This window comes from Grampus griseus, assembly GCF_964374135.1.
Source record: "Grampus griseus genome assembly, chromosome: 10".
Classification (NCBI taxonomy): domain Eukaryota; kingdom Metazoa; phylum Chordata; class Mammalia; order Artiodactyla; family Delphinidae; genus Grampus; species Grampus griseus.
This window is the reverse complement of record NC_139004.1, coordinates 57,306,977-57,379,065: the sequence shown is the minus strand read 5'-3', so window position 1 is coordinate 57,379,065 and position 72,089 is coordinate 57,306,977. Positions and strand designations below refer to the sequence as shown.

The 72,089-nt window shown below is 42.5% G+C and overlaps 1 protein-coding gene and 1 pseudogene across 5 annotated transcripts; one reads left to right on the top strand and one right to left on the bottom strand.

The window, feature by feature from the left end:
- Positions 1-30,543: 30,543 nt before the first annotated feature.
- ZNF445 (zinc finger protein 445) lies at positions 30,544-59,707 on the bottom strand. 4 transcript variants are annotated; one of them, XM_082663274.1, is made up of 9 exons: positions 59,620-59,675; positions 47,586-47,622; positions 43,236-43,298; positions 38,368-38,939; positions 35,849-36,017; positions 35,434-35,510; positions 35,010-35,136; positions 34,433-34,543; positions 30,544-33,328 (listed from the first exon to the last, which is right to left on the bottom strand). In XM_082663274.1, exons 4-9 carry the CDS (start codon positions 38,794-38,796, stop codon positions 31,146-31,148), a joined length of 3,096 nt encoding a protein of 1,031 aa, XP_082519400.1. In that variant the 5' UTR covers positions 38,797-38,939; positions 43,236-43,298; positions 47,586-47,622; positions 59,620-59,675; the 3' UTR covers positions 30,544-31,145. The 4 variants fall into 4 exon arrangements, with proteins under 4 accessions (XP_082519400.1, XP_082519399.1, XP_082519401.1 ...); XM_082663273.1 differs by lacking the exon at positions 47,586-47,622 and having other exon boundaries at positions 59,620-59,707; XM_082663275.1 differs by lacking the exons at positions 47,586-47,622; positions 59,620-59,675 and adding an exon at positions 53,368-53,445.
- A 3,016-nt stretch (positions 59,708-62,723) lies between these two features.
- LOC309828455 (transmembrane protein 14C-like) lies at positions 62,724-63,141 on the top strand (annotated as a pseudogene). Its single transcript has one exon. The product of its transcript is annotated as a transmembrane protein 14C-like (transcript).
- The last annotated feature ends 8,948 nt before the right edge of the window (positions 63,142-72,089 follow it).

Genomic DNA, 72,089 nt, shown 5'->3' with positions numbered 1-72,089 from the left:
TTCTTATTAGTTATCTACTTTATACATATTAGTGTATACATGTCAATCCCAATCTCCCAGTTCATCCCACCACCACCACCCACCCCACTTTCCCCCCTTGGTGTCCATACATTTGTTCTCTACATCTGTGTGGAAGGGAGACCACAATTTGAACCCATCTGTGGCATTAAGAAAATGGTAATAAGGGAATTCCTTGGTGGTCCAGTGGTGACTCCACTGCTGTGGACCCGAGTTCAATCCCTGGTGGGGGAACTAATGTCCCACAAGCTGTGTGGTGCAGCCAAAAGAGAGATAGAAAGAAAGAAAAGAAAATGGTAATAAGAATCCAGAATGGTAGTTTTGTTGGCTGCTCTTAGCAAAGTCCTGTGAGAAAAGCGGTCCCTGGCTGGAATTAGCCAGTATGCAAGGAGAGTTGGAAGGATCCAGAGTGTTGCTAATGTAGTTAACACCCAATTGTGGCCTGCCATACATGGACAGTTGAATAAGTTGTTTCCTTACAAGTTTGAGAAAACTAACCACTTCTATATACTCAGCCAAGGCAGTTATTAGCTGTGGCTATGCAGAGGGAGCCTTTGCAGGAGATAACACTGGTGCTGCTAGCAAAGATGAGTTTAAGTGTGTTGCTTTTCTATGACATCTATCGTATTGGTAAACGTGAAGAAAGCTGGCAAAAAATCAAGCATTAATGAGAACTGCTCCAATTTGGCATTATTTTAGAGCACAGGACATAGGCATTCTCAATGAGCCAGGACAAAAACTGGAAAGAGCCCAATGTCCATCAAGAGTAGACTGGATATGAGACTTCCCTTGTGGTCCAGTGGTTAAGACTCCACGCTCCCAGTGCAGGGGACACGGGTTCGATCCCTGGTCAGGGAACTAGATCCCACATGCCACAACTAGGAGTTCGCATGCCGCAACTGAAGATCCCACACGCAGCAACTAAGATACCGCACGCAGCAACTAAGACCCAGTGCAGCCAAATAAATAAATAAATATTTTTAAAATAAAAAAATAAAATAAGTGTATAAAAAAATAAGTAAATAAAAATAATTTTTAAAAAGAGTAGACTGGATATCAATTGTGGTGTTATCATACAGAATATCATAAAACAAAATAAAGCACAGTGACATGCAGCAGAAACTTGCATAAAACTGACAAAATTTTGAGCAAGATGAAGGACAGAAAACAGTTTGATTCCATTTATATAAAAAGTTTAAAAATCAGGAAAAAATAAACTATATTTAAAGACGTCTACATCAGTAGCAAACATTGTGGAAACCAATAATAAAAATGTCCAGTTTATGGGATAAAAAACAAACAAAATAAAAATTTAGATAATAAGATAAAGGGTGTCTATATATACTGACTTGGAAGGAAGTCCATGATATATTGTTAAATGAAAAAAGGAAGTGGGAGAGATTCAAGCAGTTCTGGTTGAGCATCTGATTAATTCTTTCTTTATAAAACTTTATATTACATAAGCAATAATTGCTAATTTTAATTTTTTTGGCTAAAAATAATTTCAAACATTTAAAAGGTGGAGAGTGGTTGAAGATGGTGTTTCAAAGTAATTGAGGTAGATGTATTAACTTTATAAGTTAATACAAGTACAATACAAGTGTGTTTATATAGTATAAAAATGCATGATCTTTCCAAATAGTAGAAAGAGCATATAACCATATAGAGGAAAAAATGAATTTAAAGGCTTCAATGAATCCAAACAAAAGTAGAAAAGAACAGCTTAGATAAAGCAGGACAAAGTAAAACACTATAAGATTATAGAACTGATTCCAAGAATATCAGTAAATGTGATATTTTTAAGGCGAGTAAATGGTCAGACTAGGAAAAATGCAACTAAATGATGTTTTCAAGATATACACCAAAAACATAAGGACACCGGCTAAAAGTAAAAGGAGGGGGAAAGGTCTGCAATAAAAATACTAACCAAAAAATGCTGGTGGAGCTCCCACACCAAAACAAAACAAAAGACTTTAAAGCAAAGGTTAGGAAACTTTCTGTAAAATTTGTGGGCTATCTCTGACCTGAAGAGTGAATGTAACCATAGACAATATGTAGTGAGTGAGTGTAGATCTGTTCCAGTGCAACTTCATTTAGGGACACTGAAATTTGAATTTTATATAATCTTTACATGTCACAAAATATTCTTCCTTCAATTCTTTTCCCAACCATTTAAAAATGTAACGACCAGGACTTCCCTGGCAGTCCAGTGGTTAAGACTCCATGCTCCCAGTGTAGGGGGCACAGGTTCGATCCCTGGTCAGGAAACTAAGATCCCACATGCCACATGGCATGGCCAAAAAATTAAAAAAAAAAAAAAAATTAAAAATGTAAAAACTATTCTTTACTTGCAGACCATACAAAAACAGGTGGCAGCCAGATTTACCAATGGACCATAGTTTGTCAACCTCTGCCTTAAGGCAAAAAGCATTATCAGGGATATAGATGTTCACATAATGATAAAAGATAACAATTCTCCAGGAATGTTTAACAATCCTAAGTGTGAATTCAGCTCATTAATGTTGTCCTAAATATACATGACAAAACAAAGATAGATATACTTACATGGAGAGGATGGTAATCCTACCAGCACATTGAGGGGTTTAAAAAACATGTATTTCTCAGTAACTGATAGAGGACGCAGAAAATAATTAGTAAGGCTATCAATCATAGGAATAACACAATTCCTAAACATGATCCAATTTAGAGAACTTTGATCTTGACAGTCAGAAAATCTGTCATTCTCATGGGCCAAGAAGAAAACAAAATGGAAATAAGAAAATCAGAATTAAATCATAATGAAAATACTCCAAATCAAAATTTGTAGAACACAGCTCAAATGGTACTTACAGGAAAATTATAGCCTTAAATGCTTTCTATTTAATAGAAAAGGTTGAAAATTTATAGGCTAAGTAAGTATCTGACTTAAGATTTAAAAATAATAAATGCAAAGAAAGGGTAAAGGATAAAAGAAATAATAAAGTAAAAACAAAGGTATTATCTAAGGAATCAACAAAAGCAAATCTTGGTTCTCTGAGCACAAAAAAAAAAGAAAGTGAGAAAACTGGTAAGATTACTCAATTTAAAAGAGTGAGAAAAATAACAATCATGGAAATTTTAAAACAGGTGTAAGTCTAGCTATAGCAGAAATTAAAATAATAAGCACCACTTTTTGATATTACATAACTTTGAATAACTTTTTGATATTATATTTAAAACTTAGATTAAATGGTCAATTTCCTGAAACAACCTCATTTTCCAAAATCTATATAAAGAAGAATATAAAACCTAAGTAGCTCTCTCCTCACTGAAGTTTAATGAGAAGTTAAGAACGATACACATTGCGTATGGCTGATTCACTTCGCTGGGCGGCAGAAACTAACACACCATTGTAAAGCAATTATACTCCAGTAAAAAAAAAAAAAAAGGATACACACACACACATATACACACACATACAAAACAAAGTCCTAGGAACTTTATGGGAAAACTCTAGCAAACATACAAGGCATGGAAAATGTCAATTACGCTAATTAAGATTAGGTTGGCCTATGAGTAACAGTAAGCTAACAAAGATACAAGTTTATTTATTGCATGCTCACATAAAAGTCCAGAAATGTGCGGTTCACATCTCATGTGCTGTGTGAAATCCTTGAGCCTACATGATCCTCCCAGCTCACCCTCTGCCATCCCTAGGGACTGAACCTCGTCCTTCTGGTATAAGAAAGTGACATCTGCATTCCAAACCACATGGTGGAGGAAGAGTTCAAGTAGGAGCCACAATTTTGTCTGCTAACTCTTCAAGAAGATCCCAGAAAACCCCTACAACACTAAGTGGACATCTCATGGCCATGCCTAGCTTCAGAAAAGGCTGGAACCTAGAGTCTTTAATTTCAGTGGTCCTATAAATAGCTAAGCCTTCTACTATTGAAAAAGAAGGGAGACCAAAACGTGGGGGACATTTAGGGGTCACTGCCACACCAATTGTATATGGAATCTTCCAGAGAGTTGGAAACAGAAGATATTTCAAATTATTTTATATGGCTAGTATAAACTTGACACCAAATTTAGATACGGAAAATAAAAAATTATAGGCCAATCTCATTCATGAACATAGATGCAAAATTATAAATATTAGCAAATCAAATCTAACAGCTTATAGATACTTTAAAAAATACATCTTTGGATTTATCTTAAGAATTCACAAACGGTTTAACATTAGGAAATCCATTTAAGTCACCACATCTCAACAGAAGCAGAATAAGCTTGTGACAAAATAAGACACCCACTCATAATTTTTAAAATATCAACAAACTAAAACTACAGGGGAGCTTCCTTAACACAATAAGGCTAGTATTTTACTCATAGAACAAACATCATACCTAATAGCGAAATCTTAGAATAATTCCCTTTAAAATCAGGAATCAGATGAGGATTCAACATTGTAAAACTTGCCAGTTCATTAACTTGTGTCAAAGAAATAGAAGTATAAAGATTGGAAAGGAAGAAACAAAACTGCCATTAGTATAGTTGCTCAGATTATCTACATAGGAAAAAACAAGGAAGTCTATAGACTATGGGACTCACTACCTAAATGCAATGGGGCTGATGGAATCCTGAGGAGACAGCAGCCATGTGGTAACACTCACCAAAGACAAGGCAGGTGTGGTTACTGTACTAAACAACAGAGTCAAAGGAGTAAACTGCAGCGTCTGACCCACAGAGGCCTTTGATGTTAGCTCGTTGCTCATGGTATCCTTAGAACTGAAATGGATGGAGCAGCCTACTAAAGTTTTACTTGATCTAAGAAAGTGGAAAAGCTCCAGGTCTAGTAAATAGAAGTCTGACTTGAATCACAAAAACAGAGTTACAATCCATCACTCAGTTTCCAGACTCCAGCTAGTTCACAGACCTAGAACTGCTTGACTGAACTTGACTGAACTGCTTGACTGAAGAGTAGGCAGGTCCCTTTGAAGCAGAACCCTGCTACCAAGGAGAAATATTTATACTTTTAATCCTCCTCTTCCCCAAAGGCACCCGAGAACATTTATCAGAGTGACTGTGCATTGGGAAGGGCATATCATCAGACTTTTCTGGGATTGCCAGAGTCTGGTTCTGAACTGACACTAATTACGGGAGGCTCAGAATGGCACTGTGGTCCCCTGGTCGACATATGAGCATACGGAGTTCAAGTGATCAATGGAGTTTTGGCTCAGATCCATCTCACAGTAGGCACATCCTACTGTGAACACATCCTGTGATTATTTTCACAGTCTGGAATACATATTTGGAACAGACATACTCAGCAACCGGCAGAATCCCGAGTGGAAGCCACTAGAACGGTCTCTACCCACAAAAGTAGTAAGCCGAAGCAATGCTGCATCCCTGGAGAGATTGCCTAGATTAGCGTCACCATCAAAGACTTGAAACCACATCCCCATTCAACTCGCCTACGTGACCTGTGCGGAACAGATGGATCCTGGAGAAGGACAGCGGATGATCTTAATCACGCAGTGACTCCAAGAGCAACTGCTGTTTCCACATGGAGCTTTGCTGCTGAGCAAATTAACACGTTTGGCACCTTATCTGCAGTTACTAATCTGGCAAAATCTTTTCTCTATACCTATTAGTAAAGACCATTGAAAGCAGTTAGTTTGTTTTCAGCTGGATACACCTTCACGCTACTTCAGCGCTGTATCAACTCAAAAACCCTAGTCACCATCTAGTTTACAGGTACTTGGATCACCTTTCCACCCACAGGATACCACACTGGTCCATTATACTGATGATATTACGGTGATGAGACCTGCCGTGTAGAAGTAGCAACTACTCTAAACATGTTGGTTAGACACATAACATGTCAGTATGGGAAATAAACTTGCCTAGGGTGACCATTGTCTTCCAAAACTCCATTCTTTGTTCTGTATATTCATAATTATGTTCTGTGTATTTAAAGGGGCCACAAGAGACCATTTTACATGAGATTTTCTGGGTCATATGGTAACTCTACGTTTAACATTTTGGGGAACCACCAAAATGTTTTCCAAAGGGGCTGCCTCAAGTCTCAGATAATTCTCAGCTCACAAAAGCCACTCTCAGTGGGCAGTGCTGGCCTCTGAAGTGTTAATTTGGGGCTGCCTTGTGATCTGATCAGGACCAGATACATAATTTGCCAGGTCAAGTGCAAAATGTTCAAAATTATTCTGAATTTCTAAAGAGTGACAGCAGAGCACTAAAGCAAGTGTGAAGCTCTTCTAAGCATGGGCCCTGTGCAACTGCACACCCATGGAGCCAGCACAGGACCTGAGGTGCTACATTTGCTATGGTGACGAGGAAAATGAGCTGATGATTCTTTTCTTTTTTTTTTTGGCCACGCTGCAAGGCTTGTGGGATCTTAGTTCCCTGACCAGGGATTGAATCCAGGCCCACGGCAGTGGAAACCCTGAGTCCTAACCACTAGACCACCAGGGAATTCCCTAAGCTGATGATTCTTGACTTTGCAACCTTCTTTCCCCAGGTCTGGCCCGTCTAAGATCGGGATCCAGAACATCTTCCCTGAACTCCTGAACCCCACTCTCCCTCCTTGGGCATTTACCCTTATATCCCCACCAGACCCCACAGATATGGGTCCTGAGAATAGCTCCTAAGATTCCACCGGGTTGTCTGTTCGACTTCCTTTCTTCAGCAAAATTTCCACATCCAAAACTTCCTTTCATCTCAGCTGGAAAGATAAAAACAACTAAGGCTTAGCTTCCAGGAAATTTTAGGGTGGTGAGAGATCAAGAGTATCTATTCCTGGGCTTCCCTGGTGGCGCACTGGTTGAGAGTCCGCCTGCCAATGCAGGGGACACGGGTTCATGACCCGGGAAGATCCCACATGCTGCGGAGCGGCTAGGCCCGTGAGCCATGGCCGCTGAGCCTGCACGTCCGGAGCCTGTGCTCCGCAACGGGAGAGGCTGCAACAGTGAGAGGCCCGCGTACCGGGGGAAAAAAAAAAAGAGTATCTATTCCTTTCCTATGGAACTTTACTTTCCAGTCTTCATGTCAGGACTTTGAAAAGCTCACCTGCTGAGATCTTCTGTGACCACTTGCGCTGCCTACATTTTCATGCAAAAATGAACCAGCCAGGGGTACACAACAGAAATGAATCCCACAAACATAAGTTTGGATGAAAAGGAACCAGACACAAAGGAATACATACGGTCCCATCTATTTAAAGTAAAAACACACACAAAACAAAGAACAGCAAAACTATAATGTTTAGGGGAGTGTGTTTAGGTGGTAAAAAGATAGAAATGCAAGGAAATTGTTACAATACATCAGAATATGGTTTGCTTTGTAGGAAAGGGAAGGAAGAGGAATTGATCGAGAATGGCAGGAGGGGACTTCTGAGTTTCCCACAAAGTTCTAGTTCTGAGTCTGGCTCGTGATTCCAGGGGAGCTTATCTTATGAAACTTCACTAGGTTGTACATTTTTAATTTCATATACTACTACATTTCATGATAGAAATCTTTTTTAAATATTGTTACTTACACTGTACTTCCAGAGTTGAATATTACCCAGAGCTTTTAAGCCTCATGATTTTCCTTTGAGTAGGCCCTCCAAAACTAGAAGTAGAGTTGACCACTGAACAACACAGGTTTGAACTGTGCAGGTCCACTTATACAAGGATTTTTTTTTCAATAGTAAATACTATAGTAGTACACGATCCATGGCTGGCTGAAACTGCAGACGCAGAACTGCAATACAGAGGACCTATAAATTATACTTGGATTTTTGACTGCACAAAGGGTCTGTGCCCCTAACCCCTGTGTTGTTCAAGAGTCAACTGTAGTTCTCTAAGTCAAGTCATTTACAATCTTAAGGCCTCTTCCCATTGTAAAAATTAATTCCCTGTTCAAAACTATTTGGATTTAATTCTGCTTTGCAGTTAATTTTTATCAAACTTAAAATAGGAACTCAGTCAAATAATCCAGACTAAATTATAAACTCACTGATAGTTCTCACATTCTTCCCAACTTTGTTAAAAAACAAAGAGGATAGGAAAGGAATCTGTTCTCAACTTGACTCAGACCACCACCACCACATAAGAAAGCAAGTTTTAATTACTGAATTTGTTCAGTGCCCAAAAATATGAATCAGGTATCTCTCTTATCAGTGTTCAGCCAATATGAGACCAGACCATCTGCGTTACTTTTATATTTAAAATGATTTTGAAAAGATTGCCGAGTGATGTCAGCATCATGGTGGCATGAGACACTCTCTTTGTCTCTCCCCTTCCATCTAAAACAACTATAACTCAACAAAGTTTCCCCTGCCCAACACACCAGGACCCCGGAAAGATCTGTACATCTGCACCTCTGAAGGTGGGTGGACTGGAACACATAAAGGAGGCAGAACCAGGGAAAGAGTGAAACCAGTACCTACGATCCTGGCTCCCCTGCTGAAGTGACTGAGTCCCACAGCCCAGAGAACCTAGTAGCAGCAGTGGAGGCAGCGCACATGAACCCGCCTCCTGACTGCAGCCGTACCCATGGCCACAAGGAAGTGAACAGCAGCAGTGGCAGGGCCCAAACCCTCTAGCCACGTGACTCTGCACCCCACCCCACCTGCAGCAGCAGAGCTCAAAAGCCCAGCAACCCCAAATGTGGTGTAGGTGCCAGAGATCCTGGCTCCCCCCTCCATTTTCCCCCTCCCCCCACTGCAACAATGGTGCCCATGCCCTAGGTGATCCTGGAGGCAGCAGAGTTGCCCGCCATCCTCGTGCCCCCATAATGACACCAGTGACAGCAGTGACACTGGCAGCAGCAAGGTATCAGCAAACCCAGAGGCACAAGCAGCAACAAGGGCACCAGCAACACCTCTGGCACAGGCAGCAGAGGGTGGAAAGTGCCAATTTCCAAATGTAGCCAGAGGCAGCTCAGGTAAATGAAACCAAAAACTTGTGCTATAGGGAAACCTACTGAAAAATAAAATAAATGCCTTTAATTACCAATCTCTTGAACTGTTAGAATCAAATTAAACAAAGCTTTACCTAAATAAGAAAGGTGTTCACTACTTCAAATGCACTGGCAGAGGGAAAACTCATCGAGCACCAGGAAAAGCCACAGTAACACAGTATCACAAAAAGAAAATAACAGTTCTCCAGAAACCAAACTTAAAGTCATGGAAGACTGTGATCTGACACAGAATTCAAAATATCTGTCATGAAGAAATTCAATGAGTTACAAGAAAACTCAGAAAGGCAGTTCAATGAGCTCAGGAATAAAATTAATGAACCTAAGGAATACTTTACCAAAGAGATTGAAACGCTAAAAAAGAACCAGGTAGAAATTCTGGAGCTGCACAACTCAATACATGAGACAAAGAATACATTACAAAGCATTGGAAATAGAGTAGACCAAATGAAAGAGAGAATTAGCAAGTTGAAAACAGAATCTAGAAATGATTCGGGTAGAAGAGGAGAGAGAACTAAGATTTTTTTTAAATGAAGAAACTCTACAAAAACTATCCAACTCCATTAGAAAATGCAACGTTAAAATAATGAGTATTCCAGAAGGAGGAGAGGGAGAAGGGAGCAGAGTTTATTTAAATAAATAATAGCTGAGAACTTCCCAAACGTGGGAAAGGAACTGGATAATACAAGTCCACAACACTAATAGAACAACCAATTATCTTAACATAAAAAGACCTGCTCCAAGACACACTATATTAAAACTGTCAAAAGTCAATGATAAAGAAAGGATTTTAAAGACAGCAGGGGGAAAAAAATGACAGTAATCTACAAAGGTACCTCCATTAGGCTATCAGCAGATTTCTGAGCGGAAACTCTACAGGCCAGAAGAGAGGAGAATGACATACTCAAAATATTGAAAGATTAAAAACTGTCAGCCAAGAATACTCTAGCTAGCAAAGTTATCCTTCAGATATGAAGAATAAATAAAGGCTTTCCCAGATGAACAAAAGCTGAAGGGGTTCATCACCGCTAGACCTGTCTTACCAAAAAAATGTTGAAAGGAGCTCTTCTACCTGAAACAAAAAGGCAAAAGTACACAAAATGTTGAGAAAGGTGATAAACGGACAAATAGAATCAGAAAATTCCAACTCTGTATCAGAATAGGTTGTTGAGCACTTAATTATAGCATAAACGTTAAATGGGGGAAAAACATTTAAAATAACTACAGATACTTCAATTTGGTAAAGAGGTCACATCATAAAAAGGAATAATTTATTACAACAGAAACATAAAAGAGTAAGAGGAAAAGGATGGAACCTGTAGAGGCAAATGAAGATAAGATGCTATCAGCAGAAAAAGGACTATTTTATCTATGAGACATTTTAGACAAACCACATGATAACCACAAAACAAAAATCTAGAGCAGAGACATGAAACATGAGAAAAAAACTGAGAAAAACATCATAGAAAACCCATCAAACTAAAATGGCAGACAGAAACACAAGGGAAAGGAACAATGGACATATAAAGCAACCAGAAAACAAAAGATAAAACGGCAGTCATAGAGTTTTAGGCAGAAACTGGCTGACGTAGAACCCAGGGCCTAAGCATCTTAAAGCCTAGTTATTCAGAAGCGAGGTAGGGTCTAAATCCACTTCAGTTTTAGTCAGAAAGTGGCAGAAGTACAATTCAGGGCCCAAGCATTTAAAGCCTAGTTATTCAGGAGCCGGTTAGGGCCTAAATCCATTCCATTTTAGGCAGAAACTTGCTGAGGTAGAATCCAGGGCCTAAGCATTTTAAAGCCTAGTTATTCAGAAGAGGGGGGCTTCCAGGAAGACGGCGGAAGAGTAAGACGCGGAGATCACCTTCCTCCCCACAGATACACCAGAAATACATCTACACGTGGAACAACTCCTACAGAACACCTACTGAACGCTGGCAGAAGACCTCAGACCTCCCAAAAGGCAAGAAACCCCCCAGGTACCTGGGTAGGGCAAAAGAAAAAAGAATAAACAGAGACAAAAGAATAGGGACGGGACCTGCACCAGTGGGAGGGAGCTGTGAAGGAGGAAAAGTTTCCACACACTAGGAAGCCCCTTCGCGGGCGGAGACTGCGGGTGGCTCAGGGGGAAAGCTTCCGAGCCGCGGAGGAGAGCTCAACAACAGGGGTGCGGAGGGCAAAGCAGAGAGATTCCCGCACAGAGGATCAGGGCCGACCGGCACTCACCAGCCCGAGAGGCTTGTCTGCTCACCCGCCGGGGCGGGCGGGGCTGGAAGCTGAGGCTCGAGCTTCAGTAGGAGCACGGGGAGAGGACTGGGGTTGGCAGCGTGAACACAGCCTGCAAGGGGTTAGTGCACCACGACTAGCCGGGAGGGAGTCCGTGGAAAAGTCTGGACCTGCCTTAGAGGCAAGAGACTTCTTCTTCCCTCTTTGTTTCCTGGTGCGCGAGGAGAGCGCTGCTTAAAGGAGCTCCAGAGACGGGCGCGAGCTGCGGCTAAAAGCGCGGAGCCCAGAGGCGGGCATGAGACGCTAAGGCTGCTGCTGCTGCCACCAAGAAGCCTGTGTGTGAGCACAGGTTACTATCCACACTCACCTTACCGGGAGCCTGTGCAGCCCGCCACTGCCAGGGCCAACTCACCCAGGAGAACACACGGCGCGCCTCAGGCTGGTGCAACGTCATGCTGGCCTTTGCCGCCGCAGGCCCGCCCCGCACGCCGTGCCCCTCCCTCCCCCCAGGCCTGAGTGAGCCAGAGCGCCCGAATCAGCGGCTCCGGCTCCTTTAACCCCGTCCTGTCTGAGCGAAGAACAGACGCCCTCCGGTGACCTACACGCAGAGGCGGGGCCAAATCCAAAGCTGAACCCCTGGGAGCTGTGAGAACAAAGAAGAGAAAGGGAAATCTCTCCCAGCAGCCTCAGAAGCAGCGGATTAAAGCTCCACAATCAACTTGATATACCCTGCATCTGTGGAATACATGAATAGACAACGAATCATCCCAAATTGAGGAGGTGGCCTTTCAGAGCAAGATTTATGATTTTTTTCCCCTTTTCCTCTTTTTGTGAGTGTGTATGTGTATGCTTCTGTGTGAGATTTTGTCTGTATAGCTTTGCTTCCATCATTTGTCCTAGGGTACTATCCTTCCTTTTTTTGTTGTTTGTTTTTTTTTAAATTTTTTTTCTTAATAATTATTTTTATTTTAATAACTTTATTTTATTTTACTTTATCTTCTTTCTTTCTTTCCTTCCTTCCCTCCTTTAGACAACGAATCATCCCAAATTCAGGAGGTGGACTTTGAGAGCGAGATTTATGATTTTTTCCCCTTTTCCTCTTTTTGTGAGTGTGTATGTGTATGCTTCTGTGTGAGATTATATCTGTATAGCTTTGCTTCCACCATTTGTCCTAGGGTTCTATTCATCCGTTTTTTTTTTTCTTAATAATTATTTTTTTATTTTAATAACTTTATTATATTTTATTTTACTTTATCTTCTTTCTTTCCTTTTTTCCTTCCTTCCTTCCTTCCTTCCTTCCTCCCTCCTTTCTTTCTACTTCTACTAATTCTTTCTTTCTGCTTTTTCTCACTTTTATTCTGAGCCGTGTGGATGAAAGGCTCTTGATGCTGCAGTCAGGAGTCAGTGCTGTGCCTCTGAGGTGGGAGAGCCAACTTCAGGACACTGGTCCACAAGAGACCTCCCAGCTCCACATAATATCAAACGGTGAAAATCTCCCAGAGATCTCCATCTCAACACCAGCACCCAGCTTCACTCAACGACCAGCAAGCTACAGTGCTGGACATCCTATGCCAAACAACTAGCAAGACAGGAACACAACCCCACCCATTAGCAGAGAGGCTGCCTAAAATCATAATAAGTCCACAGACACCAAAAAACACACCACCAGACGTGGACTTGCCCACCAGAAAAACAAGATCCAGCCTCATCTACCAGAACACAGGCACTAGTCCCCTCCACCAGGAAGCCTACAAAACCGACTGAACCAACTTTAGCCACTGGGGACAGACACCAAAAGCAATAGAAACTACGAAACTGCAGCCTGCAAAAAGGAGACCCCAAACACAGTAAGATAAGCAACATGAGAAGACAGAAAAACACACAGCAGATGAAGGACCAAGATAAAAACCCACCAGACCTAACAAATGAAGAGGAAATAGACAGTCTACCTGAAAAAGAATTCAGAATAATAATAGTAAAGATGATCCAAAATCTTGGAAATAGAATGGACAAAATGCAAGAAACATTTAACAAGGACCTAGAAGAACTAAAGATGAAACAAACAACAATGAACAACACAATAAATGAAATTAAAAATTCTCTAGATGGGATCAATAGCAGAATGACTGAGGCAGAAGAACGGATAAGTGACCTGGAAGATAAAATAGTGGAAATAACGACTACAGAGCAGAATAAAGAAAAAGAATGAAAAGAACTGAGGACAGTCGCAGAGACCACTGGGACAACATTAAATGCACCAACATTCGAATTATAGGGGTTCCAGAAGAAGAAGAGAAAAAGAAAGGGACTGAGAAAATATTTGAAGAGATTATAGTTGAAAACTTCCCTAATATGGGAAAGGAAATAGTTAATCAAGTCCAGGAAGCACAGAGAGTCCCATACAGGATAAATCCAAGGAGAAATATGCCAAGACACATATTAATCAAACTGTCAAAAATTAAATACAAAGAAAACATATTAAAAGCAAGCAAGGGAAAAATAACACACAGGGGAATCCCCATAAGGTTAACAGCTGATCTTTCAGCAGAAACTCTGCAAGCCAGAAGGGACTGGCAGGACATATTTAAAGTGATGAAGGAGAAAAACCTGCAACCAAGATTACCCAGCAAGGATCTCATTCAGATTTGATGGAGAAATTAAAACCTTTACAGACAAGCAAAAGCTGAGAGAGTTCAGCACCACCATACCAGCTTTACAGCAACTGCTGAAGGAACTTCTCTAGGCAAGAAACACAAGAGAAAGAAAAGACCTACAATAACGAGCCCAAAACAATTAAGAAAATGGGAATAGGAACATACATATTGATAATTACCTTAAATGTAAATGGACTAAATGCTCCCACCAAAAGACACAGATTGGCTGAATGGATACAAAAACAAGACCCATATATTTGCTGTCTACAAGAGACCCACTTCAGACCTAGAGACACATACAGACTGAAAGTAAGGGGATGGAAAAAGATATTTCATGCAAATGGAAACCAAAAGAAAGCTGGAGTAGCAATTCTCATGTCAGACAAAATAGACTTTAAAATAAAGACTATTAGAAGAGACAAAGAAGGACACTACATAATGACCAAGGGATCCATCCAAGAAGAAGATATAACAATTGTAAATATTTATGCACCCAACATAGGAGCACCTCAATACATAAGGCAAGTACTAACAGCCATAAAAGGGGAAATCGACAGTAACACATTCATAGTAGGGGACTTTAACACCCCACTTTCACCAATGGACAGATCATCCAAAATGAAAATAAATAAGGAAACACAATCTTTAAATGATACATTAAACAAGATGGACTTAATTGATATTTATAGGACATTCCATCCAAAAACAACAGAATACACATTTTTCTCAAGTGCTCATGGAACATTCTCCAGGACAGATCATATCTTGGGTCACAAGTCAACCCTTGGTAAATTTAAGAAAACTGAAATTGTTTCAAGTATCTTTTCCGACCACAACACTATGAGACTAGATATCAAATACAGGAAAAGATCTGTAAAAAATACAAACACATCAGGCTTCCCTGGTGGCGCAGTGGTTGAGAGTATGCCTGCTGATGCAGGGGACACGGGTTCATGCCCCAGTCTGTGAAGATCCCACATGCCGCGGAGCGGCTAGGCCCATGAGCCATGGCCGCTGAGCCTGCGCGTCCAGAGCCTGTGCTCCACAACAGGAGAGGCCACAACAGTGAGAGGCCCGCATACCGCAAATAAAACAAACAAACAAACAAAAAAAAAAAAAAAAAACACATGGAGGCTAAAAAATACACTACTTAATAACGAAGTGATCACTGAAGAAATCAAAGAGGAAATCAAAAAATACCTAGAAACAAATGACAATGGAGACACGACGACCCAAAATCTATGGGATGCAGCAAAAGCAGTTCTAAGAGGGAAGTTTATAGCAATACAATCCTACCTTAAGAAACAGGAAACATCTCGAATAAACAACCTAACCTTGCACATAAAGCAATTAGAGAAAGAAGAACAAAAAAAACCCCAAAGTTAGCAGAAGGAAAGAAATCATAAAAATTAGATCAGAAATAAAAAGAAGGAAACGATAGCAAAGATCAATAAAACTAAAAGCTGGTTCTTTGAGAAGATAAACAAAATTGATAAACCATTAGCCAGACTCATCAAGAAAAAAAGGGAGAAGACTCAAATCAATAGAATTAGAAATGAAAAAGGAGAATTAACAACTGACACTGCAGAAATACAAAAGATCATGAGAGATTACTACAAGCAACTCTATGCCAATAAAATGGACAACCTGGAAGAAATGGACAAATTCTTAGAAATGTACAACCTGCCAAGACTGAATCAGGAAGAAATAGAAAATATGAACAGACCAATCACAAGTACTGAAAATGAAACTGTGATTTAAAAGCTTCCAACAAACAAAAGCCCAGGACCAGATGGCTTCACAGGCGAATTCTATCAAACATTTAGAGAAGAGCTAACACCTATCCCTCCCAAACTCTTCCAAAATAGAGCAGAGGGAGGAACACTCCCAAACTCATTCCACAAGGCCACCATCACCCTGATACCAAAACCAGACAAGGATGTCACAAAGAAAGAAAACTACAGGCCAATATCACTGATGAACATAGATGCAAAAATCCTCAACAAAATACTAGCAAACAGAATCCAACAGCACATTAAACGGATCATACACCATGATCAAGTGTGGTTTATTCCAGGAATGCAAGGATTCTTCAGTATACGCAAAACAATTAATGTGATACACCATATTAACAAATTGAAGGAGAAAAACCATATGATCATCTCAATTGATGCAGAGAAAGCTTTTGACAAAATTCATCACCGATTTATTATAAAAACCCTGCAGAATGTAGGCATGGGGGAACTTTCCTCAACATAATAAAGGCCATATATGACAAACCCACAGCCAACATCGTCCTCAGTGGTGAAAAACTGAAAGCATTTCCACTAAGATCAGAAACAAGACAAGGTTGCCCACTCTCACCACTCTTATTCAACATAGTTTTGGAAGTTTTAGCCACAGCAATCAGAGAAGAAAAGGAAATAAAAGGAATCCAAATCGGAAAAGAAGAAGTAAAGCTGTCACTGTTTGCAGATGACATGATACTATACATAGAGAATCCTAAAGATACTACCAGAAAACTACCAGAGCTAATCAATGAAGTTGGTAAAGTAGCAGGATACAAAATTAATGCACAGAAATCTCTGGCATTCCTATACACTAATGATGAAAAATCTGAAAGTGAAATCAAGAAAACACTCCCATTTACCACTGCAACAAAAAGAATAAAATATCTAGGAATAAACCTACCTAAGGAGACAAAAGATCTGTAGGCAAAAAATTATAAGACACTAATGAAAGAAATTAAAGATGATACAAATAGGTGGAGAGATATACCATGTTCTTGGATTGGAAGAATCAACATTGTGAAAATGACTCTACTACCCAAAGCAATCTACAGATTCAGTGCAATCCCTATCAAACTACCACTGGTATTTTTCACAGAACTAGAACAAAAAATTTCACAATTTGTATGGAAACACAAAAGACCCCGAACAGCCAAAGCAATCTTGAGAACGAAAAACAGAGCTGGAGGAATCAGGCTCCCTGACTTCAGACTATACTACAAACCTACAGTAATCAAGACAGTATGGTACTGGCACAAAAACAGAAAGATAGATCAATGGAACAGGATAGAAAGCCCAGAGATAAACCCACACACATATGGTCGCCTTATCTTTGATAAAGGAGGCAGGAATGTACAGTGGAGAAAGGACAGCCTCTTCAATAAGTGGTGCTGGGAAAACTGGACAGGTACATGTAAAAGTATGAGATTAGATCACTCCCTAACACCATACACAAAAATAAGCTCAAAATGGATTAAAGACCTAAATGTAAGACCAGACACTATCAAACTCTTAGAGGAAAAGATAGGCAGAACACTCTATGACATAAATCACAGCAAGATCCTTTCTGACCCACCTCCTAGAGAAATGGAAATAAAAACAAAAATAAACAAATGGGACCTAATGAAATTTCAAAGCTTTTGCACAGCAAAGGAAACCATAAGCAAGACCAAAAGACAACCCTCAGAATGGGAGAAAATATTTGCAAATGAAGCAACTGACAAAGCATTAATCTCCAAAATTTATAAGCAGCTCATGCAGCTCAATAACAAAAAAAAACAAACAACCCAATCCAAAAATGGACAGAAGACCTAAATAGACATTTCTCCAAAGAAGATATACAGACTGCCAACAAACACATGAAAGAATGCTCAACTTCATTAATCATTAGAGAAATGCAAATCAAAACTACAATGAGATATCATCTCACACCAGTCAGAATGGCCATCATGAAAAAATCTATAAACAATAAATGCTGGAGAGGGTGTGGAGAAAAGGGAACCCTCTTGCACTGTTGGTGGGAATGTAAATTGATACAGCCACTGTGGAGAACAGTATGGAGGTTCCTTAAAAAACTACAAATAGAACTACCATATGACCCAGCAATCCCACTACTGGGCATATACCCTGAGATAACCATAATTCAAAAAGAGGCATGTACCAAAATGTTCATTGCAGCTCTATTTACAATAGCCCACAGATGGAAACAACCTAAGTGTCCATCGTTGGGTGAATGGATAAAGAAGATGTGGCACATATATACAATGGAATATTACTCAGCCATAAAAAGAAATGAGATTGAGCTATTTGTAATGAGGTGAATAGACCTAGAGTCTGTCATACAGAGTGAAGTAAGTCAGAATGAGAAAGACAAATACCGTATGCTAACACATATATATGGAATTTAAGAAAAATAAATGTCATGAAGAACCTAGGGGTAAGACAGGAATAAAGACAAAGACCTACTAGAGAATGGACTTGAGGATATGGAGAGGCAGAAGGGTAAGCTGTGACAGAGTGAGAGAGAGGCATGGACATATATACACTACCAAACATAAGGTAGATAGCTAGTGGGAAGCAGCCACATAGCACAGGGAGATCAGCTCGGTGCTTTGTGACCGCCTGGAGGGGTGGGATAGGGAGGGTGGGAGGGAGGGAGACGTAAGAGGGAAGAGATTTGGGAACATATGTATATGTATAAGTGATTCACTTTGTTATAAAGCAGAAACTAACACACCATTGTAAAGCAATTATACTCCAATAGAGATGTAAAAAAAAATGGTAGTCATAAGTCTTCATAATTACCCTAAATGTAAGTGAATTAAATTCACCAATCAAAAGACAGAGTGGCTAGATGGATTAAAAAACAAGATGCGATTATATGGTGCCTCCCAAAACTCAGATCTAAAGACAAGGTAGGGACTTCCCTGGTGGTCCAGTGGCTAAGTCTCCATGCTCCCAGTGCAGAGGGCCTAGATTCGATCCCTGGTCAGGGAACTAGATCCCACATGCCGTAACTAAGTTCACATGCTGCAACTAAGTGTTCGCATGCTACAACTAAGAGGTCGCATGTCACAACTAAAATATTCCGCCTGCTGCAACTAAGACCCGGCACAGACAAATAAATAAATATAATAAATAAATAAATAAAGTAAAGACAAATGTAGGCTCAATGTGAAGGGATGGAAGATGATACTCTGAGCAAACGGCAGCCAAAAGGAAGAGTTCAGACATACTCATATCAGACAAAACAGACTTCAAGCCACAAAAGATTAACAAGAGACAAAGACAATATATAATGACAAAAGGGATAATTCATCAAGAAGACATAACATTTATTAATATATAGGCACCTAACCTGGAAGCACCAAAAAATATGAAACAATTATTAACAGACCTAAAGGGAGAAATTGACATCAACACAATAAGTGTAAGGGACTTAAACACCCCACTTACATCAATGGATAGATCATCCAACTGGCCTTAAGTGAAACATTGCACCAGACTGACTTAGTAGACACACACATACATACACACACACACACACACACGTATATATATACATGTACATGTATATATATAAGTATATATATATGTATATATATATAAGTATATATACATATATGTGTATATATATATATATAAAACATTCCATCCAAAAGCTGCAGAATACACTTTCTTCTCAAGTGCATGTGGAGCATTCTCAAGGATAGACCATGTGTTCGAACACAAATCTCAATAAACTTAAGAAAATTAAAATCATATCAAGCATCTTTTCTGACCACAACAGTATGAAACTAGAAATCAACTACAAGAAGAAAGCTGGAAAAATCAAAATATGTGGAGACTAAATAACATGCCACTGAACACCTGTTGGGTCAACAAAGAAATCAAAGGAGAAATCAAAAAATGCCAAGACAGGGACTTCCCTGGTGGTGCAGTGGTTAAGAATCTGCCTGCCAATGCAGGGTACATGGGTTCGAGCCCTGGTCCAGGAAGATCCCACATGCCACAAAGCAATGAAGCCCACGCGCCACAACTACTGAGCCTGTGCTCTAGAGCCCACGAGCCACAACTACTGAGCCTGAGTCCCACAACTACTGAAGCCCGCATGCCTAGAGACCGTGCTGTGCAACAAGAGAAGCCACTACAGTGAGAAGCCTGTGCACCGCAACAAAGACTAGCCCCCACTTGCTGCAACTAGAGAAAGCCCACATGCAGCAATGAAGACTTGACATAGCCAAAAATAAATAAATAAATTTATGTTTTTAAAAAATGGCAAGACAAATGAAAATAAAAATATGACATACCAAAATCTATGGGATGCAGCAAAAGCAGCACTAACAGGGAAGTTTATAGCAATACAGGCCTACCTCAAGAAACGAGAAAAATCTCAATCTAACCTTACACCTAAAGGAACTAGAAAAAGAAGAATAAATGAAGCCCAAAGTCAGTAGAAAGAAGGAAATGATAAAAATCAGGGTGGAAATAAATGAAATAGAGTTAAAAAGAGAATGAAAAGATCAATGACACTAAGAGCTGGTTCTTTGAAAAGATAAACAAAATTAACATTTAGCTAGACTCACAAAAAAGAAAAGGTTCAATAAATCAGAAACAAAGGAGAAGTACAACAGATACCACAGAAATACAAGGGATTATGAGACTAGTTTGAACAGCTATACACCAACAAATTGGACAACCTAGAAGAAATGGATAAATTCTTAAATATTATAACTTTCTAAGACTGAATCATGAAAAAATAGAAAATCTGAATAGACTGATCACTAGCAAGGAGATTTTAAACAGTAATCAAAAAACTCCCAAAAAACAAAAGTCCAGGACCAGATGCCTTCACTGGTGAATTCTACCAAATATTTTTTAAAAAGGACTTAAAAAAAAAAAAAGTATCCAGTGGGGGTGGGGAGGAGGAATTTTTCTCCTGGATTGAATTATAATTGCACTTATTATAATCAATCAAAACAAAAAATATTGTAAATTTATATAAATAATTTTTAAACAGAAAGAAATTTTATTGGAATTAAAGCTCTTAATGAGAAAAAAAATAAGAAAGGACTTAATACCTATCCTTCCCCAACTCTCTGAAAAAAGTGAAGAGAAGGGAACACTTCCTAACTCACTTTATGAGGCCAACAGTACCCTGATACCAGAACCAGCTAAGGACAACACACATGAAAAAACATTACAGGGCAAAATCTCTGATGAATACAGATGGAAAAAATCCTCAGCAAAATATTAGCAAACCAAATACAACAATACATTAAAAAGATCATACACCATGATCAAGAGGGATTTTATTCCAGAGGTGCAAGATGGTTCAACATCTGCAAATTGATCACCATGATATATCACATTAATAAAATGAAGGATAAAAATCATATGATCAACTCAATAGACACAGAAAAAGCATTTAACAAGATTCAACATCCATTTATGTTAAAAAATATTCTAAATAAAATGTGTACAGAAGGAAAATACCTCAACATAATAAAGGCCATATATGATGAACCCACAGCTAACATCATACTCAATGGTGAAAAACTGAAAGTTATCCCGCTAAGATCAGGAACAAGACAAGGGCCCACTCTCACCACTCTTATTCAACATTGGCATTGGAAGTCCTAGCCAGAGCAATTAGACAAGAAAAAGAAATAAAAGGCACCCAAATTGGAAAGGAAGAAGTAAATTTTTGGGCTTTCCCTGGCAGTCCAGTGGTTAGGACTCAGCACTTTCACTGCCATGGCCCCGGGTTCAATCCCTAGTCAGGGAGCTAAGATCCCACAAGCCATGCAGTGTGGCAAAAAAAAGAAATAAACTTTTATTATTTGCGGATGACATGATTTTTTTATTTTATTTATTTATTTATTTATTTATTTATGGCTGAGTTGGGTCTTTGTTGCTGGGTGCGGGCTTTCTCTAGTTGCAGTGAGCAGGGGCTACTCTTCGATGTGGTGCGCGGGTTTCTCATTGCAGTGGCTTCTCTTGTTGCAGGGCACGGGCTCTAGGCGCACGGGCTTCAGTAGTTGTGGATCACGGGCTCTAGAGCACAGGCTCAGTAGTTGTGGTGCACGGGCTTAGTTGCTCCACAGCATGTGGGATCTTCCCGGGCCAGGGCTCAAACCCGTGTCCCCTGCATTGGCAGGCGGATTCTTTTTTTTTGTTTTTTGGCCGTATGCGGGCCTCTCACTGTTGTGGCCTCTCCCATGGCAGAACACAGGCTCCAGACGCACAGGCTCAGTGGCCATGGCTCACGGGCCCAGCCGCTCCGCAGCATGTGGGATCTTCCCGGACTGGGGCACGAACCCATGTCCCCTACATTGGCAGGTGGACTCTCAACCACTGCGCCACCAGGGAAGCCCTGGCAGGCAGATTCTTAACCGCTGCACCACCAGGGAAGCCTAACATGATTTTATATATAGAAAATCCTAAAGACTCCACACAGAAAAACTATTAAAAATAATAAATAAATATAGTAAAGTTGCAGGGTACAAAATCAACATACAAAAATCTGTTGCATTTCTTTACACTAACAGTGAACTAGCAGAAAGAGACATTAAGAAAACAATCCCATTTACAATCACAACAAAAAGAATAAAATACCTAGGAATAAATTTAACCAAGGAGTAAAAAGACCTATACACTGAAAACTATAAGATACTGTTGAAAGAAATTGAAGAAGACACAAAGAAATGGAAAGATATTCCATGCTCATGGATTGGAAGAATTAACATTGTTAAAATGTTCATATTACCTAAAACAGTCTACAGATTCAATTCAATCCCTATCAAAATCCCAATGATGTTTTTCATAGAAATAGAACAAAAAATCCTAAAATTTGTATGAAACCACAAAATATCCTAGCTAGCCAAAGCAATCCTGAGCCAAAAGAACAAAAATGGAGGTTTCACACTCCCTGATGTCAAATTATACTACAAAGCTAGTAGTCAAAACAGCATGGTATTGGCAGAAAAACAGACACAGAGATCAATGGAACAGAATTGAGAGCCCAGAAATAAACCCACACATATATGGACAACCAATTTATGACAAAGGAGCCAAGAACATATAATGGAAAAGGGAAAGTCTTTTCAATAAATGGTGTTGGGAAAACTGGACAGCCACATGCAAAATAATGAGACCAGACTACTATCTTACACTATACATACATATTACATATTTGAATTACATATTTGGATTACATATTTGAATGTAAGACCTGAAACCACAAAACCATAGGCAGCATGCTCTTTGACATTGGCCTTAGTATCTTTTCAGATATGCCTTCTCAGGAAAGGGGGAAAAAAAGCAAAAATAAACAAATAGGACTACATCAAACTAAAAAGCTTCTGCACAGTAAACAAAAAGACAACCTACCGAATAGGAGAAGATATGTGCAAATCATATACCCAGTAAGGGGTTAATATCCAAAATATTAATATGTAAGGAAATCATACAACTCAACAATAACACCCCCCCCCCAAAAAAAGAAAAGAAAACCCTATTGAAAAATGGGTAGGGGAATTCCCTGGTGGTCTAGTAGTTAGGATTCGGTGCTTTCACTGCCATGGCCCGGATTCATCCCTGGTCAGGGAACTGAGATCCCACAAGCTGCACAGGGTAGCCAAAAGAAAAAAGAAAAATGGGCAGAGGATCTGAATAGACATTTTTCCAAAGACATACAGATGGCCAACAGGCACATGAAAAGATGTTCAATATCACTATCAGGGAAATGCAAATCAAACACAATGAGCTATCACCTCATGCCCATTAGAATGGCTATTATAAAAAAGAAAAGAAAAAGCAAGTGTTGGAGAGAATGTGGAGAAGGAACCCTCATACACTGTTGATGGGAAAGTTAAGTTGGTGCAGCTACTCTGGAAAACAATATGGAGATTCCTCAGTACATTAATAGAACTACCATATGATCCAGCTATTCTATTTATCCAAAGAATATGAAAACATGAATTTGAAAAGATATATGCACCCTATGTTCATTGCAGCAGTATTTACGATTTGAAAACAACCTACGTGCCCATCAACAGAAGAATAAAGATGTATATATATACAATGGAATACTACTCAGCCATAAAAAGATGAAATCTTGCCATTTGCAACACCATGAATGGACCTTAAGGGTATTATACTAAGGAAAATAAGTCAGATGCAGAAAAATAAACTACTGTACGACTTCACTCATATGTGGAATATAAAAAAACAAAAATAAAACCAAACCAAACAAAAATAAACACATAGACACAAAGAACAGGTTGGAGGTTATCAGAGGGTAAGGGGGCTGGGGAGAAGGGCAAAAAGGGTAAAGGGGGTCAACTGTATGGTGATGGATAGAAACTAGACTTTTGGTGGTGAGCACAATGCAGTATATACAGAATTATAGTGTTGTACACGTGAACCTTATATAGTGTTATAAACCAATGTTGCCTCAATTAAAAAAAAAAAGATTCCCAGGAATTCCCTGGTGGGCCAGTCGTTAGGACTCTGCACTTTCATTGCCGAGGGCCCAGGTTCGATCCCTGGTCAGGGAACTAAGATCCCACAAGCCACATGTGGCCAAAAAAAAAAAGTGATTCCCATGAATGAATGATTGCCAGCTCCAACTAATGTGACCAATGGTAAGTTAAAAGTCATCCTACAGTTGAAGCTTCATAGCGTGTGAATGACACATTTGAGGACAGGAAAACACCACTTGTTATTGGACATTGGATTACTCTAGTACTAGTGGCCAAGGCTTACCAATTGGAACCTTCTTCAATCCACCTCATACAATTAAAATCATAGTAGTAAGACTTTCTACTTACCTAACATAGCTCCTTCTGATGACATTGTAGCCACCATGCTTGCTCTTAGGACTCCAACCAGACTTTCTTCTTATGTATAACTGCTACTTGTTTCTCTTTTTTAACATACAAAAGTTTCTGCTTATGTTCACATTAGACTGCACCTTGGTAGGATGAGCTTCTCAGTTGTGGATCTGATGATAGAACCTTAAATGTACATAATTATTTTAATTGTAAATGGCCCAAAAAGAAGGAAAACTTGTGGATTTTCCCAACAACTTTATATTTCTATATGAATAAGATTCATGTGTACAACTAGTATGTGGAAATGTTTGCACTAGTCTAAAAGTATACTTCTCTTGGGTTGCTGACTTCAATATTTAGTATTGGTTTATGTACATAATGACTCCTTGGACTCTTTCTCACCAAGGGAGAATCTTCCACAGCCATTTTAAGTAAACCACAATGATGTATCTGAGGGCAGGCAGTCTGTTTTCTACTCTCATTCAAACCTAAAGTTGCAGAGGGAAAACATCCATACTTAGACAATTTTTTTTCTACCTCTACCCAGTATATTTATCAGATTCTTTGATTCACACAAATAGTAACCCATCTGTTGAAACCACATTAATAGCCTATGAATCTTAACCAGTAGAACTAGATGCATACATTCTCCTTGCCTTACCTAACTTACACAGATTTAATTGTGAAAGGCACGAACTGATGTGCTCCCAGGTCATTTGGGCAACAAAGACAGCTCAACCATGGATTTAAATGGAGGCATCCTTGTCTTTTTAATTGGAAGATTCTTTTCAAATTCAGGGCTATAGGACTTCACTGTCTGGTTTCCTCTGTGCTCTGCTGGGGGTTTATCCAAGTCACTGCTCCATTTGAGGTAAATTGGGATTCTACTATGTTTTGTTAAAGTCACAAATTTGCTTTATTAAATTTATTAATTTATTGAAACTTGTAAAATAATGTTTATAAAGTGGAATACCTTTAACTGTGTTCTTAATTTTGAGAGACTCTTCTTGCGACTTTGAGTTCATTACAGCAAGAGGAGTAAGGTCACAGTGAACAGCTAGTTATTACAAGGTCAGTGGGTAAAATCAACTGCTTATGACATAATTTATACCTTTAAGTCACCAGTCACCACATGATTTCCTCAACAAATATTATTGGTCTCAAATTTTTAAGTCAAATATCCTAGGAATTTTAAAAATAAATAATTCAGGAACGCTGCACATTTATTTAGCTTATTGTCTCTCTGCTTCAAAGCTGCCCTCCTATAGATGTTTTGTGATGACGGGGTTGAATTCTGCAATCCACATCTCTGCTTTGCTCACTGGTTCCATTAGGTTCTGCAATTAAGGAATGCAAGAGGAAAGCTGCAGTGTTGAAGTGTAATGATTAATTTTGTGTGTCAACTTGTCTGAGCCACTGACATTTGGTCAGATGTTACTCTGGGTATTCCTGTGAGGTGGTTTTTTGGATGAGATTAACATTTAAACTGGTGGACTGTGAGTGAAATAGATTACTCTCCATAATGAGGGCAGGCCTCTTCTAATCAGCCAGAATAGAACAGAAAGACTGGCCAACCCAGGCAAGAAAGAATTCTCCAGCAGACTTGCCTTCTGACTTCACCTGCAACATCAGCTCTTAAAGGTTCTACAGCAAAAAGCCTTTGGGTGGAACTGGAACATGGGCTCTCCTGGGTCTCCAACCTGCTGGCCCACTGCAGATTTTGGACTTGCCAGCCTCTATAATCATGAGCCAATTCCTTGTTCTTTCTCTCTTCCTATATATTTTTTCTATTGATTGATTCTCTGGAGAATCCTAATACAAGGAGGAAGAGGGGGCTTGTTCCTTCCTGGGTTTTGTGGGCATTGCTTCCTGTTCCCAATGCTTCTTCACCCCAGCAGTGGCAATTCCTTCTGGTAGCAGCAGAGTCCAGCTTACAGGTTTTGCCTACATGGGGCCCTTCCCCCGAGCTCAGACACTAGCACCAGCCCAGCAGTGCTCTCCTGCTCATAGGTCTGAGCTCAGTTCCACAGGGGCTCTCTTCCAATGTCTAACCTTTTAACGATTCTAACCGTTTCTCCTTGTTTCCGCTTTGTATCTTGCCCTGTGGAGGCGGGATCAATGTGATACCACCACCCCAAACTGGTTCAGATGTTGAAACTATAATGACCACACACATATCAAGAGGTTATGAAAAAGTTTATTATTCGTATAATGAGGCTCTGTGGAGACAGCAGGACAGGTACCAAAGCCAGGTGGTTTGCCTTGATAAAGGAGGGGTGAGTGGCTCTGGTTTTTATTGTGGTTAGGGGTGAGGATTCCAGTGCAACAAAAAAAGGCCAGGATTTGCATAAACTTCCCCTTCAGAGCTGAGAGGGTGTGCTTGGGATTTCTTATCAGCTTGCCCAGATGCGAGGCAAAATGGGGACAGGGCTTGAAAGCTGTCAGTGGTCAAACATCCAAAATGAGGCCAGATTCTATCACAGCTCCTCCAGTCCTGGGTGGTAGCTCCTTCTCACAGTTACTTCCTCCATGATACCCTAGCCTTCTCTTTTTGCCTTTACAGTTACTTAGACAGATCTAGTGAACAATTCTTTACAAGTTTTTTGTTAAATTAACTAATATGGTTTCTGGCTCCTGACTAGAACCTGCTGACACAAAACCTCTTTGCTCTTCTTAGCTGGGTTAGCATTAACATAAAAGGTGGGGTAGTTGGTATGTAAACCTATTTACTCACCAACCTAAAGAAGTGGAATGGATGACTCGGCATCTTCCATTCACAGGCTCCCACTTCTTCATTAAAATTATAAGGCTACAGCTTCTGGCACCACTTGTTATTTTTAGGCAAGGAGGAATGAAAGGAAATGGAGCTTATAATTTCCTATAAACTGCAGGCCTCGGGGATCATGTGTCAATACATGGAGAACATTCCCATTCTTTTTAACTGCTGCCCAGTTCTCTATCATGGATGTGTCAGACCTGTTTAACCACTCCTTTACTAAGAGCCATCTGTGTTGCTCCCGATTTTTGCAGGTGAGAACCTGAAGCCTTGAGAGATGGAGTGGCTCGCTCTAAGAAACATCACATAAATGGCAGAGCCAGGATTTCTATAAAATCATAAAATGGCAGAGCCCATGCTCAAAAATATTTTTATTTTGAGATGTTTTAAACAAACAGTTAAAAAAGAACCCACCACTTATCCCATTAAATCAACATGCTGACCCATCTACATCAACTTCTTAAAAGAAAGAAAACACAACTGAAGCCTCCACGTACCCTCCATGATTCCATCAGCAACTCCTGCTCTGGGAAAGCAGAGCATGGCTTTCACACCTCATTCTAACACATGATTTTACACTCTTCATATAATTTGAATCCATAGGAAATATATTATTGTATAAAAGAGTAACACTGTTTACTATATGCCAACAAGGTTTACATGCCAGCCACTATTCTAAACACTTTACATGCATTAATTCATTAACTGTCCCCCTCCCCCCATCACCCTGTGAGGTTGGCACTACTATCTCATTTTACAGAAAAAGTGAAACACAAGTAAGTTTAAATAATGCGCCCACAGATACACAGTATGTTTAACTTTACATAAATGGTATTCGTAGCTTCTGCAACTTTCTCAGCATCATTTTTGATTCATCTGTGTTGACAGATGTAACTCGAGCTCTTTCATGTTCACTTCCCAAAGTACCAAACAACCCATGTATTTACCCGTTCTTCTGTTGATGGAAATTTAGGCTTCTCCCAGTCTTACTATCTACACAGTGCTGCAATGAACAGTCATATGCACATTTCCTTCTTCACATGGAGTTATTCTAGGGTTTATCCAAGACTAGAATTCTAAGTGGTAGAGTACACACAATTTTACAAGATGTTGCAAATTGCTTGGCACACCCATGGCAGTGAGTTCCCATGTGCCATACACTTACCCACACAATGGCTTTTAAAAATTTGCCAACTTTATGAGTGTAAGATGGTCCATATCAATCTACATTTCCTGCGCTTTCTTCTCTGCACATGCCTCTGTCTGGGCTGACAGTCTCTGTCAGCAAGGGTGAGACCAACCATACTGAACACCTGCCTGAAAGACCTCCTGATACCCACTCCTCTCCATGGAGTCCCAGCCCATCTGGCTCCCGCCGGCCCTAACTTCAGTTCTTCCTAGGAAGAGGAGAGAAGGCGGGGCAGAGCTGGAATAAGGGGTATGTTCTCCAGGCCAGGATGGGGTGTGAGGTGAGCACTGATAGCTGGGGCAGTCAGAAACTGTCGGAGCGTCCTATGACTCGGAACCACCCATGGTTGGGCTCCCAAGTAGCAGGCGTGCTTGTGGGCGGTCTCTAGTCAACATTTCACTCACAGACCCCTTCAAAAACTTCCAATCCTGACTTAGCTGAAATAATAAATCCAGTTCTATATTCCTTAAAAGAGTCAACTTTGTGCAAAATGTACTCTGCCCAGCCAAAGGATAAATAAGCACCCAAACCTGGCTTCCAAAGTACTTGGTCCGGCTGCAGTAGTGGGAATAACTTTTGGAAACCCAGACAACACCTAACAGAGCAACATACAGGCATTAGGAGAGGTGGGACCTGGGGAGAGGGCTTAGAGGCACACAGGTCAGGGAAGGCTGGGACTTAAAAGAGTAAGGACCTGGGCCAGCTTGGACAGGAGTGTGGCACTCCGCGTGAAGGTGAAGGGAGACAGCACAAGGCAGGTCCGCCCAGGGGCATTCAGGCAAGGGCAATGAAGTTAAACCCAACACTGATTACACCAAAATGTTTAGTAGTTAGCTCCAAGTAGTCAGACTTTTCCTTTCAGCTGATCTGTATTTACTAATATTTCTATAATAATCACATACTACTTATATAATTAAAATTATTTTAAAACTCAGGTTACTGAACAGACTGCATCAGCACTATCCCCAAATATTCAAGGCTTACCTCAATACAGAGAGATTTTTGTTGATTTTTACTACATTTACATTTTTTAAAATTTGATTTGAATGTTTAAAAATAAATATATATCAATTTATAAAAATGGCAGTAGAAACACCCCTATTGGGGCAGGAACTCTATGAGGTACCAGGTGGCACACAAGGAGTGGGAGGATGAAAAATTTGGACAGTAAAGGGGTATTTCTGTGCTTGTAGCATCAACTGACATGGGATCTGCAGCTCTGTGAGGGCTCTGGTCTAGAGATCAGACCCCTAACCCAGAATCTTAGTAAACCAAGCCTTCTTTTCACCAATCCCAATAGCCAGGCAGCAGAGCCAGCTACTCTAATTTCACACACAAGGAAATAGATGCTGATGCTCAGTGACTTACTCAAGATCATCCTGCCAAGAAAAGACAAACCAAGCCTGGAATGCAGATCTGATGACTCCAAGGCCCTTGCCATGACCCTGGGCCCTCAACACATGGGACTCTGAATCTGAATTACATTCTATAAGGGTTCAGATTCAGACCACAATAATCCTCAACTCAAAACTGTCCAAAAGCCCCCTACCTCCCTTTGAGGTAGCCAAGCCCCAGTGAGGACCCACGATGCTCATGCACCTTGGCCCTCCACCTTTCTGGCTTCCTCACTTCCAGCTGGCTCACTCCACTCTGGCTCAGGGGCCTACTTGCCATTCCCTAGGAGACCAGACAAGACCCTACCTCCTGTGAAGGGTCCTATGTAGCATCTAGGGACCTACAGGGCTTCCTCCATGATCTCCTTTGGGTCTTTATTCAAATCTCACCTTCTCAGTTGAGGCCCTCTCTGACCAGCCCATTTAAAATCTCAACCTACTTCCCAATCCAGCACTCCCTCTCACTCTACTCTGATTCATTTTGTCCACAACACATATCATCATCCGAAATACTATATATATCTCATTTGTTTATCGTCTGTAAAGATCCAAGATGGCAGACTTTTTTGTTCCACTCACTGCTGGGTCTCTGGCACACACAACAGTGCCTGGCACATGAGAGATGCTCAGCACATTTCTGTTTAGCAGATGAACGGCTGCTGCCCATACAGGCCTGTGGGACGGAGACGGCGATGGGGCACTGGTCGAGCTTCATTCTCCAGGTGATCAAGCCCAGTACCCTGTCCTCCACTCGCAGCTGAGACAACTCTACGCCCATGGCAAATATCCAAAGTCAGCTGTGAAGACTGAAGCCGCAGCCAGAACTCCCCTGGAGGCATCAGAAGAGACTAGTTCTTACTGCTGCTGGTGCTTTTAAGGTCAAACAGACTAGGCACCATCACAAGCCAAACTCAAAAGGGAAACTTAGGATCCAACTGGCCCCTTCCCAGCAGCCACAGCCCACCATGCCACGGACATTTTGTTGAACCAAGAAGGGCAATGGTCTCTCCCTTTAGAGTTATAGAAGGAGATCTGGCTGGGGGAGCTCCAGGCCATTGTGCAAAGACCACTCCTAGGGGTCCAAGCCTCCTTCTGGAACACGTTGCTGCTCTTCCCCAGCACCTCATTTTCCAGCAGTAGGATGGGGGTGCCTGCCCTGCATTTTTGAATCCTCAGGATTCTCTGCCACTAGCTTCCAAAATAGAAAGGGCTGGGCCCTCTATGAAGGTCTGCCCCACACTGCCTACAATCAGGGGTTCTCTAGCAGGGTAGCCAGGACCCCCTCCCCACACTGTCAGACCCCAAGCTAATCTCTAGTATGGTTTTTCATATGCCGAGCCAAATTTGAAGACCACCTGAAGGTCTTCCCACACTCTTTGCATTTGAAGGGCCTCTCTCGAGTATGAAATCTCTTGTGGCTAATGAGTTGTGAGCTCTTGCTAAAAGTTTTCCCACACGTGGTACATTTGTGGCACTTTCCCCCAGTGGGTATATCCTGGAGTCCAGTGAGTCCGGAGTTCTGATCACAAGTTTTCTCACAATCTTCAAGAGGTTTCTTCTCCTCACTTGGTTTTAATTCCTGTAAACTCACCCCTGTATCCTGGCGAGAAGACAACCCAGCCACACTGCATTCAGACTGGGCCACTCTGGTGTGTTTTCTCTGATGAATACAGAGAGTATGTCTTCCAATGAAATCTTTCCCACACCACTGACATTTAAATGGTCTCTCTTTCGTGTGGTTTCTCTGATGATTAACAAGGCGATAATTTCTGTCGTAAGATTTCCCACACAGATTACATTTATAGCGTTTCTCTCCACTGTGTATTCCCTTATGATCTAAAAGACTTCTTTTACGTGTAAAGCTTTTCCCACATTCTTGGCACCAAAAAGGTTTTGCACCAGTGAGTATTTGTGACTGCAGATTTGGAGCATCTTCACTTTCATGGTACTCATACGGTTTCCCCAGAGAGTGAACCCTCTGATGTCGGGAGAGGTTAGAACTCCATCTGAAAGACTTCCCGCACTCCCTGCACTTATAAGGCTTCTCTCTGGTATGAACTCTCTGATGGATAAGGAGGAATGAGTGATTACGGAAGGCTTTGCCACACTGGCTGCATTTGTAGGGTTCCTCTGTGGTGTGACTGCTCTGAGGAACTTGGAATGCTCCGTCCTGACTAAACGATGGCACGTCCTCACTAAACGATGGCACGTCCTCAGGCTTTATTTCGACGGCATGCTGCCTCTTATGAACGATAAAGGCCGACTTATGAGGAAACTCTTCTGCACATTCACTGCATTGGTATGGTTTCTCGCCTGTGTGAATTCTCTGATGATCAATGAGAGCTTTCTTTTGATTAAAGGTCTTCCCACACTGCTGACACAAAAGAGCTTTCTCCACAGTGGGGGCACTCTGGGGCTGACTGTAGTTGGAGGTCTGCCTAAAGTCTTCTCTACATTTGTCTGGATCACAGACCTCCTCTTCCTGGTGCAGTCTCATGTGACGAGTGAAGTTTGACCTCCACCTAAATGTTTTCCTACATTTGATGCATTTATAGGGTTTCTCCTGGGTGTGAATCCTTTGATGTTCAAGAATATATGACTTACAGTGGAAGAATTTCCTACACTGGCTACAGTCAAAGAGTTTCTCCCCATTTTGGTCTCTCAAATGATGATCAAACCCTGAGCCACAAGAGAGAGCTTCCTCGTGCTGATAAGATTCAAGAAATTTCTGCTTAGCATGAATTTCCTGGTGCAGGCGGTAGGCAGACATGCGTCGGAAAGCTTTGTCACATAAACTGCATTTATAAGGTTTCAATCCAGTGTGAATTTTCTCATGTCGCACACGGTTCGAGCTCCACCTGAAGGCTTTCCCACAGGCCCTACATTTAAACGGCTTCTCTTGAGTGTGAAGTCGCTGATGACATGCAAGATGGGAGCTATGACTGAAGGTCTTCCCACAGTCACTGCACGTATACAATGTCCCCACCATGTGAAGATTCTGCCCGTGTTGGTGATGAGAACTAAGGCTGAAGTCCTTCCCGTGCGCATCCTTTGCCTTCCCTTTCAGTCCAGCGTGAATTCTCTGATGTAGGCTAAACCCCCCAATCACGCGTCTGAGCCCTTTCCCATATTCCTTGTAATCACAGTGGTATGAACTCCCTCTGAAGTGTTTGCCATAGCCATGTTTAAGGGACTGCTTTTTTCTGGGTCCTCTCAAACATGTAATATGTTTTAGATGAAGACTATTACTTCTTCCCGATTCTTCACAGTCTTTTCCTGTCCCGTAGCTGGAATTGGTCTCTTCTTTCTTAACTGTCACTTGTATGGGGTTTCCACATTGCTCCTTTAACCTGCTCTTCTGTGCAAAAGGTTCTCTGAGCCCTGTTCCCTCAGAAATATTTGCTGCACCATGACATCCTGATGGCATAGCTTCTTCCAAAGGTTCATGTTTTAAGATGAACTTGTCTGTTTTCACATGGAGCTCATTTCCTGACACAAATAAAACAGAAGAGAATGTACTCTTGGGAGTTCCCTGGTGGCCTAGTGGTTAGGATTCTGGGCTTTCACTGCCGTGGCCTGGGTTCAATCCCTGTTCAGGGAACTGAGATCCCAGAAGCCACTAGGTGTGGCCAAAAAGAAAAAAAAGGGGGGGCTTCCCTGGTGGCGCAGTGGTTGAGAGTCCGCCTGCCGATGCAGGGGACGTGGGTTCGTGCCCCGGTCCGGGAGGATCCCACGTGCCGCGGAGCGGCTGGGCCCGTGAACCATGGCCGCTGGGCCTGCGCGTCCGGAGCCTGTGCTCCGCAGCGGGAGAGGCCACAGCGGTGAGAGGCCCGCGTACCGCAAAAAAAAAAAAAAAAAAAAAGGGAAAGAGAATGTTCTCTTTTCCCATACTTGGAACTGCAGAAAGCACCAAGGAACCAAAAAATGTCATGAACTTAGGTGGTGAGGCTTTTGCCTGACTGCCAATACCTTTACAAAATAGTCAGGGATAAGGCAAAATATGGAAGAGTATTCCAGACGACAGGAAAGGGAGAGGAGAAGCAAGACGGGTACGGCAGCTAGCTGTACACATCCAGTGAAAAACAAAAAGGGTTGAGAAGCAGGTGTTAAACAGCAAGAGAGGGGAGAGGAATCATGACACAGAGCATGATAGGAAGGTCTCCAAGAGCTGAGAGGTGGGGCTCCTAGGAGGACTGGCTGCAAGGGCTAGAGGTCAAGCCTACCACGGGGGAAGGACCAAGCAAAGAGGAGCAGCAGGAGTGGGATGAGGGTTCCTAGGAGCGGGAAGGGGAGAGCAGCACAGGGCTGAGGAGGAGCATCAGTGAACTGACAAGGACAGTGAAGCCCTCAGTGGGCAAGAGCTGTTACTGAGAGCGCTGCTGGGGAAGGGGCATGACCAGAAACCAATGTCTAATAGGCCGGTCTGGAGGGGAGAAGCCCAGGCACCCAGTACTTCTTAGCAACACTGCTAAGGATCTTCCTTCCAGTAAACAATGGAGTAAGTTCCCCATGATTTTCTTAGTATAAAAGACCTTAAGAAAGAGGAGAGCAGATGCAGGAGGAGCAAGACCTGGTCAGTTCTCTGGAACTCACCTGCAGGGGCAGCACTTGGACTCCCCTTAGGATGAGCTCCCTGGACATTCAAGCCCCACGGCTCCCTTGCCTCCAACCAGGAGATCAGAGCAGGTTTGGTGAATGGCCCCACTGCAGAAGAGAAGAAAATGGGATGTGAATGGAAGGTAGATGAATCATACAGAACTACTCTCCAGGACCCTCTCAGGCCTGAGCTCCTGGTAGGGAGGAGGGAAAGCCAGGGAGGCAGGTGGAGGAAGTTAGGACAGGAGGCCTAGACAGGAATTTCTGACAGCTCTGAGCAGAGACAAGAGAGGCTGAGAGAAAGGATCGCTAGCATTCTCCAGAGCCACATGACAAGTCAACTAGTTACATCAGCCAACTTATTTTGGATGCCTAAATGGACTAGGAACTTGACACATATGACTTTTAATCTTTATATTAACTTAGCATGACAGGCATTAAGATTAAGTGATTTGGTTAGTAGTTAGAGAGACCAGGACCTAAACCCAGGTCAGGCCCCTTTCTATGCACCATAATGAAAACTAAGAAGGCAGAAGTAGAGGTAGGTAGAAGCATGGGGATATCAATGCCTTACCCAAAGAAGTTACGTTCCCATAATTCTCTAGCATCACATCCCTGTATAGGTTCCTCTGAGAAGCGTCCAGCCATCCCCACTCATCCTGGGAAAAGGTCACCTCCACATCCTTGAAAGTCACAGCCTCCTGAAAAAACACGGTCCTATGCCTTAGAGCCAGTCCACAACTCCCAGCTTTTAGGAGGGGGCAGGGGAATGAGGCTGGCTCTGAGTTGAGTACAGGATGGATCTGATAAAGGGGAAAGAGAAGATCATCACCCAGCAGAAGAGCTCTGGGCTCCTGGGGGATAATCTGGTCTCTGGGACATGCGTCTCGGGATGTGAGGTCACTGGACCGAAAGACACAGGACAGGCGGGAGCTACAGCTACCCCATGAGGCAGCAACGGTGGGACATCAGGAAGGACCGAAGGTTCTGTGGCTCACCTGAGGCTGGACTGTCACCAGGTCTCCTGAACATCCCTCTCTCTGGGAAAGGGCAGAAACCTGTGCAGCAGGAGGATCTGAAGAAGAAAGAGTCATGAGAGAGGGCAGCCCAGCTCTGGTATCCCACTGAGAAGCCCACTCTTCCCCCCACGTGGAGGACTCCCGGGCCCACAGGCAGGTATGGACTGTTTTAAACACCCATTTCACATTTCCCCGGTGTCTGCTGGGGTCAGGAAGTGGGGGGTACAATGGGAGGAGAAGGTAGGTAGACATGGGTCACAGGATAGAAAGGACACAGAGCTCAAGGCCAGGACAGAAGGGATTCTCCTGAGAGGACAGAGGGTGAAAAGACAACGTTATAGGAAATTTGGGAAGTGTGGCATAGGCTGGGGTCTTAGAGCCAGGCGGCAAGTACCGGGTTGCCCAGCCAGGAAGTCACGCACTCCTATTTCATAGGGAGGCTGCAGGTGGTCCCCCAGAGCTGAGCCGCTCCTGAGAGGTGAAGCAGGGGGCCATATCTGTGCGGCTTGCAGGGCTCCTGTGCCCATCCAATGCACATCTGGGCTCTGGGCAAGGGCTGGGTCCTGGCAAGAAGAAAATGTTGTGAGAGGATCCTCGTGGGAATCAGAAAGCAAACTCACAGAACTGGCCACATGGCCAATCTCTAAAAGGTAGAGGCCCAGGGAGCGGTGAGCTAGGTCCTTTATTACCTACAGGTAGAGGGAAAAGGAGGAATAGAAAGCCCAGGGAGGATCCCCTCACCCCTCCACCTCCCTGGGCTCTAAAGCGGGCCATGGGGAGACAGGTGAAGCCAGATTCCTGCCTGACACAGGAAAGCAAATGGCAAGTCAGTGACAGCACTGCTGTCAGGCCTCAGGTGCTGCAGGATACCTCCCCACTAGCCCTCAGTCCCCACCCCTGGCCAGGAACTTAGAAATAAGAAATTTATCCCTGAGAGTTAAACTGATAATGGTTCACAGCAGAGATGCAGTCAGATAACATCTATCAAGTTTCGGGCACTGCTCTAGGTAATGATATGCAAAGTGACCTCGAAGAGGCAGGAAGGCTCCCAGACTATAAACCTGACTAAAATAGCAACACCACTAGAGAGACAATGCTAACTGTGAGGGTCAGCTATGGAATCACAGAAGAAAAAGTCTCAGGTGCAAAAACAGGGAGGTACCCATCCAAGCAGAGACCTGGAGAAAGGTGGTCTCTGTGCTGGGACTTCAAACAGTCTTGGTCTCTGGAGGCAAGGCTATCCCTGATGCAAAAGTGAGTATAGGAAGCTACAGCCAGTGAACTTCAGGTTTTTCTGGCCCTGTGGCCAAGACATTCTCTACACTGATATGGACGAATCTTAGCCTGAGGCCATTAAGTACCTAATACCGAGCTATAGACTGAAAAAGATAAAGTGATCACAGCAATTTATCTCCTGTTCCTCCCAAATCCTACCAAAGGGAGAATAAAGAAAAAATAACAATATGGAAGCATAGACAAATGAGTTTAAGGACAAACTTTCTCAGGCCCCTGTTTCTCAAATTTTGGTAATTTTGATAAACTATAATTTATATGCATCTTGAGCATTTCTGTTCATTTTTTAGAATCTGGTAGGCTTTTTTCCAGGCTCTGTTTTTTGTTTTCTAATTTCTAACTAGCTTTCAACCAGGTAGGCCCTTTCCGCTCGTTTGGCAATGTTTTCATGGATTTTTAAACCACACACCTAGCTCTCGACTGACTTGAATATACCCAAGCCACAATTTTGTACCTACTATGTACCTTATTTGCTTTAAAAGTTATCTTTAGGTCATTTTGAACAACTCATGGTTTTGGTAAAAATTATAAATGTTCTTTTAGATTTTAAAAAATAGTACCCAATGTTGGGCAAAAGGTTTTCTTGTTTAATATTTGTTATCATTTATTGCTGGTAGACAATGTTCAATGTTTTAATTGATTTAATTTTTATATTAAATTTAGAGGAGAAGTATGTCAAATGTTTCAGAAATCTTAAAAGTAACTTTCATTTATGCATGAATCATACATGTAGAATTACACATACTTTATAAAATTTTTTAAAAGCCTACAAAAATGATAAATGCTCTTTAAAAAAAAAAAAACCTCAAAGGTATGGAGAAGTATTGAGAGGCTGGCCTGAGTGGGGCAGAGGGGCACACAGAGTGCTCTTTAACTGACCCACTGCTCTACTGCCTGCACTGGGACTGTCAGCTCTGTTTCCTAGCACCAAGCCCAGGGCTGGGCACATGGTAGGCACTCAAATATGTAACGAACAAATTCTCACCGTTAGATCAGTTTTCCATTTTGTTTTCAAAAACTGAGGCTCTGAAGGTACCACAATGTTGGCAAGAACACCAAGGTTGTGGAATGCAGTCTAAAATTGTGATCTTCCAATTTCCTAGCCCTGGGCTGCCCCTCACCACTCTTCTTCCCCATCTCCCCCGCAAAGAACAAATCCTCAAAAGTTTACTGAGAAAGAAGTAACATGGTTTGTGTAGACTGCTCTTCTAGGTCTCAAGATGTACTTAGAAGCCAAGGATCCTGACACTAATTCCCCCATGTACGAGCAAGAGATACCACCCCCACTTTACAGGTTAGTACAAGTCAAGTTAGGTATGTGGAGATGTACTTTATGCACTGTTAAGTCAATGTGTCCAAAACCTCATTACTGTTTATGGATACTTGCAGACCCTCTTCTTCCTGGAGCTTATATTCCTCTGGGAAAGAGGGAAGGGCTGCCTGCTAAATGGTCCTTTGCTTAGGGTCGAGTTCTTAGCTGCTCAGGTGCCATGGGAATGAGAAGGGAAGACCTCCCCTGAATTCTTCCGTGTTGAAGGTTCAGAGGCCCACCCCCCCACCCACAAGCAGGCTCACGAGCAGGCAGAGTTCACTGGGCACCACACGCTTGCTCACACTCACCCTCCATGGTGTCCCATAGAAGTCCCTCTGTAGCTCTTCCAGCAAGGCCACAACGTCCCCACCACTCTCAGGGTGATGCAGCTGCACCCAGGTCCGAAGCTCCCCTGGCAGGATGCTCAGGAACTGCTCCAGGACCAGCAGCTCCAGAATCTGGGCCTTTGAAAGAACATCTGGCCTCAGCCACCAGCGGCAGAGCTCCCGGAGCCGGTTCAGAGTCTCTAGAGGCCCAGAAGACTCATGGTAGCGAAGCTGTCTGAAGAGCTGGCGGAACAGCTCCTGGCCAGGACGATTGAGTGTCTGTGGTCTGGCAGCTGGCACTGAAGTGTAGCTTTCATCCTCTTCTTCCTTCTTTATCATCTGAAGGCGTCCTCGCTCCCTTGAAGCCTTGGCCTGAGCTGGATGGACAGCATACCACCTGCCTGGAGGCATCACTCCTGTTCAAGGTCTACCCACCAGAGTGCAAGCAAGTCTGCGTTAGTTGTATGTATCACTGCTGGGCCCTCGGGAGTATCTTTTCAGCACTGCTGGGGACAATGCCATTTGCTGGGACATCAGAAGTCGCTGGCAAGAGACTGAAATAACCAACATTACTGTTCAGGAGGGATGTGAGAAGGATGGTGCAAAGTAGATGCTGTTAGTTAGGATCATCTTTAGATTTCTGAGAAAAGGACTCATGAACATTTGCACAGTGGAGCCTGTCAGGATCAAGCAGACCAGGAAAAGGGATCATATTTGTGGTTACCAGAGGCAGGGCTCGCGGGTACTAGATGAAGGCAGTCAAAGGTACAAAATTCCAGTTATAAGATAAATAAGTACTAGGGATGTAATGTACAACTTGATAAATATAATTAACACTGTTGTACATTATATATAAAAATTGTTAAGATGAAAATCCTAAGAATTTTCATCACAAGAAAAAAATTTTTTTTTACAAGAAAAAATTTTTTTCTATTTCTTTAATTTTGTATCTAAATGAGATGGATGTTCACTAAACTTATTGTGATAATCATTTCATGATGTATGTAAGTCAAATCATTATGCTGTCCACATTAAACTTATACAGTGTTGTATACCAATTATATCTCAAAAAAACTAGAAGAAAATTTTTTTTACTTTAAAAAAAAATCAGTGGTATTTCTACATAGTAAAAATGAACAAACCAAAAATAAAATTAAGAAAACAATTCCATCTACAATCACATGAAAAAGAATAAAATACTTAGGAATGAATTTAACAAAATAAGAACAAAACTTATACTATGAAAACTACAAAACACTGTTAGAAGAAATTAAAACTTTAAATAAATGGAAAGACATTCGTTGTTCACGGATCAGAAGACAAAACATTGTTAAGATGACAATACTGTCCAAATTTATCCATAGATTCAAAAAAATCCCTATCAGAATCCCAGTTGGCTTCTTTGTAGAAATTGAAAAGCTGATCCTAACATATGGAAACTCAAGAGACCCACATAATACACAACACAATCTTGAAAAAGAATAAGCTGGAAGAGAGGGAAGAGATCAAGATGGCAGAGTAGAAAAAAGATGGCAGAGTAGGAGGACAATGAGCTCACATCCCCAAGAACACATCAAAAATACATCTATGGGACTTCCCTGGTGGTCCAGTGGCTAAGACTCTGAGCTCCCAATGCAGGGGGCCCAGGTTCAATCCCTGGTCAGGGAACTAGATACCACCTGCTGCAACCAAGAGTTCACTTGCTGCAACTAAAAGATCCCACATGCCACAATCGAAGATCCCACACTAGGCAATTAAGACCTGGTACAGCCAAATAAATAAATAAATATTTTTTTAAAAAACACATCTCCATGTGGAGCAATTCTTACTAAAAACAAGCTGGAGATGGGCAGAAAAACTCTTCTACAACCAAGGCTATAAAGAAAGATCCACAAGGAGTAGGGCAGGAAGAGAGGAGAAGAAATTATGTTGGGACCTAAGCCGAGAGGAGGGGACACAGAAGAGGGGGATAATCATGGGCTCACAGATCCTCACTGGGGAATGAGGGGTTCAAACCACATATTGGGCACCCCAGATCTGGAGTCCAACACCAGGAAGACGAGTCCCCTTGGCTGCTTTGAAAACCAGTGGGACTTACAGGAGGGCTCCACTCGTGAACAGCATGCACACTGCCGGAAACAAAGTAAAGGAAGTAAAGGAAGCAGACTGAAACCACCCGGGGCACTGGCTGGTTTCCTGCGACCACCCCAGCAAGCAACCTGGCCCACAGCAAGCACCCACTCCAGTCCCTCTAACTCTGGTGTAGCTCCCCACTAGGGTGAAGGCTGCCATTGCTAAGGAGAGTGCACACTTGGGCAACAGACCTGACACTGCATCTGAGGGTGGCTATTGCTGGAGATGCAGAGGCAGCAGACTGGGCAAGGGTGGCAAGGGTGCCAGTCCTGGGAGGGAGGAGAGCACATACTTAAAAGAAACAGAACAGGCTTGGACCCGATCCTCAGGGCTTTTGCTCCAGCAACTTGAGACACACCCTTGCTCCCAATAGGGTGGTGTTGGCTATTGAGCATAGGAGAAGCTCTGGCTCACACCTGGCTCTAGCTCTAACCCCTCCATCTCCAGCCCCACCTCCCACTAAGGTGAGAGCTGTGAGCACACCCTGGGGGAAGGTGTGACTCATGCTCACGTCAGATCCAGTTCTCGCACCAAAGCCACTGGGCACACACAGATTGTATAGGAATGCTCTCACGCAAGGACACCCCTTCAAGATTGGGACAGGTAACTTGTTTCACCTAATTTCACAGAAACACAAAAAGTTAAGTAAAATGAGAAGACAGAAGAGTCTGTCTCACATGAAAGAACCAGATAAATCCCCTGAAAAAAAAAACTAATGAAAGAGAAATAAATAATTTAGCAGATAGAGAGTTCTAAGCATCAGTAATAAGAATGGTAACTAAATTAGGGAAAAGAATAGATAAACACAGTGAGAATTTTAAAAAGGAACTAGAAAATGTACAAAAGAACCAGTCAGTAATGAAAAATACAATAACTGAAATGAAAAACACACTAGGAGGAATTAACAGCAGACTAGCTGATAGAAAGGAATGCACAAGTGATCTGGAAGGTAGAATAATAGAAATCACCCAATCAGAACAGCAAAGAAAAAACCAGATTTTTTTTTAAAAATGAGAACAGTTTTAGAGACCTCTGAAACAATATCAAGCATATCAACATTCACATTATAGGGGTTCCAGGAGAAGAGACAGAAAAAAGGATTGAAAAGGTATCTGATGAAATTATGACTGAAAACTTCCCGAACCTGAAGAAGGAAGCAGATATCCAGGTACAGGAAGTTCAGAGAGTCCCAAACAAGATGAACCCAAAGAGACCCACACCAAGAAATGTTATAATTAAAATGGCAAAAATGAAGGATAAAGAGAATTCTAAAGGCAGCAAGAGAAAAACAAAGAGTCATATATACAGGAACCCCTATAAGGCTATCAGCAAATTTTTCTGCAGAAACTTTGCATGCCAGAGGGGAGTGGCATGATATATTTACAGTATTAAAGGGGAAAAACCTACAACCTAGTACACTTTAACCAACAAGGTTATCATTCAGAATTGATGGAAAGATAAAGAACTTCTCACACAAGCAAAAAACTAAAAGAGTTCATCAATACTAAACAGGCCCTAAAAGAAATGTTAAAGAGTCTTCTCTAAGTGGAAAAGAATAGGCTACAATAAAAAGTAAAAATTTATAGGAAAGGGGACTTCCCTGGTGGTGCAGTGGTTAAGAATCCACCTGCCAATGCAGGGGACATGGGTTCGAGCCCTGGCCCAGGAAGATCCCACATGCCGCGGAGCAACTAAGCCCGTGCACCACAATTACTGAGCCTGTGCTCTAGAGCCCATGAACCACAACCACTGAGCCCATGTGCTACAACTACTGAAGCCCACATGCCTAGAGCCCGTGCCCCACAACAAGAGAAGTTACAGCAATGAGAAGCCCGGGCACTGCAACAAAGAGTAGTCCCCACTCACCACAACTAGAGAAAGGCTGTGCGCAGCAACGAAGACCCAATGCAGCCAAAAATAAATAAATTTTAAAATACATATATAGGAAAGGAAAAACCCCACTAGTAAAGGCAAATATATAGTAAAGGCTGAGGATCAACCACTTAAATAAGCTAGCACAAAGATTAAAAGACAAAAATTGTAAAATCAACTGTAACTACAGTAAACAGTTAAGGGAGAAACATGGATGTAAAATATGAAATCAAAAACAAAATGTGGGGGAGGGGAATGAAAAATATAAATCGTTTAGAATGTATTTTGAACTTAAATGATTATCAGTTTAAAACAAGTAGATATAGTTACAGGTCAACATATATGAACCCCATGATAACCACAAATCAATAAACTATAATAGATATACAAATACTAGAAAGAAAGGAACACAAGAATACTACTAAAGAAAATCATCAAACCACAAAGGAAGAAATGAACAGAAGAATAGAACAAAGAAGAACTATAAAAAACAAGAAAACAAGTTAACAAAATGGCAAAAAGTATATACTTATCAATAATCACTTTAAATGTCAATGGACTAAATGCTCCAATCGAAAGACAAAAGGTGGCTAATTGAATATAAAAACAAGATCCATCTATATGCTGCCTATAAGAGACTCATTTCACAGCTAAAGACACCACAGACTGAAAATGAGGGGATGGAAAAAGATATTTCAAGCAAGTGGAGACGACAAGAAAGCTGAGGCAGCTATACTCATATCAGACAAAGTAGACTTTAAAACAATGTCTATAACGAATGACAAAGACGGACATTACACAATAATAAAGGAAATCAATACAAGAAGAAGATATGTGGGAATTACCTGGCAGTCCAGTGGTTAGGACTTTCACTGCCGATGGCGTGGGTTCAATCCCTGGTCAGGAAACTACAATCACGCAAGCCACACGGCGCAGCCAAAAAAAAAAAAAAGATATAACATTCATTCGTTAACATATATGTACCCAATATATGACCACCTAAATACAAAAAGCAAATATTAACAGACATAAAGGGAGAAATTGACAGTAATACAATAACAGTAGGGGACTTTAACACCCCACTTACATCAATGGGCAGATCATCTAGACATAAAATCAACAAAGAGTGGTATTAAATGACACATTAGACCAACTGGACTTAATAGATATCTATAGTACATTCCATCAAAACCAACACAATACACATTCTTTTCAAGTGTACATGGAACATTCTCCAGGATAGATCACATGCTAAACCACGAAACACTCTTAACAAATTTAAGAGGACAGAAAGTATATCAAGCATTTTTTCCAATCACAATGATATGAAACTAGAAATCAATTACAAGAAGAAAAATGGGAAAAATACAAACATGTGGAGACTAAACATGCTACTAAAAAACCAATGGGTCAAAGAAGAAATCAAAGAGAACATCTGAAAGTACCTTGAGACAAATAAAAATAAAAACACAACTTTCCGAAATCTATGAGACACAGATAAAGCAGTTGTTTATAGCAATACAGGCCTATCTCAAGAAACAAGAAAAATCTCAAACAACCAAACTTACCATCTAAAGGAATTAGAAAAAGAAGAATAAATGAAGCCCAAAATCAGCAGAAGAAAAGAAATAATAATAAAGACCAGAGAGAAAATAAATAAAATTGAGATTTAAAACAACAGAAAAGATCAATAAAACTAAGAACTGTCTGGGTTTTTTTTTGAAAAGATAAACAAAACTGATAAGCCTTTAACCAGGCTCTTTAACAAAAAAAGGGAAAAGACCCAAGAAAACAAAATAATAAATGAAAGAGGAGAAACTACAACCGATATCACAGAGATGCAAAAAAATCCTAAGAGAATACTACAAAAAGTTACATGCCAACAAACTGGACAACCTAGAAGAAATGGATAAATTTCTAGAAACCTACACTCTTCCAAGGCTGAATCATAAACAGACAATCTGAACAAACCAATCGCTAGTAGTGAAATTAAATTAGAAATCAAAAAACTCCCAACAAACAAAATCTCGGGACTGGATGACTTCACAGGGGAATTCTACCAAACATATAAAGAAGAGCTAATACCTATTCCTCTCAAACTTTTGAAGAGGAGAGAACACTCCCAAATTCATTGTACAATGCCAACATTACCCTGATACCAAAACCAGACAAAGACACTACCAAAAAGGGAAAATTACAGGCCAGTATCTCTGATGAACCTAGACACAAAAATCCTCAACAAAATATGAGCAAACCAAATTCAACAATATATAAAAAGGATCACACACCATGATCAAATGGGATTTATTCCAGGGATGCAAGGATGGCTCAACATCCGTAAATCAATAAATGAGATACACCACATTAACAAAATAAAGAATAAAAACCACATGATCTCAATAGATGCAGAAACAGCATCTGACAAAATTTAAATCCATTCATGATAAAAATTCCCTTCAAAGTTGGCTTACAGGGAAATATCTCAACATAACAAAGGCCATTTATGACATACCCAGAGCTAACGCCATAGGATAAAAAGCTCAAAGTTTTCCCTCGAAAATCAGGAACAAGACAAGGATGCCCACTCTTGCCACTTTTACTTAACATGGTATTGGAAATCCTAGCCACAGTAATCAGACAAGAAAAAAAAATAAAAGGCAACCAAACTGGAAGGGAAGAAGTAAAAATGTCCCTATTTGCAGATGACATAATACTATATATAGAAAACCCTAAAGTCTCCAAAGCTTCCACCAAAAAACTGTTAGACTAAATTAATTCAGTAAGATTGCAGGATACAAGATTAATATATACAAATCTATTGCTTTTCTATTTACTTGTAATGAAGAATCAGAAAGAAAATGCAAGAAAACAACCTTACTTAAAATTGCATCAAAAGGAATAAAATACCTAGGAATAAACTTATCCAAGGAGGTGAAAGACCTATATACTCTGAAAACTATAAAACATTATTGAGGAACTTCCCTGGTGGTGCAGTGATTAAGAATCCGCCTGCCAATGCAGGTGACACGGGTTCAAGCCCTGGTCTGGGAAGATCCCACATGCTGTGGAGCAACTAAGCCCATGCAACACAACTACTGAGCCTGCACTCCAGAGCCCGCGTGCCACAACTACTGAAGCCCTGCGTGCCTAGAGCCCATGCTCCACAACACGAGAAGCCATTGCAATGAGAAGCCCGTGCACCACAACAAAGAGTAGCCCCCACTCGCCACAACTAGAGAAAGCCTGCACACAGCAACAAAGACCCAACACAGCCAGTAAATTAATTAATTAAAAAAAACATTATTGAAGAAAACTGAAGATGAAACAAAGAATGGAAAGAAATCCTGTGGTTATGGATTGGAAGAATTAATATTATTAAAATGTCCATACTACCTAAAGCAAGCTACAGATTTAATGCAATCCCTATTAAAAAACCCACAGCATTTTTCAGAGAACTAAAACAAATAATTCTAAAATTTATATGAAACCACAGAAGATCCCAAATAGCTAAGGTGATCTTGAGAAAAAAGAACAAAGTTGGAGATATGCTCCTTGACTTAAGAGTACACTACAAAGCTACAGTAATCAAAACAGTATGGTGCTGCACATGTGTGCACACACATACACATACAAGACACATAAATCAGTGGAACAGAATAGAGAGTCCAGAAATAAACCCACACATTTATGATCAAATAATCTACGGCAAAGGAGGCAAGAATATACAATGTAAAAAAAGACAGTCTCTTCAATAAGTGGTGCTGGGAAAACTGGACAGCTACATGTAGAAGAATGAAAATTAGAACATTTTCTCACACCATACACAATAATAAACTCAAAATGAAGTAAAGATTAAACTCAAAATGGATTAATGACCTAAATGTTAAGATCAGAAACCATAAATCTCCTTGAAGAAAACATAGGAAGAACACTCTTTGACATAAATCATTGCAATATTTTTTTGGATCTGTCTCCTAAGGCAAAGGAAACAAAAGCAAAAATAAACAAATGGTACCTAATTAAACATAGAAGCTTTTGCACAGCAAAGGAAACCACTGACAAAATGAAAAGAGAATCTACTGAATGGAAGAAAATATTTGCAAACGATATTACCGATAAAGGGTTAAAATCCAAAATATATAAACAGCTCACACAACTCAATGTCAAAAAAACAAACAACCAAACTAAAAAATGGGCAGAAACCCTGAATAGGCATTTTTCCAAAGAAGACATATAGACAGCCAACAGGCCCATGAAAAGATGTTCAACACTGCTAATCATCAGAAAAATGCAAATCAAAGCCACAATGAGATATCACCTCACATGTCAGAATGGTTATCATCAAAAAGATCACAAATAACAAATGTTGGTGAGGATGTGGAACCCTAGTACACTGTTAGTGGGAATGTAAATTCGTGCAGCCACCATGGAAAACAGTATGAAGGTTCCTCAGAAAACTAAAAATAGAACCATCATATAATCCAGCAATTCCACTCCTGGGTATATACCCAAAGAAAACAAAAACACTAATTTGAAAAGATACATGCACCTCCGTGCTTATAAAACCATTATGTACAACAGCCAAGACATGGAAGCAACCTAAGTGTCCATCAACAAATGAATGGATAAAGAAGATGTGGAATATTGCTCAGCCATAAATAAGAATGAAATTTTGCCATTTGCAACATGGTTGGACCTGGAGGGTATTATGCTTAGTGAAATAAATCAGAAAAAGAAAGACAAATACTGTATGTTATCACTTAAATATGCAATCTAAAAAATGAAACAGGGACTTCCCTGGCAGTCCAGTGGTTAAGACTCCGAGCTTCCAATGCAGGGGGCGTGGGTTCGATCCCTGGTAAGGGAACTAAGATCCCACATGCCGTGTGGCATGGCCAAATAAATTAATTAATTAAAATTTAACATGAAACAAACAAATGAATATAACAAAACAGAAACAGAGAAAACATTTGTGGTTACCAATGGGGAGAGGGAAGGGAGGAGGGGCACGACAGGGGTAGAGGATTAAGAGGTACAAACTACTATGTATGAAATAAATAAGCTACAAGCATATATTGTCCAGCACAGGGACTACAGCAATATTTTATAATAACTTTGAGTGAGTATAATCTATTAAAAAAATGAAACACTAAAACTAAAAAGCATAAGCTGGGAGAATAGATTTCATAACTTACTTTATAAAAAAGCAGCAGTCATCAAGACAGTGTGGTTCTGGCATAAGGAAAGACATAAAGATCAATGAAACAGAATTAAGAGTCCACAAATTGTCTATGGTCAATTTATTTTTAACGAGTGTGCCAAGACCACACAAAGGGAGGAAGAATAGTCTTTTCAACAAGTGGTACATGGACAACTATATGTCTACATGAATAAGAATGAAGTTGGACCCCTACATAATACAATATACAAAAATTAACTCAAAATGGATCAAAGACCCAAATGTAAGAAGCTAAAACTATAATATTCTTATCATAAAATGTAAGTGTAATACTTTGTGACAATGGATTAGTCAATGGATTCTACCAAATGCATCCCACATGCAAAAATAAGAAAAAATAGATAAATTGGACTTCACCTAAATTAAAATTCTTGTGCTTCAAAGGTCTCATGAAGAAAGTGAAAAGACAACCCACAGAGTGGGAAAAAAAAATTTACAAATCACATATCTTATAAGGGACTTGTCACTAGAAAATATAAATAACTTACAATTCAATAATGAAAAGACAACACAATTAAAATTAGACAAAGCATCTTAACAGACATTTCTCCAAAGAAACTATAAAGATGGCTGAAAAACACAGAGGATCCTCAACAACATTAGTCATCAGGGAAAAAGCACATCAACACCACAATAAGATACCACTTCACATCCACTAGGATGGCTAGAATCAGTCAGAAAATAACATGTTGGTAAGGATGTAGAGATAAACACTGGAACACTCATACACTGCTGGTGGAAATGTAAATTGTGCAGCCACACTGGAAAACAGTCACGCATCATTAAGTTAAACGTACAGTTACTACTTGCAACTCCATTCCCAGATAGACGGATACAGCCATCCTTCAGTACCTGCAGGGGATCACACAAAAAACGAGTTCTAGCTAAAGATTTAACTTCAAAAACAAACAGGGACTTCCCTGGCAGTCCAATGGCTAAAACTCCATGCTCCCAATGCAGGGGGTCTGGGTTCGATCCCTGGTCAGGAAATTAGATCCCACATGCCACAACTAAGAGTTCGCATACCGCGACTAAAGATCCTGTGTGCCACAACAAAGACCTGATGCAGCCAAATAAATAAATTAATATTAAAACAAACAAAAAGGAGTAAGAGCCCTGAGGTAAGCAAGGATTTCTTAAGGAAACAAAGGAAAAAGGGTGATATATGACTATTCAGTATTTTAAAACCTCTTGTCCAAAAAAAAAGAACAAAAGCACAAACCACTGGACAGAAGTGTAAATGTTTACAGCCACTAGGAAAAGTAGTTTGAAAGTCTGCAGTGAAGCTAAAAAGTCATATTACCTATGCCCCTGAAATTTCAGTTCTAGGAAGCTCCCTGGAAAAACACTTGCACAGGTATTGAGGCATTTACACAGGTGTTCACTAGAGTACTCTTTGTAATAACACAATTTTGGAAATGACCTACTTGCCCATCAATACAACTAAATAAAAGTGTAGCACTTTATAGGATGAAATACCATACAACAATTTAAAAGACTGTACAAGACCTTTAAGAAACAATACAATTGTTTCACTGTTCACTGGGTGGTCAAGCTATGCAGCCAAGGTTAAAAAGCAGATCAGTGCCACCCACAGAAGAGACAGAGCGTAATTCTAAGTTCCTGAGAACAGACAACACACACACGAGGCTCAAGTGATACAGTGTTTGCTTAGAGCAAGAGAAGAAAACAAAGTGTACAAGATTCAACCCCCTGCAAACCATTGGTCCCCCATGACCAACGGATCCACTTCGCAGCCAAAGCCATGGAGGTGGAACAGATACCAGCACCACCCTTCATGATACAGTAGAAGAACCTTGGCCCCTTACCCATGGGGTCTGAAATACAGAAAGCAAGGGAGGGCCTGGGGGCCATTGACACACGCACCTAAGAAGAAAAAAGGGGGGCTTCCCTGGTGGCACAGTAGTTAACAATCCACCTACCAATGCAGGGGACATGGGTTCGAGCCCTGGTCTGGGAAGATCCCACATGCCGCAAAGCAACTAAGCCCGTGCGCCACAACTACTGAGCCTGCACTCTAGAGCCTGCGAGCCACAACTACTGGGCCCACGTGCCACAACTACTGAAGCCCACATGCCTAGGGCCCGTGCTCAGCAACAAGAGAAGCCCACGCACCACAACGAAGAGTATCCCCCACTCACCGCAACCAGAGAAAAGCCTGCGCGCAGCAACAAAGATCCAACGCAGCCAAAAATAAAATAAATTTTTTTAAAAAACATAATTCTCCAAAAAAAAAAAAGAAAAAAGGGGTACACATTAAGCACTGAACAGGTAAAGATAGTCCCTCAAAAGGCTAAGCACAGCACAGGCTATGAGGGCTCTTGATTTCTTTGCAAGAAAATGTCCTCAGCCAGGGCTACTCTTGCAGAGTTATGCTAGAGAGAAGCAGCTGCGCCTGACTGCTTTTCCCAACAGTATCAAAAACGTATGCTAAGTTAAAAAGAACTTAGGTATAATTGGAGAAAAAACCTAAAATCATATTTATGTTTAAATTTCTTAGGTCTGATGTACATAAAAGCACTCGAAAGGTTTTTATTTATTTTTTTTTGAGAGGTTTTTAAATGGCCTAAAAAGATTTACAAAAACTCCTACTGATTGTGGAAGTGGAGAGGTTGGAAATAACAGTTAAAGGGAGACTTTATTTGTAGTGATTTGATTTTTTTAACACAACATTTATGTTCAAGGTCTCTTTTTCTTTTAAGATTGTACAATGATGACTGCAAATATGCCGAAATGTTAGAAGAGGTTACTCCTGTGTGTTGGAAATACGCCTGCCTGTTATTTTCTTCTTTGTATTTTTTGTCTTTTCCCAATTTCCCCCCCAAAAAAGTAAATTAAGAGGCAAGTTTTAGAAATTATACTTATGAGCTCACTTATGTCTTAAACAAAATAAAAATAAAGCACAGTTTGCATAGGCACAAAAAAGTTCCTAAGCCTTGGCCACCAAAGTGTTTTCAGCAGTTAATCTCCTCTGGCAAGTGGGACTAGAGAGCTTTCCATTCCTATTTGTCTATGTTCCCTGAATTGTACATTATTTTTATAATCAGCAAAGTGATAAATAATTCTGCTTAAAAAACAAAGCAACTGGAATTCCCTGGAGGTCCAGTGGTTAGGACTGGACGCTTTCACTGACCAGGTTCAATCCCTGGTCAGGAAACTAAGGAACCAAGATCCCGCATGCCACGGGGTGCAACCAATTAAAAAAAAAAAGGTACTGAGTACCAGCTCCCAGGACTGAAAAGGTGGGCACTCAGCAGAATAGGTTACATGTCCTTGAAGGGCAGTTGTATGTAGATGGTGGCTGCAGCTCAAGTAACTGCAAAAGGGAAAAGAAACCCCAACCAAACCAAAGAAGGCTGGTTGAACTGAGAACAAAGTAAGACAAAAATTGACAACTGAGGTAGAGAACAAAAGAGAGTAAAATGCTGCCCAAAACCACAACATGCAAAAGAAAAAAGCAAGAAAGAGCATATTAAAACAAAATCAAACCAAGAGTCTACAAAGAAGTATGTATGGCTGTTAGCATAACTGCCACCATCATGGGCCCATTCAATTCCTCCTGTCCCTCCAGTGACCCTTCCTGTGACTGTACTATGAGGTAAAATCACTTTTCTGTCATCAAGGGCTTTGTAGTTAATAGATATTGTTTTAGGATCATTAGTTCCAGGTGGCCTCTATGCTCTAACAGTCTCCAAACAGCGATGAAGATCTTCACTGACACATTCCCATCGCCCACCAGACGAGTTACCCATTCATAAAACTTGACTTAGAAATGCACTTCCCAGAAAAAAAAAGAAAAAAGAAATGCACTTCCTATTTCCAAGCACATACCCCCCCCCCATACCTAGGTTAACAATAAAACTGTTCCAGAGGCCCCTCAGTGGTGCGGAGTGCAGCTGCAAATGCTTCTAGTTCACCCACCTGATCTCACCATGTGAGTAAATTACCCTCTAATAAACTGATCCACTGATTATATGGAGCTGCCTGCCTTCTTTTTCAGTCTTAAGCTATCTTCTCAGTTCAATGGGCACTTTTCATTCCCTCCATCCTCCAACTGAAGTATGAGGTAGACTGCAGACCTTGGCACCTGTTGTAAAGTGACCCCATTACTCAGTGCACCAAGTCACAGATGATGGTCATCTTCCCCTGAAAGGGTGGAACCTTCCACCTCCCACCACTGTTAAGAAAATTTAAAGAAACCGTTACTTCAACCAGAAGCCATCATCACCTACAAACATCTCCTGAACTCAGCAAGTACTGCTAGGACTCTCCAAACAGATGACTGTAAACTGAGATGGGATGAAGAAAGCATGCCATCTATGTGGCTGGACCACACTGACTTCACTTTGTCAGCTCCATCTTAGGCCCACAGTCCCCTTTCTGAGCTTTAGCCTACTCACAAGGAATGCATCCAAAGCCAGGTAAGTTCCCTATCAACTCTTACTCTTGCCTTTATCTGATATGAAAACTGGAAGAATGCATTTTGCTAGTCTAGATGGTTAATGGTCCATGAGGAATAATGTTCATGAGACCTCAGAAGGGAGGAGAAACCCCCAGTTCCCACTGGCACGAATGTGCTTCTCGCTTAGTAGTCAGATTCTATCTTTAGCTTTGGTCCCTTTAAATTCCCCCATGCCAGGGCTTCCCTGGTGGTGCAGTGGTTAAGAATCCACCTGCCAATACAGGGGACACGGGTTCGAGCCATGGGCCAGGAAGATCCCACATGCCGCAAAGCAACTAAGCCTGTGTGCCACAACTACTGAGCCTGTGCTCTAGAGCCCGTGCTCTGCAACAAGAGAAGCCACCGCAATGAGAAGCCCGCACACCACAACGAAGAGTAGCCCTGGCTCTCCGCAACTAGAGTAAGCCTGCGCACAGCAACAAAGACCCAGTGCAGCCAAAAATAAATAAATAAAATAAATAAATAAGAAAACATTTTTTAAAAAATAAATAAAATAAATAAATGAATTCCCCCACGCCCCTTCTGGCAGCATAGAGTTCAGCTACAAATGCCTCTGGTGGTTGTCCGCCCGTACTGCCCCTATATAAGTACCCACAATAAACATCATAATTATACTTCATGGAGTTGCCTGCTTCACGTTTTGGTCTCAAAGTTTCTTCTCAGTTCGGAGGCTATTATTCAATATCCCCACCATCATCCAGATAAAAGAAACTGCAGTGCTGCTACAAGGGGATGGAGAATCAATTGAAGAACTACTTTGGAAGCTGCTGAAGTTCTGGCAGAGAAATGAAGCTTTGCTGCGAAAGAAGGGGATGGAGTAAGGAAAATAAGTACACAGAGAAAACAAAAGCAAAGAAAAACTGAGAAGTGATAAGGTACATAACTGAAGGCCTATAAAAAGAGACTTGAAGACACAACAAGGGGAGGCTGAAGAGGAAAGGTGCCTCCGGAGCGGCAGGGGCAGGCTCCAGCCTTGCTGAGCCGCAGCAGCACCAACGGGAGCTGCTCAGGAGGGAGCTGAGAGTCAGAGAAAGAGGCGAGAGACCTTCCCAGCCAAACCTGCAGAAAGACTGGGGAAGAGAAAGACACTCAGGTGCAGAGAAATCCGGGAGTGAGACGCAACACAATGAACTGGAGACCAGAGAGAAATATTTTGAAGAAACGCACCCAGCGGGAAATGTAAATGGCATTGACCTATCTCAGGAAATTGAGACCCACAGGGAAATCAGCACCAAACATAAGCCTCCAAGCTGACCTGTTCTGAAGCAGCTGCTGCAGAAATGTCCGAAGAGGTCAGTGAAGTATTTGTAAAGAGGTGATGAGAAGATGGACCAACAGAAAAATGAGGGCAACTGTCTGTGAATATGGCAAAAGATTCCAGCCCTCTGAGCCCAGCCCCTGCAACCATGAACATGGATAAAAGTTAGTGACTTCCTGGGACTTCCCCGGTGGTCCAGTGTTAAAGAATCCGCCTTCCAATGCAGGGGACGATGGTTCAATCCCTGGTCAAGGAACTAAGATCTCACATGCCGCGGGGCAACTAAGCCCACACGCCACAACTAGAGAGCCCACGCGCCATGGAGCCCGAGCGCCACAACCAGAGAGAAGCCCGTGCACCACAATTCCTACATGCTGAGACAAAGATCCCACATGTCGCAACTAAGACCCGACACAGCCAAAAAAAATTTTTAAAAAAAAGAAAACCATTCCTTTAAAAGAAAAAAAATAGTTAATGACCTCCTGGGCCTTTCGAAGTCTGAATGAAAGCCCCACAGCATAGTAAAGAGATGGGGCCAATGAACTGAAACTGCCCAATTAAATTTAGGTATCCTAATGCCTCAGGGTTCCTTCCAGGTCCCAACTAGCTTCTGAGGACAGAAGAAAAGCTTCATTCATCAACTTGTTAAGATTATACCACAAATGGGAGCCCCCAGGCCTGGGGAGCAACCTGAGATGGAGCAGGCCTCTTCTCCCCCAGAGCTTCATCCCTCCACCCAGTTTCATTCCCAAATGAAAATGGCTTTCAAAAGAACAGGGGAGGACTTCCCTGGTGGCACAGTAGTTACGAATCCGCCTGCCAATGCAGGAGACACAGGTTCGAGCCCTGGTCCGGGAAGATCCCACATGCCGCGGAGCAACTAGGCCTGTGCACCACAACTACTGAGCCTGTGCTCTAGAGCCTGCGAGCCACAACTACTGAGCCCATGCGCCTAGAGCCCGTGCTCCACAACAAGAGACGCCAGTGAGATGAGAGGCCCGCCCACTGCAACGAAGAGTAGCCCCCGCTCACCGCAACTAGAGAAAGCCTGCGCGAAGCAACGAATACTCAACGCAGCCAAAAGTAAATAAATAAATGTAAAAAAAAAAGAATGGGAAAATTTCCCAAGCAAGCATATGGGCATTTTTCAGGGACATTTTCTTCTTTCTGTCATTTTGCTCTATCATCTTATATGCAATGTAATTTTTTTTGCATTTTATATATTTAATAGTGATACACGATATATATATACAAGATATCTATATGTATCTATCTATATCTATATATTATTTATTAAATGTGATAGTCTCAAGGGAATGCAAAAAGGAAATAACCTACTTTTCTCCACTGATGACCAAACAGACTTTCTGGGATATTCCTTGTCCCTGAATTAATCTTGATCTCAGATCTCTTGGCAGTTCCACCCATTTTTTAAGATAATAAAAAACCGGGACTTCCCTGACGGGCCAGTAGCTAAGACTCTGCACTCCCAACGCAAGGGGCCCAAGTTCGATCCCTGGTCAGGGAACTAGATCCTGCATGCCGCAACTAAAGATCCTGCATTCTGCAACTAAAAAGGTGCGGCAACAAAGATCCTGAGTGCTGCAACTAAGACCTGAGGCAGCCAAATAAATAAATAAATATTTCTTTAAAAAGATAATTAAAAAACCCAGTCTAACTTAATACCAAAACTTCAATCTCTCAACCAATTCAAATCTTCTCCCTTACCCCTAGCTCAGGCTGGATTCTTGCTTCTGCAAAGCGGCAGTGAGGAAGATGAGAAGGGACGGGGTGAGTAGTGATGCAGTATCATCTATTCTTTCACTGTTTTTCTATCTTGTTCTGCTTGCCTTCCTCACTTTCTTGCTGATTCTTCCAGTGTCAGAGCAGGGAAAAGAAATGAGAGGCAACCAGGCAAAATCTGATGCTGTCTGGAGTTCTTTCTTGGCTCTTATATGCTGTCTGTTATGGCAGACATCCAACTGCTGCTAGCTCCTCTTGAGAATGCATTTGTAGATTCTTTGTTGGCACCCCTACCCCAGGCACCTTGATGAAGTGGCCTGTTATAGTCCACCTTTTCCTAATTTGAGTGATGCACTTTTGTTTTGTTTTGGTTTTGCGGTACGCGGGCCTCTCACTGTTGTGGCCTCTCCCGCTGCAGAGCACAGGCTCCAGACGCGCAGGCTCAGCGGCCATGGCTCACGGGCCCAGCCACTCCGCGGCATGTGGGATCTTCCCGGACCGGGGCACGAACCCGCGTCCCCTGCATCGGCAGGCAGACGCTCAACCACTGAGCCACCAGGGAAGCCCGCGTGATGCACTTTTGGTTTATCCTTTTAAATTTTTCTCTTACCTCCTTTTCAAAGGATTTATATTTGGGGTCGTTTCCTTCTGCCAGGTACCCTGAAAGGGGATTCTTTTAAGGCAGCTTCAGCCTACTTACATCTATGGTATCATTTGACTTATGGAAAACTTACCCTCTTGCCCCACATCTGTGGAAATGTACTTTACCCCCATCACAGTCTTCTCTTCTTATGCTGATGTCAGGGGAATTCTAGCAGCCTCTGATTTTATGGCGTATTCCCCAAACTCTTGTAGGACTATATCATATTCTCAGAATTCTTTTGTAAATAGAAGTGGATGTGGTGCTGGCTGGGCTGATGAGTTAGTTTCCTTAGGTCAACAAGCATCCAGTCAGAAAACAACATGGCAGAATCTTCTTATGCAAGCCTCCTTTAATCTTCTCAAAGGACTTTATTACTGCCTTCCTCACTCCCTACTCTTGCACTTGGATTGGCACCTGGGAAGATAGCATCCCCTGCTATATGAGGAAGAGAAAATGCTGGCTCACTGTCAGGCCAACCAACACTCTTCATATGAATAAGTATTCACACATAGGCTCAAGTTGGGGGGTGACTAAGATTCACAGGCCCAATTTTGTTCACCTTTTAATAAGTCACGTGAAAATGTGTCTGGGGCCTCTCTCTAAAAATGGTTAGAATGTTTTGACACTTATCATTCACCATTTCTGTTTAGGGTTTCAGCCCACTCCGAGTACAGGACCAATCCCATTTAACATCTTCTTACACAAAAACTTGTACATGATAATATGAATATGGAACAAAGTAACAGCCAGATCCTTAATAGTGATTTTCAGGATGGAGGATGGAGAGGTGAGAGAAAAGGAAAAAAGAGAAAAGTACATATACAATAAGGACAGTATTTTAGAACAATCTCTAAATACACATTTGACTGTGTCGTTATACAGATGTGGAGAGATGAAAGAAAGGAACGGCAGCAGCAAAATGTTTATGTGGTTATCTCAGGATGGTGTGACTTCAGATGATTTATATTTGCTTCTTTATACTGTTCTTTATGATAGTATTTCAAATACATTTTTATATGATCTGGTAAAAACTACAGAGCTGCATTTGTAAAAAAAAAAATACAAGCTTTGGAAAGCTTAAAGAAAATGAAACATATCTTACTTTCAGAACGTTTCAGAGCCTGGTAATATATTAATTGGGAATCTCCAAGAGTATCTGCCAATAGAATGGCACTATAGTACTCCCCATTTTTCAGTATGACACATCTTTAAGAAATGCTATGTCAACAGATGTGTCAAAGAAGGATTATTTTTAAATTATATCTAAGTCATTGGTGTTCTATGAATTTGTTTTCTTTCTTACATACCTTTTAGGTTACATACCTTTTAGGTAATATATTCAGAAATTTCAATGATGTGCCTAATGTTCCCTTTTTCCCCAATTACAGTGTAAACTTCATAAGATCAGGATTCTGAACTGCCATATTTATTACAATAGGTCCCCATTACCTGACACACAATAGGTAATCAATAAATATTTGCTCACGCAAGAGGGAGGGGATATGGGCACACATGTATACATATAGCTGATTCACCCTGTTACACAGCAGAAAGCAACACAACATTGCAAAGCAATATGCAATGTAATTTTGATTTCCTTTTAAAATCCCCATTAAGTAATCTCTTGTTTTCATCTTTTTCCTGCCAGTGAGAGAGTACATAAGGTTTATTTTATACACTAATAATAAACAAACAAATTTCTAAGACAATTGCCACTAAAGAAAGATTGCTTCTAGTACACATTTAAAATGTTAAAATAATATTTATACCAATTTGCCAATTAAGAAATGAACTCAACCTAGTGCCCAAAATTTGGTTTCTCAATACCATTCTACAATAAACGAAACCAGGAATCCTTGCAGAAATGGTTGATTCCAGGGCTGGGGGAGGTGAAAATACAAGATGAATAGCTTGTGGTGCCTGAAAATCAGAGAAAGACACAAAAAAGGAAAGGAGCATGTAAGGGGAAACAGGAGCCAACTTGAAAGAGTTCCCAATGGCCAAAGTTAGAATAATTTAGTGACTGCCCTAGTGGCGCAGTGGATAAGACTCCGCACTCCCAATGCAGGGGGTTGGGGTTCGATCCCTGGTCAGGGAACTAGATCCCACATGCATGCCACAACTAAGAGTTCACATGCCACAACTAAGGAGCTGGCGAGTTGAAACTAAGGAGCCCGCCTGCCACAACTAAGGAGCCCACGAGCCGCAACTAAGACCCCACACAACCAAAAACAAAGAGAGTAGTATACCAGTAAGAAGACATATCGATATCATCCTCAATCTAAGCAGAACATCTGACAAAACCAAATCGAGAGGGTCACTCTAAAATTACAAATACAAAATACTTCAAAATCATGAAAAACAAGTAAAACTGAGGAACTGTCACAGACTGAAGGAGACTAGAAGACGTGACAACTAAATGGAATGAGGGATTGTATACTGGATCCTGGAACAGAAAAAGAACATTAGCGAGACAGTGATGAACTCTGGATAAATCAGCAGTTTAATTAATAGTATTGGACCCCTGCAAATTTCTTAAGTTTGATGACTGTACTGTAGTTATGCAAGACATTACCTTTAGGTAAACCAGGTAAAGATATAAGGGAACTCTGTAAAGTTCTGACACCCTCTGTGTGTCTGCAATTATTCAAAATAAAAAGGGTTTGTGTGTATGTGTGCGTGTGGTATGAGCACCTCTCACTGTTGTGGCCTCTCCCGTTGCGGAGCACAGTCTCCGGATGTGCAGGCTCGGCAGCCATGGCTCACGGGCCCAGCCGCTCCGCGGCATGTGGGATCTTCCCGGACCGGCGCACGAACCCGTGTCCCCTGCATCGGCAGGCGGACTCTCAACCACTGCGCCACACTTTTAAGAAGGTGAACATTCTCTGATTTCTTAGGCCAATGTAAGTGAGAAGACAGTAGAGTGGTTTTAGGTTACAGCTTTACCTTGTGTTTAAAAACTGTATTTTATATAGTATTTTCATTCTGAAAACAATCAACCTAATACACATCACTTGTTGAGCATTTACAGCTTCATGTAATGTGTACTATGGAAAACAAAATTTTTTTTTTAATTATACTTGCAAAAATATGTCTCAGTGGTGTCACACTGCTGGCCCCAAATTTAACCAATATATGAACAAATGCATTCCACAAGTTGAAGACGATATAATTTTCAAAAAGCAATAATATTAATGTACATAATGTCACTGAATTATACACTTTTAAATGGCTTAAATGATCAATTTTTATGTATCGTGTGGTAAATGTTATGTGCATTTTATCACAATACTACTAAAAAAAGCTTTTTAAAAGCAACAGTATACAAATACGGAATCATGTTGTACACCTAAAACCACTATGTTGTTCTATGTGGATTACACCTCAATTTTTTTAATTAAAAATAAAATATATGGATTATATATCTTTAAAAACCAGTAAAATAATCCCACTTCTTAAAAATATATATTTGTACATGTATAAGAGTTTGCATAATCGTGCACAAATTTTAAAAGGTCAGGAAGCCTCCGAACGAAAACAACGGATTGCGGGTACTTTCACTTTTCTAACGCTCACCCGCGTCATCTAATTACATGTTATGAATACGCTTTGTTTGCATAATTGGGAGAAGTGATAAAACACAGAAACCATTACTCCAGATTCCCGCCCCGGGCAGCGAAGCGCAGGCAGATACGCCCTCACCGCGGCGGTTGGGCTCCCAGGCCAGACCCCAGCCCGGGCGCAGCCTCCAGGCCGAGCCTCACCGGCCGCCCGCCGGGAACCCCGCGCCCCCAAGACAACCCCCGCCGCCCCGCTCCCCCCAACGCCGCCCCGCCGCCCCGCCGCCCTGCCGCCCCACTCACCGACTCCCGCGGCCGCGAGCTCCTAGGTGCCCTGACCACACGGCCCAGGCCGCGCCAGTAGCCCCGCGCCCGGCTCTCCTCTGGCCCGTATCGCGCAAGCGCGTCACCGCCCCGGGCCTCTCGGCCTCTCTAGGAAGCTGGGAGGGCCGACGTCTCGGCTTCTCCCAGGACCAAGTGCCCTGCTGGACGACCTCTGAGCCCAACCCAGGAGGTGGTCCCCACACACCCCACCTAACCCACTGGGCGCCTGTCTTCTCTTGGTACCCCAGAGCTCCATCCGTCTTATCCTGTTTTCCTACACCCCTCTCCATTTGTGTGCAGGGCATCCCTCCAGGGCTGCCTCCCCCCAGGGAAGAACGGGATCAAAGCCAGGGGTCAAATCAGAGACCAGCAAGATCTAGATGACCAGGCTGGCCAGGAGGAGCTGTAAAGGGGACCACTCATTACCCTCTGGGGCCCCGTTCAAGGAGGGGAACCAAATCCTAAGGAAGGCTCCGTTCAGGACAGTCCCTTCCCCCATCACCACCACAACCAGGGATACTTGCTCATTCCCAGTCCACAGGCACACAAAATTTTTCCTGACCACAGCTTTCAGCTGTTTTCTCCCGTTAACAAAATTCAACTGAGTAAATTTTAAAGCCCTTTTGGCTTTAATTAGCAATTCATTGTGGTGCTCCAAGGATAACGGACAAGATAAACTCAAAGGGCCAACATCGAGGGACAGGGAGTTACCGGGCTCTTATCACTGTCATGTAGCAACCATTACAATATCCCTGATTCCTCCCAAGTGTCATGCCCTGTCCCTTTCCCAACCCATATAAGGAAAGGTATTTGCCCCGTTCTTCTCCTGCTCTGCCACACTGTTAGTATGCATACCCTGCCCAATCAGCAGGTGACTCGTAACTTCCTTTGTTCCCTGGATATAAAAACAGACCAGTAACACTTGCTCCGGGTCAGCTCTCCCTGATTATCAGGAAGCCGGCCTGCTCTTCTGGCAGCGACCCTTCCCTTTAATAAATTCTATCTTCTTTACATTCTGCCTTGTATCTGGAAATTCTTTCCCAACCCGCGTTGGGACCATGACATTCCTGAGTCAGACTGCATCCAATTTAGCAGGTAGAGAGGAGCTCTGAAGAGTATACAAAGCAAGAGGTTTTATAGGCAGAAGGGAATAGAAATGAAGGACCATTGGGACAATTCTTTATAGTTAACCTAGGATATGGCAGTAGGTGCATTCGTAAGTTAAGATTTATGAACGGGTAACTAGTCTCATGGGTGCTGGGAATACGTCAGGGAAGGTTTTCATCATTGTTTGGGGACTAACAGAGCATAGAGGCTTCCTGGACCTAATGATTATTAAACGATATTTATTAACTAAAAAGCCCTTGATGACAGAGAAGTGATTCACTGCACGGTACAGTACAGAAGTGATTCACTGCACAGTACAGTCCTGAGTAGGGTCAGTGAAAAACAGTAGAAATTGTAAGGGCCCAAGATGGCATCAGTTATGCTAACAGCAACACACCGGGTCTGGTACAGGGAACGGTTAGCCCCTGGGTGATTTGGTCTAACGTGAGGCCTTGTGTGGCCTCGGATTTTAATGGATATTGAGATAATTTGGGAAGAGGTTTAGTTACATCTATCTGAATATTTATAGGTTCTGCACTTTTTAATCTCCCAATGTCAGTATTAGAGGTAGCCCGCAGATATTAGGGTAACTGATTAAATTAGGGATTTTTGGCTGGAATTCTCCCTCTCTATACCAAGGACAGATTGTAGGGCACATAAAAAGATATCCTTTCCAGTGGTTAGGATTCCATGTTTCCATTGCCAGGGGCCTGGGTTCGACCTCTGGTCAGATAACTAAGATCCCGCAAGCTGCGCGGCCAAAAAAAAAAAAAAGAGAGAGAGTTATCCTTTCAAAGTGCTCAGCTAACAAATGGGACCTAATTAAACTTATAGGCTTTTGCACAGCAAAGGAAACCATAAGCAAAAGGAAAACACAACCTAAGGACTGTGAGAAAGTATTTGCAAACGATGCGACCAATAGGGCTTAATTTCCAAAATATACAAACAACTCAAAATTTGGTCAGACCTGTGACTTCCCATCTATTTTCTGCCTTTTAATCAATCCACTTACCTCAGGGGAGAAAATACATTTACCAATAAGGCAGTTAGAGCAGGTTGGGCAGCATCATCTATTGTATGGAAATCAGAATGCCATAGGAAGAGAGCTTCCAGATGGGCTTTAAAGTCTGCCCTAAATTCATCTTTCTTTTGTTTGCAGGTGTGAATAATAGAGCAACCACTTCAGGCAGGGAAAACCTTGAGAAGAGCTTTTAAAAGATCCACTGCTATTTTGCGAGCTTTTTCTGGTCCACAAGGGGACCATGTTGGAGATCCAGGATCTTGAGTATCATTCTCAGAGTTACACCATTCTGCCTCCTGCATCCATTCTGGGGCTTTCCTACATGTGCACAAGCTGGTGAAGATCTGACAGCCCAGATTAGGACTCAATTCTTCAAAATACTTCTGGGGATGCTCCCTGTGTTTAGGAAAAATTCTTTAACTGTGGCCCTTAGTCTGTGACAAAGGACTGAAAGATACCCAGAGGAGATCATTAAAAGTTAAAGGCTTCCCTGGTGGCGCAGGGGTTAAGAATCCACCTGCCAATGCAGGGGACATGGGTTCGAGCCCTGGTCCGGGAAGATCCCACATGCCGCGGAGTAACTAAGCCCGTGCGCTGTAACTACTGAGCCTGAGCTCTAGACCCCCGAGAGCCACAACTACTGAGTCTGAATGCCACAACTACTGAAGCCCGCGCACTAAAGCCTGTCTTCCGCGACAAGAGAAGCCACCGCAATAAGAAGCCCGCGCACCGCAACAAAGAGTAGCCCCCGCTCAGCGCAACAAGAGAAAGCCCGTGTGCAGCAACGAAGACCCAGCGCAGCCAAAAAATTAATTAATTAATTTTAAAAAGATGTTAAAAGTTAACTTTGGCGACTCTCCACCCCAAGGCATGTGCGCCCTTGTCGGCCAGTGCAGACCTTCGGGAAGGAGGTGCAGGCCTGGTGTAATCTGTCTGGACAGAGTGAAAGAGAACAATGCAGAAGGACTCCAGCCCACTAGTGCCTTTATATTGTATTGGTTTTGGCTACGCAGCACTGGTTGCTTCGGGTGGGATAAGTGGGATCACTGGTTATGCAAAAGCAGGCAGTGTCCCGTCTCTGGCTGCCGGGCTCCTCTTCGGTGGTTTAGCGGGCCCGGGTGCCTATCAGGGGTCTCAGGACCCAAGGAACATTTAGGTTTTCTTCGTTACATCTGGAACCTTGGCTGGCATTATGGGAATGAGATTCTACCACACTGGAAAATTTATGCCTGCAGGCTTAATTGCGGGAGCCAGTTTGCTGATGGTCGCCAAACTTGGAATTAGTGTGCTGGGTAAACCCCATCAGTGGTAGTCATGGCCCAGATTGGACTCATGAAGAATTTTTAAACTTCCACTATTTTTAGTGTATTAAGATAAATGAGTACAGCATTTTCACATATTCTGACATTTTATTTAAAACAACACTGAACAAAAACAAACAACAAAAAACAACACTGAACTTTGCAGAGAAAAAAGTCAGTCATTATCATTACAACCCTAAAGAGGTGGATAAAGTATAACATAAGAGCTTCTTCCTGTATTACCCTCATACAGTTTGATTCTTGTGTGTTGGTGTTATCTGTTCTTTCTGTATCTACAGGTAATATCTCCAGGGACAAAATGTTAGGTATCACCACTGGGGCCCCTGAAACCCCCATGTCCTGCTCAGAGGAACAGTCTGAAAAAGATCTCTTAATGAGATTTAGGGTATCTGTTCTTTTGCTTATCTTAAAGCACAGACTTACTTTGAAATTATGTTAAATGAAATCAATGAAAATAAAGTTTACTATAAACACAAAATAAAAATAAAATAAAAGGTAACTAATAGTCTCTTCAGAGTGGAAAGGCGATTCAGATAGAGGATTCGTAGACTGGGAGTACTCAGGTAAAGGAAGATAGATGGGAGTGGTAAGAGTCACGTCAGTCTTACAGCCTTTGGTTTTGGGTAACTCTTGTGTCTTTAACTTTTCATTAGTGCTTTTATTAAAAAAAATTTTTGGCCCTGCGGTATGTGGGATCTTAGTTCCCCGACCAGGGATCAAACCCATGTCCTCTGCATTGGCAGCTTAGAGTCTTAACCACTGGACCGCCAGGGAAGCCCCTTCATTAGTCTTTTGCAATGAATCTTTCAATGAAGCTATTTTGGAATCTTGAAGCCTTTTGGAGGCTTCTGCATATCAGTTAAAATAACAGGTATCCCATTCTGTTGGTTTGATTTGGGAACACTCGATTACAATTGTACTTTTTGAATGAATGGCCTTGTCTAACTGAAATGTTCCCCATAATGGTCATTGTAAATCTAGGTTGTCTTTAGTAAGATTTTGACATTTTTGTATGTATTTATAGCTTCCAGGACCATAGTTCTTAGACGTAAAATAAGCAGGTGTGCCAGAAGATAGAACACTCAGTTCTTTGGAACTTGAGGACCCTATTTCTTCAGTGAAGCCTTTGGTCTCTTGGAACCAAATTTATCCCTAACAGGAATGTGCCACTGGGTTGGAGATTCTGTGATGTTTTATGTTTTACAGGGCATCTCATTGCACAAAAATTTTCTTGAGGTTGGCAGGTGACCTAGTACTGATCTAACCCATTCCCTAACCAATTTATCCTAGAATGGGGGTCTTAGATTAGATGGTAAGCTCAAACAGCTTTTAGGTGCTCAACCTGAATGTATCTTTTGCAACTTTGCCTTCCAAGATTCCCTTTAACAATAGATCGATCATTCTTTTACCTTATGTGTGTATCAGCAGAAACCAATAATAACTGAGCAGGAAATAGACCTGTGGATGTCAGCAGTAACCAAAGAAATGGTATTGTGGACTGACCAGGAGCTAGGGACTTGTGCTCTGTTAAAGCCTCCTGTCAGTCCAGACTGCCCTGTTAACCCTGGTCTGGAAAACCAATGAGAGCAGCAAGCTCAGATGCAAAGGGAGCAGAGCTCAGATCCAAGAGAAACTTACCCATGGCCTTCAGAAGCAGCGAGAAAGAGAACAAAATGGTTCAGCAGGTGCCAATGCTTATGTTTCCCATTGTCCTTGAGGATGTTAGTAGACTCCCTTGGATCCCACTGTCATCACCAAAACTGTTAAAGAACAAAATTCAATGAAGTAAATTAATTTTATTGGCCTTGGGACTTCCCTGGTGGCGCAGTGGTTAAGAATTTGCCTGCCAGTGCAGGGGACACAGGTTCGATCCCTGGTCTGGGAAGATCCCACATGCTGTGGAGCAACTGAGCCCATGCACCACAATTACTGAGCCTGTCCTCTAGAGCCTGCGAGCCACAACTACTGAGCATGTGCACCACAACTACCAAAGCCCGCGCACCTAGAGCCCGTGCTCTGCAACAAGAGAAGCCACCACAATGAGACACCCGTGCACCGCAACGAAGAGTAGCTCCCACTTGCCGCAACTAGACAAAGCTCGAGCGTAGCAACGAATACCCAACACAGCCAAAAAAATATTTTAAAAATTAAAAAAATAAATAAAGATCTTATTGGCCTTAATTCAGCAACTCATGAATCAGACAGCACACAATTTAGGAGATAGGCATGAGCTCCAAAGAGCTACGCAATGCAAGAGATTTCATAGGCAAAAGGGAGCAGGAAAAAGGAAGTTATACTAGACAAAAAGGATATTGGTCATTGCAAGGTTACTCTCCTTTACAAGGGAATGGCAGGGCTCTATCAGGCAGATTACCTATCTAGTGCTGATCAGGAAATTCCTGAGGGAATGGGACTGGTTTAAAATTCCATTTCTGGGAGGGCCAAAACTTTAAATTAAGTTTGATTTTGGTCACATGGGGCTTAGCATGAGCTACTCCATTTTGGGCCTGTTGTCTCATCTTTAAAACTCCTATAGGTGAGTTCTAACAGGGTTCACCTAGTGGGTGAACAATGGTGCTATCTGCCAGTATGTAGAATTCTGGAGGGGTAAGTTTGTGGGTAGAGAGGCTGCTTGAAGAAGGGCTGAAGTCACATCAGGAGACTGCTCAGTCCCTGTAGGAGCAAATGTCTTCTATTGACAGCATCAGAGAACCTGGAGGGTGTGGAGCCAATGCCGTAAAGACCACCTGCTGCCATTGGAGGACACGTGCAAGCTGCTGTGTCAAGGGGCCAGGTAGCTGTCCTGGTTGCCCTCTGGTACGTGCATCTTAGTGCCAGGCCTCAGCATGTTGCCAACTGATGTTTCAGTAGGAGGGATGCTCATCTGTGCGCTGAGGCTCTGTTCCAGTCGTCTGAATCACACCAGGTTCTTTGTCAATGCCCCAGCCACCAAGGATGGAAAGAGAGAATTGATCCTGGCACCAGAGAGCTATTGATGCGATGGAAGAGAAACCAACGGCACATGAAAACTGAATAACTGAGGAGAGTTCAAGGGGTGACATGTAAAATTGTAACTGTTAAGGAAATGGGCCATGAGGTGGTACAAAACCCCAAGGCTAACAATATTTGAAATAGTAAAAACAAAGCAACAGGCCCAAAATGGAGTAGCTCATGCTAAGGGTCAAGCCACCAAAATAAAACTTAACTAAAAGTTTTGGGGGAATTTCCTGGTGCTGCAGTGGGTAAGACTCCATGCTCCCAACGCAGGGGGCCCAGGTTCGATCCCTGATCGGGAAACTAAATCCCACATGCATGCCGCAACGAAGAGCCCACATGCTGCAATGAAGAACCCGCATACTGCAACTAACACCTGCTGCAGACAAAATACATAAATAAATTTTTTTTTAGTTTTGGCTCCTCCAGAAGTGGAATTTTAAACCAGCCCCAGTCCATCAGGAATTTCCTGATCAACACTAGTTAGGTAATCTGCCTGATAGACCCCTGCCATTCCCTTGTAAAGGAAAGTAACCTTATAACCAACCCACTTTTTTGCCTTGTATAACTTCGTTGTTCCTGCTCCCTTCTGCCTATAAAAGTCTTTCATTTTGCAAAGCTCCTCAGAGCTCCTTTCTATCTGCTAGGTTGGATGTTACCTGATTCATGAATTGCTGAATATGGCCAACAAGATCTTTAAAATTTGCTCAGTTGAATTTCATTTTTTAATAGGAAGCTATGACCACCTGTAGGAGGAGGCTACCTGACAGAAGCTGTGGCCTTCAGTTTAGGGACATACTCAACCCATGGTCCAATACAAAGTGAGCTGGGGGAATAAGTGCCTGAAACTGACTCTCCCTCTGGCCTTCTGCCAGAGCCTGCCCCTGGTCCAACCCAACTGGAAGCTGGAGGGCAGTCCAAGAAGGTCATCTTTCCAAGTCTTAAGGCAGGGTTGAGAAGAACCAAGAGTTAATATAGGGGGGTGGGGGAAGGTGCCACTGGAAAATATCCAAAATACCCAAAAAGGAAAATGGGGACTGCTCGTCTATGCCTAATGTGTCCATGAATTTCCTTTTGAACTATGTGAAAGGAAAATAAAAATGGAGTCAGTATTGCTAAGAGAGCTCACTCAGATGGAGCCAGGAGGTAATTGAGGAAGTGGGACTTATACACATCTCAGCCAGGATGGAATCTGAACTTTTGACCACTTATTGACTTATAAAGGCAGGCATCCAGAACATCTACACAATGTTCCAGAAACTTAAGATACTTAACAGACCCTTACCCTAAATAAATCATGACAGCCTATCCCTTAAGGGCAAATATTTCCTTTTTGCATTAGAGCCAATCATAATCCTTGCAAGACAACTTTAACAATCTTGTGGCTTTTGCCTTTATAAGTCTCTGATTCTTTCTCTTCTTCAGAACACTCTTTCGGTTTTACCCAAATCTGTGTCTCCCGATTTGCAATTCCCAAGACCCCAAATAAAGCTCTTTGTTCTATGGACACAGAAAAATTAGGATCGCTAAGCCAAAGAGTGCTGCTCACCACCCGATTCTGCAAGGGTTAAGTCATAACCCACTGCAGTTGCTGACCTGACAGTTGCACTCCAAAAGGAATTTAAAGAAAAAAACAGGATGAGGCACCTTGTGCTTTGGATACACGTGAACAGGCAGGCCCACAGATAGTTAGATGTATATCTCAGGGAAAATTTTAATGGCCCTGGATTTCTGAAACTTCCCATACATAGAAAAGCACTAAAACTATTAACTTGAGATGTCTGTTTTTTATGATTTGCAGTATCTTTTTCTTTTGATGCACGCGTTTGAAATTCTGTACCAAGATGTATGCTTGACTACACTTATTTCCTAGCCATATATAACCTGGCTTCTCCCCTACCTCTTCAGAGCAGTTCATCAGACCTGAGTGGCTCTCTCCTAGGCTTTAGTCCTCAGCAAGACCCCAGATAAAACTCAAACTAACTAACTCAAACACTAACTTTGTGTCTTTCTATAAGTCAACAGTTCTTTGCAGCCTTGGTACTAATTATTGTTCGACAAATAATGTTCCAGATAACTTGTCTCGGTAGGGGTGGGGCTGAAGGGGGTGGTGGGGTAGGAAATGAAAATTCATAACCACTCAAAGTAAAGAGTTGTTTGTTTTGTCTGTTTGAGAACACAATGTTCCCATCACAGAGGAGCTTGAGCAGGTTCTGTGTTTGGGGTGTGCTTATGTCACAGAACAGCAGCTAACATGGACAGCACCCAGACTGGTGTGGTCAAACAGATCCAGCAGATCGGCCCCTCCAGCGTTTGCACCGCTGCAGAAGCAGTCTCTTTGCTCTGTTTGCTCTGCTCAGAGAGCAGCTCTGTTTTGAAGTCCTGCCCAGCGCCCTGAGGCTCAGCCCACCTCGGCCACTACCTGATTTCCCTGAGAGCCACAACACAGAGCCTGTAACAAGGAGATCTCTTCCGTCCTCCGGTTGGGGGCCTATTCTTGGAGCTCTGTTTCCTGAGTGCTTTACCTCCTTCCACATTGGGCCAGTTTGCTTGGCAAGGAGCCCTGGGCAGAGCTTCTCCAACTTTAATGTGCATAGGAATGCAAATCACTTGAGGTTAAACAGGCTTAGCTGGTTAAACTGCAGATTCTAATTTGGGAGGCGAGGGAGGGGGCAAAGACTATGTCTGACAAACTCACGGGTGTGAGCGTGTTGTGTTCCTGTACCAGGCTTTGAGTAGCAAAGAACTGTGAATGTAAATCACTGGCTCTTAATTCTGCTGCACAGTATAATCCCCTGGGGAGCTCTTAAAGCGTTTATATTGCACATCAGTGTAAGGCCAACTGGCCCGAGGCAGGGGAACACAATCAGATTCACAGGTTGCATCAGACCGAAATTCTCCGGACCACCCAGTTCCAGGAACTGACCTGGGGAGTTTGCACCCGGCCCAGCCTTCCCGCCTTTCAAGGGGCGGGACTAACGGTCCCCCAGGATACCCGAAAAGACCACCAAATAAGGAACACCCTGCGCCCTCCCAGATTCACCACACCCCTTTCCCTTCTTCCCCTATAAAATCTTGCCCAACCCTCGCCCGGGTGCGACTTCTCTGGCCCCTTTCTCTCGGACCAGTGAACCTCGCCCGGGAGCGCTCCCTAATAAAGCTCACTTGAAGCTTTCCTCTGTTTCAAGGTGCCGTTTGTTCAGATCCGACCTTACATTTGGTGCCGAAACCCGGGAGGGGTACCAAGCCCCGCGGGTTACCGCTAGGGCCGCTCCTCCCCTCCCCCAGGAGACAACCAGGGAACCTCTACTCATCCACCCGATCCGGCAGAAAACGGGGTAAGTCCCCCTCCCTTGTTCCCTCCGACCCCCAGAGTCCCTGCCCACCGAACTCCCTGTCCTTAATCCCGGCCGCGTCAGGGATTCCTCCGTCCTCTCTCCGGGCCTCGGGCAACTGTGGACACGTCCCAATTGCCTGACCGCTCTCCGACCCGTCGGGCCTCAGGTGATTGTGGAGACGTCCCAATCGCCTGACCGCCCTCCGACCTGCCGTGAATTGGAGACTGAGACCAGGGACGCCTCTCTCACCCAGGGACAGACTGGGGGTCATGGGAACCTCACAATCGAAACCAGATCCTAAGATGCCCCTGGGGTGTCTCCTTGCCAATTTTACAGCCCTCGCTATTTTCCTGAAGGGACTTTCGATTTTAACATCCTCCATGATCTAGATAATTACTGCCGCAAGACGGGCAAATGGTCTGAGGTCCCCTATGTCCAGGTTTTTTGGTATTTGCCCTCCCGCCCCTCCCTTTGCGTCAATTGTTCTACCTCTCAAATCCTCCTTGCCAAACAAACATCTCCTCCATCCAAAACCTCAATCCCCTTGGATTCCTCCCCATTAACCGATCCTCCCGAATCTCTTACCACTCCCCCCTTCAGAACTCCTCTCCAACCTCCACCCTACCCTGAAGCGGTCCATCCTCCTCCCGAACCCGCTCCGGCCCCTCCAACCGCTCCCCCGCCTCCCTCAACGGTTTCTCCTCCCACGCCCCTTGCTTCGCCAATTAGTGCACATACACGCTCTCACGACTCCCAAGATTCAAATCTCCTCTGCCCTCTGAGGGAGGTAGCAGGAGCGGAAGGACTGGTCAGAGTCCATGTCCCTTTCTCTCTCCAGGATCTCTCTCAAATTGAAAAACGATTAGGCTCCTTCTCTGCCGACTCCTCCCACTACATCAAAAAATTTCGCTATCTCTCTCAAGCCTACGATCTAACCTGGCACGATATCTTTGTGATCCTATCTTCTACTCTGACCCCTGACGAGAGGGAAAGAATTCAGACTGCTGCCCGAAACCATGCAGATCAGGTTCACCTTACCAACAACTCCATGCCTGTCGGAGCCACTGCCGTACCTGGCACCGATCCAGGCTGGACTTATCAGGATGGCCAAGATGGCCGTCGTAAACGCGACCTCATGATCCAATGCCTCCTGGCTGGCATGCAGGCTGCCGCTCATAAGGTGGTCAATTTTGAAAAACTAAAAGAGATAACCCAAGAACCTAACGAAAATCCAGCTATCTTTCTCAATCGCCTTACAGAGGCCTTAACTCTCTACACCCGGCTGGATCCCGACACCCCGGCAGGGGCAGCGGTCCTAGCCACCCATTTTATCACCCAGTCAGCCCCGGACATCCGAAAGAAATTAAAACGGGCAGAAGACGGCCCTCAAACCCTTATTCGAGATCTGGTAAAAATGGCCTTTAAAGTCTATAATGGTCGTGAGGATTTGACAGAATCCAGCCGACAGGCTCGGATGCACCAGAAGGTGGCCTTCCAAACCCAAGCTCTTGTAGCCGCCCTAAGGCCGGCCATCTCCCAATGGACCACAGCATCCACGGGGTCCGCAAAAGGCAACCCCGCCGGGGGCCTGCTTCAGATGCGGAAAAGAAGGCCACTGGGCTCGCCAATGTCCCAATCCCCGACCTCCTTCTAAGCCTTGTCCCAGCTGCGGGCTAACGGGCCACTGGAAGAGTGACTGCCCTACGACTGGACCTCCCTCAGCGTCTCCACGCGGGGGGCAGGCCGACCCAACGGCATTACCACTCGAACTGCTGGGATTGGCTGACGACTGACGGCGCCCGGACTCGAAGACCCCCCATCACCCTCGCCGAGCCCAGGGTAACGCTACAGGTAGCGGGTAAGTCCATCTCATTTCTGGTGGACACGGGGGCTACCTATTCGGTCCTGCCTACTTATTCTGGGCCAGTTTCTCCTTCCCAGATCTCGGTCATGGGTATTGATGGCAAACCGTCCTTCCCACTCCAGACCGGTCCACTCCCATGTCATATCGAAGGACTCCCTTTTACTCATTCTTTCTTAGTCGTACCATCCTGCCCAGTTCCCTTGCTAGGCCAAGATGTCTTTTTCCACTTAGGGGCCTCCCTCCAGCTGGTTAGACTTGACCCTAAGGTCCCCTCCTCCCAACTCCTGCTTCCTCTTCTCGGCCTGTCTCTAGAACCCTCCCCCTCCTATCCCCCTCTTCCAATCACACCGAACCCAATCAATCCCCGAGTCTGGGATACTTCTAAGCCCATAATAGCAACACACCATTCCCCCGTTCTCATCCGCCTAAAGGACGCCTCCAAATTTCCATCAAGGCCCCAATTTCCCATCTCTGAGACTCACCTTAGGGGCCTACAACCTATTATCACCAGACTCCTAAACCAGGGACTCCTCATCCCCACGGACTCTCCCTGCAACACTCCCATCCTGCCTGTCCGCAAGGCCTCTGGGGATTATCGCCTGGTCCAGGACCTCGGACTAATCAATGAGGCCATAATTCCTCTCCACCCAGTAGTCTGGATCCCTAACTTTGCTCTCCTCGCTAAACCCTTATATCTAGCCGCTAAAGAAACCCCTCAAGGACCCCTCACCTCTCCTTCCGCCGTTCGACAGGCCTTTCTCACCCTCTGTAACTCTCTGATATCTTCTCCCTTTCTCTGCCCA

What these genes read in the sequence shown, in the direction of transcription:
- ZNF445 (XM_082663273.1), bottom strand. Translation starts at nt 38,796, where the DNA reads ATGCCTCCAGGCAGGTGGTATGCTGTCCATCCAGCTCAGGCCAAGGCT. An exon ending in TCTATGGGACACCATGGAGG is followed by an intron (nt 36,018 to 38,367) that starts GTGAGTGTGAGC and finishes TCTTCTTGCCAG; the next exon opens with GACCCAGCCCTTGCCCAGAG. An exon ending in TCCAAGTGCTGCCCCTGCAG is followed by an intron (nt 33,329 to 34,432) that starts GTGAGTTCCAGA and finishes TATTTGTGTCAG; the next exon opens with GAAATGAGCTCCATGTGAAA.